Below are 72,089 nucleotides of genomic sequence, written 5' to 3' on the forward strand. Positions count from 1 at the left end.
ATCTTCCTCACCAAAAAAAAAAAAAAAAAAGCAAGAGAGAGATCCAAAGATGTGCCCACAAATATGTAAAAGTTCATGATTGCAGTTATACTGCTTCAAAGCAGTTAGATCACATTCTGCATTTTTCAGTATGGAGTGGAACATTTAAATGATGCACAGAGAATTGAGACACAGTTAACTAGACCTTAATTCTCCTGCCTTACGTTTGGTTTACCTTCTCAATGGTTCCGTGTGCATGTTCTAACTTCTGGGCAAAGGTGTCATGTGAAAAAAGAAATCAAAGAAACTACTCAAAAGATATAAAAATTTTTTGGCATTTTTTTCAAACCAGAAATATGTCTGCTCCTCCATTTGCTCTATGGAAAAATCACATATAATGTGTTTAAAAACAAAACAAAACAAAACAAAACTTTTTGGTTGATTTTATTGCAGCAATTTTTATCATTTTCCACTTACTTCCTTTAGTTACTATGTATAAGTACCTCTTCAATACCTTTGTGTACGATTCCCAATCCACATTTTCAGATCCAACCTTTGTGTAGCCTGTTGGTACTTGTTCAGTATTTCTTATACATTTAGCTCTAATGGAAACAGAAGTTTAAACTATGACTCTGTACTCAAGGATCCATAACATATTTGGGGATATAAGAACAATGCACATTAAACACTTATCAACAAATTGAGGCAATGTGTGTATATTTTTCATAACAAAATGGCTCAGAGAAGAAAAGCAATGAAGTTAGTGATAATTAATAACCTTTATTGATTCTGTATGCCACATACTTATTATGTCCTCACTCACCCAATGCTCTCAACAATTGTAAGAGTGTTAAACATTATTACATCTTTATTTCTTCATTAAACCGACTGAGACACAGAAAGGTTAAGTAGCTTGCCCTTGGTTATGTGGATGTTAAGTGGTGCAGTTGGGACCGGAAGACAGGCAGCTGGACTCCAGAGTCAACACATGTGACTACATTGCTAATGCCGTAGCTGCCTTATGACCAGATGAGAGCAGTAAGAGGCTAGAAAAGGATGGAATTTAATAAAGAAAGGGAAGGGAGGAAAAATATGATGGAAGAGAGGACAAGGGATGAAGAGTTTGGAAATCATAAAAATATGAAACGTTCTTAAGACAGAATGAGACAGAACTGAAAAAAAAACAGATAAAGGTAGTTATATTTTATAAAGCATTTGGATATTTTGTGGAAATAAATCATTTAATTAAATAGGTATTAAAGCTGGAGTCATCTGCAAGGTAATTAAATATGTACCAAAAAAGAAAAGAATAAGAATTAGGAAAGAGATGTAGGAAATTATTTCAGCAAATTATGTGTGATGCAGTTTAGAGCTGAATTTGCATAAATAAAGATGGGAAAGAAGCAAGAGCTATTTAGAATAAAGTCAACAATTGTTTTCCTTTTTCTTTTTTTTTTTTTGATGAAGAAGTTTGGCCCTAACATCTGTTGCCAATCTTCCTCTTTTTGCTTGAGGAAGATTGTTGCTGAGCTCACATCTGTTCCAGTCTTCCTCTATTTCGTATGTGGAATGCTTCCACAGCATGGCTTGATGACTGTTGTGTAGGTCTGTGCCTGGGATCTGAACCAGCAAACCCCAGGCTGCTGAAGCAGAGTGCGTGAACTTAACCACTATGCCACTGGGCCAGCCCCAACAACTTTCATATAAACATCTTCTTATGACATAGCATAGGCAACCACCTTCCCCTAATTAAAAATATAATGATCTGTTTCTCTTTCCCCCTCACCTCCACTGAGTTTTCTTCCAACCATCCTTATCTCAGTCAGTGGAGTAATTCATGAAGTCAGCTCATTTGGAACCACATACAATTGTGAGATCCATGTCTTCTTTACCTTCTCATGTAAACAATATTTTTGTGTCCACAGCATTTCCTTGTTGAGCCCTTCACTGCCTTCAAAAATCAATAATTGCAAAAGTAATCTTGTGCTGGATTTTGCTTCCCTTTATGTACAATCTGCTTTTGAACTATTCCTAGACATTTTTGCATAAATATTACATTTATGATTTCACTTTTCTGTTTAATTATACCTAAGACATTTCATCCATATACCACAACATAACATCCCCAGAATTTCATCAATAATGTTCACTTCCTATACTTAAAACTGTGATATTGTCAGAAGTAATGATTTGTCATATCAAGGAACTGGGTTGAGTCAGAAACGCAGGTTTTAGTTTGAGTTGTGGGAGACTTAATTAGGAGACATAATCACTATAGAATTCCCACTAAAGTCATGATATTAAGCTTTGTACTACTGAAAATACACAGTAAGAAAATTTAGCCCTCACAAGCTTTAAAATCTATCCCTATCTATCTCCAAATGATCATAATAAATAGAAGCTCAGGGGTCTGAAGTAATAGTAATATGAGGAAAAAAGCATAATCTGTTGAGGAAATAGAAATTTTTATGGACAGAAGAGCATTTGGCTGGACCCTAAAAAATAAAAAAATATTGGGGGCCAGCCTGGTGGTATAGTGGTTAAGTTTGCATGCTCCACTTCAGCAGCCCGGGGTGTGTAGGTTCAGATCCCGGGCATGGACCTATGCACACTCATTAATCATGCTGTGGTGGCATCCCACATACAAAATAGAGGAAGACTGGCACGGATAGTAGCTCAGGGCCAATCTTCCTCACAAAAATAAAAATAATAATAAAATAAAAGAGATTTGGACAAGAATTCAAGGCCGAGTTGAGGAAAGGCATACAGTGGAATTTTAATGGGCACCTTCATGACGTTTGGTCACTGAGTAGGAAATGCATGGAAGAGACACACAAAAGATAGTAGCAGCTAGCATTTGTTAAATACATTCCATGTCCAAGACATCTTGTAAAGCACTCCAAATGAAATATCTCAACCTCTTGCTCAGCATTCTCATGAGGTAGTCACTATTATCATTAATAATTGGTAATTAAGGAAACTGGGATTCGACTAGTTAAAAAAAGTGCTAAAGTACTGAAGTACTCTCTGCTAGCACCCCACCTATATCATCTTAGCTTGCTTGGAGGTAACCTACAGACGATTCCCATTGTCTTAGAAATCTTCCTGCGTCTCTCTTCATAAGAATTCCTTCTGGCTATAAGATGTGCTTGTCTCACTCTGGAGCAATGCTCCATCAATTAGGGACAAGTTTTGGCACAATTCTGAGGCATGTTCCACACAATCTCTCAAAAGATCTCCAGTTAGATTAAGCTCCTGTTACCTGTAAGTGTGACCCATCCATTAACACACCCTTTGTGACTTTCTCCCCTCCTGTGTTGCATTTTCCCTCTCCCTGAGCTTACTTTCCAAATGAACTACCTTGGATTCTGACTTCAGGTTCCGCTTTTGGAGTAACCCAACATAAGTCATTTGGCATCTAGAATGTTCCTAGAGATTGTATCCTCAGAATAGAATTCTGGATTTGTACTACTTGTCGGTCAGATAGCCGTGAGTATCATCATGCAGATGGGAGGTGGAATAGTGATACATCTGGTCTCCTGCAGTACCGCAATGATATTTAGATTGTCATCTCTGGTGGATTGGAACGATGCATAAATAGAAAGAGAAGCACAAGCACCAGATCTTGAAAGCGGTTGAAGGCAAGTGATTGTAGGGATTGAGGAGTTGGTTGGCTTTTGTTAACTGCTGTTGAAACCATTAAGAAAGAGAAAGAGACACCCGGTCAGCTAACTTCAACTCAGATACTCTGTGAAAGCTAGAAAGTCTCTAGGGAAACATTTAAAAAGACTATCATCACATATTCAGAAGGCAGGTTGTGCTAAAATTCAGGAGTAAGGTTGATCCTAAGCGTGGATTTTCAAAGCGAAATTAAATAACAGCCTCAGCAAGCTCTTATGTTAAATTCAGGGACCATGTAGGGAGAGACCCTGAAAGCTGAGAGAGTATCATTTGAATGGCTATGCATGAAAAACTGGGTTCCCCAGGTTCCTCTTGTCCGTTACTAGTGAAGACCAGCTTCCCATTTCCTGGAGATTATGCAAAAGACTCAGCTGAGGCAGATCTACCACTGGATGATGTTTGTCCTCTTTAAGAACTGCACCTGCCTACCCTTATTACTTCTCCGATAATTACTGGAGTCAGATCTCAGCATGAGCTGAGAAATGAAGTATTATTCTTGTTTGGAGGAAGAAGTGATTATTTGCCAAAAGAGTTGCAGAACCCATCAAATATATACTAAAACAGGAACTGGGAGAGCACACAGGGAAGGAAAATGAAAGATCAGAGAGGTGAGTGTTTATTGACTTGGTGGCATTCTCCCATGAATCAGAATTTAACATCCTGGCAACAAGGCCTGGATTTAATCTTCATATACTCCAGGAATGACTACAATGAACTTTGTATATGACATAGAATTAATGAGATAGCAATGTTGATATGCTTTGGCAAAATATTGAGGAAGAATACAGAAGGTTCGGAAAGATGGGCATGTTAGAATGGACTAATTATATAAGATTAGATAACCAGCAGCTGTTTACGTTTCCTAAGAGAACCCAGAAAACCCTCCCTTCCCTAAACTATTGAGAAACTCAGTGGTAGCTGTCCACCGCCGGTCAAAATTAGTGGTAGAAGACACCATTATTGATCTGGGCTACCTAGTGTCAATAAGGATACTATCATTTTGAAAAATCAGAAACCACATGGCAGGTCTTAACTATCAGAGGCAAGGTTTCATAATTACTGTAGTCGACAGTAAGTCAAGAATGAGTTTAAGGAACCTTGATCTTCCAGGATCTCTGGCCAGGCTAATCACTTATGATATTCACAAAGCTAGAAATAATGGCTAATGATGTTATTTCTTTATTTACATAACAAGAAGTGATTAATATGTGGAAAGCAGAAGAGTGATATTTGCCATAGTAATGAAAATTTACTATCACTCACGTACTCTCCAGACCGGAACCAAATCTCTAGATCCAGAAGCTCTTGATTGGAGGGACAATCAGGAACACTTGAGAAAGAACTCTGCAATACTATAGGAGGAATATGAAATATATATTTTTCCCAATTCTTTCTCCAAAGAGCGGTTGACATTTACCTGAGTAACTGTACACTGGGGTGAAAGGCATACACATACTTCAAGGACTCTTGAACACATGATCTGAACTGTCAATCATGCCAGGGGAGCCAAAACACCATCCTGTTCTCTCCTTGTTAGAACAGGATATAGGGTAGTCAGGTAATAAGTGGATTCCAGAGCCATGTCTGTGTTGCAGTGAATTCAGTGAGTCCATCAGACCCATGGTCCACATTATTGTTAGTTTCCATAGTACCTGAGTGTGTGATTGACATGGACATTCTTAGCTATAGATAGAACTCTTGGATTGTTTCCATGATATGTGAGAAGGAGCCACGTGAAGATAAAACAAAATGTTGGCAGTCTGCAGCCAGAAAAGGGCTCTCAGAACCCAACCATGCTGGCACCCTGATCCAGCCTTCCAGCCTCCAGAAGTGTGAGAAATTAGTTTCTGTTGTTTATAAACCACCTAATCTATGGTACTTAGTTATAACAGCAGCTTGAAATGATGAAGGCATCAACCTCTCCAGAACCATCTGCAAGCCTTAACCACATGTCGTATGTCTCACTCTGAGACTCTGAATCAGCTCTGCTCCCCATCATCTAGATCCGTGTTACACAAAGTATGCTACATGGACCTGCAGCATTAGTATCATCTGGTAGTTTGTTAGAAATGCAGAATCTCAGCCCCCCCCAGACCAGCTGAATCAGAATTCACATTTTAACAAGATCCCAGCTGACGTTTGTACACTACTGTTTGGGAAGCACTGACCTAGTTTGTCCATTGAATAATGAGCAACACGCCAATCATCAGTCAAAGCAGGTACTTGCTGAGCATAGATTCCGTGGATACACAGGAGAATGCTTTCATTAAGTGTGTGATCCTGGGGCATGCTACCATAGGGTCTATGCTTACCAACTTGTAGTCTAGTAAATTTCTATCCAGTTGCTGCTCGATGATTTCTGCCCTGTGGCAGTTAACTAAAGTTGACCACTTCTAAGGTTTTTATTGTCCAGAAGCTATAATCTGGTGAAAAGACTGTCTCCTTGTGAGTGTGCTAATGGTTTTAGAGCTCTCTTGGATTTCACTAAGAATGTGTCATTTAAGCCAATGGCCTTTTCAGAAGTCTTCACTATGTCCATTACCCCAGCACTGAGACCTCTAGAGAATGGTTATGGGGTGCTTATGCCTTTGCCACCATATTTCTTAGTTTCTGATTAATCTTATTTAATTAAAATCTATGCTCAAGTATCATCTCTTCAGAGAGTTCTTCCTTGGTTGTTCTATATAAAGTGGAATGCATCTTTCATGTTCTTAGCTTTTAAAAATTTTCTTCATAGCAGATAATACTTTTGAACATTATATTACATTTTTTAAAATTTATTTTATGTCTCCACGGCTAGGTTGTAAGCCACATAATAGCAAGAAGTTGGTTCAATTTCCCACTATACTCTAGTGCCTAAAGTAATGTGTGGCACCATATTTACACTTAATATATACCTGTTGAATCAAGAATTAGTGTCATTCAGTATCTACCACAACTTAGGTGTAAGAAACCAGGAGATTAGCAGCCTCCTCAAGCGTGAATAGTCCCCAGCCTGAAAGCCAATTCAGATAAAGATAATCCTCAACCCAGGAATTTTGTAAAACTTAGTCTAAGCCTAAGGGGATCTTCTGAAGCAGTCTCAAGTAAGTGCAACTGTTAGAATGGTAAAGCTATGTTAGGGGGCCATTCTTCAACAGCATCATTTGCTGCATTTTCCTTCAACTGCACTTATTGGATTTCTTCACTCATGTCTCAATAGCCTCCATTCTTTCATATCCTTAGGGGGAAATATGCCGTTAAGAAACTATAAAAAATGACAGTGAAAATGTTTGACTATTAATTATTACATTTACTGCTCTAGGTGAAAGAAAAAAAATCATGCATCTCTATGAAGTATTTATGTCCTACCCCAGACTCAAAAAAACCCACAGTGAAGGCAGAGAATAAAGAGATCAAGAAGACAAGAGTAATGCAGGATCAATAGGTAACACGTTAGTGGATGTGGATTTCTGTTCCCTCAGACAGTAGTAAGGAGGACAACTGGGTGCTGAGTTAGATTCCGTCTGACTCCTAGGCAATGATACAATTTAAAGAACGATGCCATATGTTTTGTTCTGTCAGTTTTCCCAAAGTATAGCCACATATTTGTAAATTTGTTTTCTATTTTTCCATCACTTTAAATTCTGGACCTATTTGTGCCTGCTTTTCTGAAGTTTATCATCATTTGGTCTGAGTTTGCAAATGGTCTATTATCTCTTTGTATGGATTCTTGTTTGTATGCTTTCAAAACTAATTAATCAGCACCTGCATAACTGTCTTCATGTTTGTTCCAGCTTGTGAAGTTTAAATGTTCCCAAAGGATCAGGTTAATCATAACCAACATCTGTTTACAAGCTACCTTGTTGTAAAGTCAAATGCAGATGTATAAAATCAACTGATCAGAACTTGATCTAACATGTATTACTGCCAAGAAAAATGCCTCTGATGTGGTGAACGATACTATCAATGAATGGATTTAATTTTTAATGCGATTCTGAAGATAGTCAATTATAAAGATCAGATTTACTCATTTTTAAAACATGTTTAAAAAATCAAACTTATCAATGTTTAAAAAGTTAACTCATGTGGTTAGAACTAGTCATAAGTACTGTCAGGATAAACAAAGGTTTTCCTTGTGTCATTACTCACATTCACATAATACCCTCTCTTGTACTGTCTCACCGCCCAAAAACATTAATCAAAGCTTCACGTGTTTCAGACGTGTAGACTATTGCCTTCTCGAGGGCAATAAGCTTCATTCTTCCTCATCAGTTTGATTAGTTAATTCATCTAGTTGTCCCTTTACTTCCCTTGAATACATAACTGGAAACAGAAACTTCACCTTTTATTTACGGAAAGAATTTCAAGGTCTAGGCTTTTCCTAAAAACCAGTGCAATACATGAGCTGGAATAGAAAGTAGACAAAGCCATCAAGAGAAAATCTTGCCCAATTCCGCATTCTAAGGCCAGCTTTATTTTTTTAATGTAAAAATTGCAGTCACAATCTCTTTGCTCTTTAATTCTTCTTGAATGGAAAGGATCATGTCTGCCTCTTTAGACTGGAGACTAAAACCACATTTCAAGCTCAGGAGTATGTAGGATGTTTCAGTGAAATAAAGTCCAACAATGCTCTGGAAATTCACTTCTTGGTACTGTTGGGCAGTTAGAAGTCTCAGTATTTTCTATATTCAATTTATTTTTCCACCTTAAAGTCACAGTAATTAGTATATCAATTTGAAATCATTTTCACATCTCTTTGAAACTCCAGATATTAAACATAAACTCCAGATAGCTATTAGAGGAATTATACCCATTTTGGCTATGATGGCCAAAAGAAATACCATTGTGCCAAAGACTTTATCTTCTAATATGCTTTTAACTCTCTATAGTGTCCCTAAAGAATTTGAACAATTTCACCTCTATTGAATACTGGTAGTTTTTTCCTTTTATGGCAGATTTATCCAAAATATTATAAAATAAATTCAGATGATCACTGAAGAAATCTTTCTGTATGTTTAGATATTGCATCCTGGCACTGGGTTAAACACATTCCACAGCATCATGGCATTCGATAAGTAAGATATGTGATGAGAGGCAATAGTCTGTTAAGATCTAGAACTAACGACCCCTGTCTACAAATCAAATATGCTCCGCAGAATTACAAAAAGTATGTGTAACCTGTATTGACATGTAAACATCACTAAAAAGAGAGCATGAAGACGTCAATAAAATGGGGACCATTCAGAGCTCTGTAACCACAAAAGGTAAGATAAATCACTATAATGAGGTGGCATATTTACTGCCATACAATGCCAAAAGATGCTTAAGATCCAGTAAACTTCAATGCTTACTTGAATAAGCCTACTGCAGATTTTACTACAAACACTCAAAAATATGATTATTTGAATATCTTCATTCAGTCTGAAATCTTAAGGTTCAAATAAAATCTTCATTGGGACAGGCTTAAAACTTAAGTTCTGTCCACATAAAATGTCTTATAATAATATATGATTTTTTGGAGAGTTTTGGTTAAAATTTGAAAAAATTGCTTTAGGTATATTAATAAATAGTCATTTATAGCTAGCTTCTGGTTAGTAACTTACTCAAAATCCCTTACTATTGTCTTTTTTAAACTTACTAAATGTAGACATCACTTCGTGTTTGCAATATTTGGAAAAGATTTAGACCTTTTTTCTTTAATGTACTAATAAAATACCCTCTAGAATGTGGTGCTCTTGCAAACTACAATGCAAGCAAAGAACTCTACAGTACTTTTTATATTATGCATCCTACCAAAAAACACATAATGTCATGAAATGAGGAATGGTATGTGTTTAATTATAACCATAGCAAAAAAAAGGAGACATTTGAATCGAGTGCAATGTCTGCAACGTGAATATTCCAACACATTTTTAATAAAAATTTAACAAATTATTTCTTCCAAATTTTCTGAAATATCTTTAAATAGAAGCATCTGCATCCACATAAAAAAGCCCTATGAATAATACAATCTCTAGATTTTAAAGCATAAACAAGTATATTAATGTTGCCAAACCCATAGAAAATTTCATGTTCGTTTGACCCTAGTTTGACAGATTTTAACTGAACATGAAAAAACATTTTGTTTTTAGTTATCTGGAAGGTACTGACCCTCTTCTGATATTGGGTTTTAAGTAAAATGAATGCAAAACTCTAATGTGCTATTTCACCACCAGGAATTATATAATTCAAGCACATAAAATGAAGCGATGTTGTAGTAAATATCAAAATAAGTCCACTCAAACTTCCCCCAAAAGAGCAATTTGCCAAAGCAAATTCTGCTGTAAACAATCAGGCAATGCTGGGAAATAGAAAGGAAAAAACAGATAGTTTTCCTCTTGAGAAAATATTTGACTTCATCATCAAGAGTGTGTTCAACTTTTTTTGCATTTTCTTTGCAAAATGCATTCTCTTCTTCCTCTTGGCCAGCATTACCGATGTCTTGTTAATCATTCTAATGATTTCACCCTGAAATGTTGAAAGCAAAGGAAATGGTATGAAAAACAGTAATATGTGTTTTTTCCTGAAGCAATTTGTGAATTACAGATATGCCCTAAAATGTTAGTTAAGAGGGATAATAATTTTTTGGATTCCTTGCTCTCAGATAATTCAGTAGGAATCCCCTCTCACGTTTCTGAGGAGTAGCCATCCAGATATTTCATGCCTATAATCGTCTATGATGTAAGCATCTCCACTCTTCAATGATGTCAGTCAATCTTCTCAAAGCCATTCACACTGTTCTTAAACAGTTGTCATGGTTAAGAAATCTGCTTTTCTGAAATATCCTACTTTCTGTTCTAATGTAATCTTATGAACATTGAAAAGTCTGACCAGCAATCTTCAATGTTAGTCTAAAAATACTTGAAAATTGTCATCATTGTCCTCCTAAGTATTCCCATTCCAAGTGAAAAATAGCCAGTTTCTTCAGCATTTTTGCAATAGACTTTGTTTTATTTGCTTAGAGGAGTTTTAGGTTCACAGCAATATTGAGCAGAATGTAGAGATTTCCTGTATACCCCTTGCCCTCCTCCACCAAGTCAACATCCCCCTATTATCAATACTCCCCAGAGTGCTAACTTTGTTACAATTGTTGAGCCTACATTGACACATCATCACCCAAAGTCCAGAGTTTACATGAGCGTTCACTTTGGTGTTGTACATTCTATGATTTGGAACAAATTTATAAAGATATGCGTTCACCATTGTAGTACCATACAGATCATTTTTACTATGCCTAAAATTTTCTGTGCTCCACCTACTATTTATCTTTCCCAGCTCTCCACTCCCTTTTGTTGATCCTTTTGTTGTCTCCATGGTTTTTCGTTTTACAAAACAGCATACACTTGGAATCATATAGTACATAGCCTTTTCGGATTGGCTTTTTTCACTTGGTAATATGTATTTATTTCCTCCATGTCTTTTCATGGCTTGATAGCTCAGTTCTCTTTGGTGTGGAATAATATTTCATTGCCTGTATATATCACCATCTAGTTATCCATCCGCCAACTGCAGGGCATCTGGGTTGTTCCTACGTTTTTGCAATTATGAATAAAGCTGTTATAAATATCCATGTGCAGATTTTTGCATGAACATAAGTTTTCAACTCCTTTGGGTCAATACCAAGAAGCACAATTGCTGGATCGTATGGTAAGAGTATGTTTAGTTTTGTAAGAAACCACCAAACTGTCTTCCATAGTGACTATAGCATTTTACATTTCCACCACCAATGGATGAGAGTTCCTGTTGCTCCACGTCCTCATCAGCATTTGATGTTGTCAGTGTCCTGGATTTTGGCCATTCTAATAGGTATGTATTTATGTTATTCTTATTTTAATTTGCATTTCTCCAACGACATATGATGTAGAGCATCTTTTCATATGCTTATTTGCCATCTGTATATCTTCTTTGGTGAATTATCTGTTTTGTCTTTGGCCCATTTTTTAATCTGGTTGCTTGTTTTCTTATTGTTGAGTTTTAAGACTTCTTTGTCTTCAACTATTTTTCATGTGCAAAGTTTTCCAGCTCCTTTGCAGCTCTACCTATTCTCTCACATGTAATCCAGTTTTTTAGTGTGATGATCACAAACTAAAATATTTTCTGTTGACAGAGTCTGACAACAGGGGGCAGTTGAAGCATATTTCTATTTAAGGAAACACTATGGATTTACTAAAAAGCAATACAGGAAAACTGTCCTGGGGAAGCCTTCACTAAAGGATGGCACTAACACTTCTTTTTGAAAGCACATTGTACTGTCAAGTTTTTTTCTTTTAGCTTGTAGTCAAGTGAAAACCTATCTTTTAAAAATGAATTTATATTAGTCTAGTTCTATTGCACTCTGTTTGAACCAAAGGATAAAATGTATAATCATCCCCATTATATATCATCTTAATTTTCAGCATGCCTTGTAAATTTGAATGTGAATCTGCTGTTATTGTTATTATTGGCTATCTCAGCTTCATTTATCACCTCATATTTGATATGTATGATTCTTTTTTTGTCTACCTTCCAGATGTTGAAGGACATAGACTGATTATTATTTTTGAATGTAGGCTTTCCTGAACAATAGCTACTCATAATATCTGCATATGTTAACTATTTTCACAGAAGGTCTTATAAACAGAAACTGGCAAAGAAAATAGTAGGGAGAGATGAGACCTATACTTAAGTGTATGAAATTTATGAACTATTTAGTAGAATTAAAACAAGGACAGCTTTACCCATATCACTTTCTAAATACGTACCAACCACTCAACGTGAGATTATGGGAATAATTACAGAAGGGAATCTAAATAAGTAACTGGGGCAGTTTCATAAAAATGATCATGTTGGTAGCACTCAGAATCGTCTTTGTCTAAAGTTCCCCAATCTTAACTGAAGTATGTACAATCTCAAGTATATGAGCAATAGGGGCTTTATTTGCATTTCTCTTCAAGATATAGCAACCAAAAAGGAATTAAAAAAGTAAACTTTAAAAACACATTTTCATGTGGATTTTCATACAAATATTCTTCCTACACAAATGACAGATATGTCTACAACTAACCAATTACAATATGATAATAATGATAATTCTGTGTAGTAAAATGAATTGTGATTTTTATCATTTTCTTTATACCATATATATTTTTATGTTTTTTTACAACAGAAGTGGATTATTTGTGGAGAAAGAATGTCTTTAAGCTATTTCCCAAGATATTTCAAATAAATGTTTTGATCTGAATTTTCCAGAAGTCCTTCCTTTCTTCTTTATTAATATCATTGATACAGAATTTTGGAAAATCATTACTGGCAACTCAGTAGTTTATTTACAATGGACTTGCCCATAGATTAAAATGAAATGGAAAAGTTAGATAATTAGTATATTTATCATTCAATACAACATTAAAATAATAAGTTCAGATCAATTATTCAAAAGTAATAATGACTTTCATTCTTCATATTGCAAGTTTAGACTCGGATCTTTCACTCTTATCCTCAAGAAGAAGAATCTATGTTTAATTTTTCCTAAAATGCATAGAAATACAGTCTTTTAGACTAAATTCCCTTAGATGTGCTAAGAAAAAGACTAGTAGCTATATCCATTAGTCATTTCAAAATATTTTACAAAATTGTATTTCTCTGTTTTATACATAATTCTATTTTAATGGTCCATGGCTACATGTGGGGTGCATGAAAATCAATCATCAGCTAACAGTGCATGCATAACAGACAGAAAAGAAATCAAACTAGTTGCTTCCCTAGCTTGACCAACGGCAAGAATCTATAAATATTTAAATAGTACAAAATATACCATTGAGTATGATAAGATTGATCATAAGTACAAAGTAGTTCCACCAAATTCCTTTTAAATATATTGCCATGGTCAAGCTGTATTAATCTCTATAACATAATGGACAGGGGAAAAAGCAAGTCTTCGTTCCTAGGAGTTACAACTTACCATTTTTCTTAGTTAAATCTCTTGATGTATAAATCAGGATAAAATTATAAGTTTTATAAATAAAATTCAAACACCAAATAATATCATTATATGCACAAAATCACATGAATTCTAATCAAATCTGTGCTATTTGAAAAAATATTTTCTAAGGCCATGTTGTACTGTATTTGACACACAAAAACATCTATATTGTGAATCATGAACCAACTTCATGCTATTAGAAATAAAAGTGTCTTCCAAACCAATGGAAACTGGCATTCTTGTCTGAACAGAAACAGCCTGGAAAAAAATTTTCATTTTATAATCATTTCAATATACACATGATGACATTTGGAAACATCTGGTTTTAATGATGTCCAGAGGACATTCCAGAATGGTGGGGTCTAGATGTGCAGATATGTATAAAAAGCATTTCTTGTTAATTTTAATAAATGGAATGCATAAAATGGATAAATTCAGGCTAAAGAAAGATGAGAATCTTTATTTTGAGGGAATCTTTGAAAAAACAATCACAAAGTTAATTAAAATACCTGCATTATATACTGGCTGATGAGCAATTGCTTGACTTGCTGATCTGAAATCAAAGTCACAGTTGATTTTTAGCCAAGATTCTTGACAGACTGAAATAAATGGCATCAATTCAAACCATTCTGGCTCAGCATAATTGAAAATCAGACTCTAGAACAATAGCCTGCTAATTCACTATCACATGGCAAAAAAATTAAATTTGGCCTTGCCTTCAATGACCTTTGATTTTTATTTTTTTTCTTAATTTAGTAAGCTCAATACCCAACCTCTTATAGTTTACATAAAATAAAATTGATAATATAAGAAAAACCACCTAGGAATAGTGAAATTAATTTATAATTATTTTACACTAGATTCTAAGCCATAAGTTACTATGTGGATTTGGTTGTACATGCATGTATGTAGGTAAGCTAGGTTTTGAAAAACTGTTTCAGAATGTAGAACTGGTGGAAAGATTTTACCCCAAAGCACATGGAATTCACTCTTAGCTTTTCACCTTTGAGTAGAGGAAAGGTAATCTAAAGTTTTATTTTATGGGTGGTAGATGAAGTCAGTCTACTCAAAGTTGCTTTGCTTTCTAGGGTTTTTATCTGCGGGTCACTGGAGAACCCTAACTATGGGGGAAGTCTCATCTCATTTTATTGCTTTCCTGCGTGATAATATTTTCTGCTCTCATATAAAATATCTACTTATTTGGGTAAATGAACAAAAGTTGGAGACTCCTTTTGTGAAAAACAACACCCACAACACTTTAAATATGTGTATTTGTTGCCTGTATTGGGATAGCATATATTAAATTGTTCCCTGAAAAGAGTGGAAAAGTCTATTTTCAATCTGATGTTGTGTTTCGGGAGTGGGGGCAATGAACTAGTAGGGAGAGAGAGTTTTGAAGAATCAGCTGCCTATGATGTTAAATAAGGCAGTTTATTGAGTAGAAGTTATAACAGTAAAAAAAGTATTTTGAGGGGAATTTCCCCCCAAATAGCTATTTAATTGAGATATATACACCACTTATTATGTACCAAGTACTGTTCTATGTGTCTTAAAAATATTAACATCCTTAGTTTTCATAACAACTCTGAGGTAGGTATCATTTTAGTTCTACTTTATGATGAAGAAACTGAGGCAAGGGTAGCTAGGCAACTTGAGGAAGTTTAGTGAGCTGGTAAGTTACAGAGCTACTTGTATTGCTCTTACTTTGGTGTTGACCAAGACTGAAACTGAAATCCATTCAACTTTTAGAGAGACCTTGAGAAAGTCTAGGGGATTTATGCGATTACCAACTTTGGTCACCACCAAATTCTTAGAGTCGATATAGTGACAAGTTCTAGAGTTTATTCTAGAAATTTGTTAAAAGTCTGATTACACTAGAAGCAAAAAATAAAAGTGGCTGCTTGAGTTATTGTAGCATTGCAATATGAGAGGTACAGTAGAGAAAGGAGAAAGATGGTCTCTACAGTCACGTCAAATAACTCATAACTGAATATGAAAATTCTAAGATGTTCCTGGGCTTGAGAAAACTCAAATATGTTTTCACTACCTGACTGTTATAGTTTTCTCAACCATGAAAACACAATAACCTCTCAAAATAGGTTCTGAGAAAGCTTCATAGACTTTTTGCATCGATTTCAGAATTCCAAGCTCAAATCTAGCCTCCCAAGCACTTTAGAAAATTCAATTCAATTGAGATTTCTACAACTCTACTCTGTAGTAAGCAGAATCAAGATAGCTTGAAAAAAGTTCATTCCAACACACTCACATTCACATTGTATATATGAAGTGTATTTGTATACAAGCGTGTATATATGATGAAAAAATAGAAAATACAGTCCTTTCATTAGCAGATTTTATAATTCACCTTGGAGCCCAAAATAAACCTATTGAATAATTATTAGACGAAATAAAAAGTTGTTTGTGTGATGGCAGTAATTTTGAAGGTATTTATTTATCTTCTGCCCCCAACCCTTCCTTCAAGGAAATTCTTACTTGGAAACTAACATGTCAAACATATAAAACATAGTTCCTGTGGTTAAAGTGCATGTGGAGAGGCAGGTTTCTCCCACCTGAGCAGGGCCATCCCGCTGCAAAGTTCCTGAGAAGCTGGGCAGGACTGTGAATGGAGCAGAGAATGAAAACCACTGACAGACATTCAGCTCAAGGACTGTACAGTAACAGAAAGGTCATGTGGTATAAGATGTGCCAAGCAAACTCTACACTGGTGAGTTTCAATAAGAACTACACTATAAATGCAGAATTCAGGTATATTTATTTATTCATGTATTCATATATTTTTATATTCAGACTAAATGGTTAAGACACTCAACACAAACTATTCAATCTGGTAATATTTACGATTTCCAAGCTCAAGGCAAAAATGTCAAATCTGTCTTTCTTTTTAAAATTAACATTTCACAAATTAATTCATTCTGCTGTGTTCAAGAAAATTTAGTAAAGTTATTTAAGGAATAATAAGTTTGAACAAATAAACATATTGTCTTGATGCGCTTTTTTTTCTTTTTTTCAAAAATAGGTACATGCATTTCTCATGAAGAAAGAGTTAAAAAAATAAAAAAACCATAGGGAGCTAAACTATACTGGTATTCTCTAGCTTTAAAATAAAAGCACCGTATGTACAGATATTTAACAATATGACATGGTTTAAATTGAAAGCTGGTGAAAGTCACTGGTGAAAGTTCATTATCATGAACTAAAATCATTTAATGTAATTAAAATAGAATGGGAAAACTTATTCTTTGCAATTTGGCATATTCCTTCTAATAATAAAACAACTTTGTTTATAACAAAGACATTACTCATTTATTTCCAGAATGGATGCCAGAGCAGCTACGTTGGAAAAAATAAAATCATAATGCGAAAAAGAAATGAAATAAAAATGTTACATCTTTATAAAAGGTATATTTTTTATTTTTTAAAAGAAAAATAATAACTAGTATGTATTGACCTTGATTGTGTTCACTTTAATATTAATACTTCTGAAGGTGGACGTAGCTATAATCAATTGAGAATTTACAAAGATCCATGCTGGTGCTAAACTTGGTTCATAGGTATCATTGCCTTAGTTTACTATTTAAATTAACATTTTGAAAAGCCGAACTCTAGAGAGATTAAGAAACTTGTTCTGATTTACAAAATCAAAAAATGGAAAAGTAATTTTACAAACTCAAGTCTCTCTTGCTTTAAATCATGTGCTCTTAATCCACAATTCTATATCCAGAACCCTTAAAGAATAATCTTAGAAAACTTCTTGAAACTAGTAATTTCCATTATCTACAATAAATAAATAAATAATAACTTCCTTCTTCGTAGTGTTCATCTATTATCTGCTAATTGAAGGACCAATCTTAAAAGTGATCCATCTTAAAAACAAAAACAGTCATAGCTCTTTACATCAATCTGAATGTTCCTTCCAGATGGGTATGTACAAGGTGAAATGAAATAAAAAGAACTGGAATACATTAATTCAAGATTGAAATTCATGAATCAATTAAAGATTCACGGTGATTGCTACCTGTACTTACATAAATATGTAACTGTACAAATATTTTCTTCTGCCTGATTAGCTTATATTTATGTGATAATCATTTTATATTACATAGAATTTACCTTTTCTTTCCCATCCCGTTTATCTTTGAATTCTCATCACAACTCCATGAATAGCTCATTATTATTCTCATTTTAAAGATATTCCAGGGATGTCAATTAATTTGACCAACGGCATACAAGGATCAAACAGCGGGTTTAGGAGTCAAATTGAGCCTTTGGATCCCACACTGTCTCAGCCCAGCTTGCTGGCCTTTCTAGAGCCAATACAATGTGCGGAGCTTAGCAATAAATTCATTTGTAAGTTATGTTCACCATTTTTATTTAAAAATTATGTTTACCCACAAAGATGAATTACACATTTTTGATAAAACATTTGTAGTATTTAATGTCAAAGTGCCTATCTAATTCAGTGGGTCATTTCAGCATTTCAGTAGGGACAAAGATAATAACCAAACTTTTTGATTCTGTCTAAACAAAGTAAATATTCGATTTATAGAATTTTTCGTACAGCAATAATTCAATTTAATTCTGTGTATACACTGAATAATATTACGGAATTTTTACGGTAATAATTATAGACAATGTTACTAACACAATGCCTATATGGAAAATGTTCACTAATATTTATATGTATGTAGGAAAAACATGCATAGTGATATTTACTTGAGAAAACATTGTTATGACTCATTACTACAAAAATTCAAGTCTGTCCATACGTAATGAAACTGCCACTTACTGTATAGTCCACCTGATCCTGGTCTACAACTCATACTGACTGTGGTAGAAGAACTTAATATTAAAGTCATATATGTGTTATATAACAAGACACCTCCATAACTCAGTAATTTAAGAAAGAATAGAAGTTGATTTCACTTTCATTGTCAGTGTACAATGGTACAGTAATTCTACTCTGATACATGATTTAGGGACACCAGCTCTTTCTATTTTGCTCCAAGATTTTGATATGTTGGTGGCATCATATTTTAAACTGTCAAATTTGTGTCACTGTATCCCTGCCAGGCTCTGTATTCCAGAGGGCAGGGAGGAAAAAGAATATGACTGAGCATGTATCTGATGTTTAAACTTAGATTCAAAAAAACAGTAGATACATGCCTACTCACATTCTGTGGGTAAGAACTGAGCCATATGGCTGTATCTAGCTGCAAGGGAGGGTACATGGCTGCCAGCATTAACTCTATTAACATGGAATGAGGGGAAAATGACTTGGCACGTGCAGCTACTAGTCTGCCATGGTCCACCTCTTTTGTCACTCAAAACTCCATGCTCATTTTTTTTCCACATGTAGACACAAGCACTCCTTCCCCAGGGGAGACAACTCAACAATACATTCAGATACTACCTCTAAGATTTGGGATGTTGGGCTAATGTACTGTATTCCCCATCAATTCCAGATGAGGCTCCTTGGTGTCTTTCAAAATAAAACACTTGTTATCTAATTCCTCCCTCCCCCAACATATATATGCACACCTAATGAACACAAGGCAAGTTCAGCAGTAGGAAAAGATAGTCATAATAAAATCTTTTATTCAGAAATGGAAATAATTAGAGATATCAAGTAGTCACTTGTTCATAAGAATGCTAGAATCCTGAAGGGTGGAATTCCACAGTTACATTCCCCTGCCCTGACACTGAAGAATTTCCTTAACTCTAGGAAAAACTACCTTCACTCTTTCAAGAAGGAGTGAAAATATGCCAGTGTGTCTACAGCCTTGAAATTGAAGGCAAGGGAGAGATTAGATAAACGTGAAGATGTAGAAAGTCCAAATATAAGGAAATAATTAAGGTGACCACGTAATTTCTCATCAAATAGGGACACATTTGAGAGGGAAAGGTAACACTGAAAATGATTAACAGCTCTTAACTGATCTACTAGGAGCGTAAACCAGGATTTTTCTGGGCAAATTGCAAAGCATGTTCATTGTGTTTGAAACTAGAAAAACTGTAGCTATGTGAGAAGGCCTGTTTAGAGAGAGCTGTGGTCATAGATAACTCCTTACATGGAGGAAGGAAGATTAGGAATGTCGAGAATAACTACTCAGCTACCCAAGCATCTCATTTAGTCCTCATTCCCTTGCTACCGCCTTCTGATTCAGCTCTGGTGTTGAAGTCTGTATAAGTCAGCCTTCCAGAACACAGTTGAAGAAGGGACAAGAATGGATCATGGAAGGGATGGAGGCATGGAAGGAGAGTTAGTGGAGAATTATCCAATACATATCTTCTATTAAAAACAAAAAAGCTGACAATACTTTGGTTGTGTTCTTACCTCCATCCACCATATATTCATTCAACAAATATAACAGCTACATGGCTGCATCCACACTTTTCTGAGCAGCAGATGAATTCTCTAGTTTACAGTGATTTCCCAGTTTCCACATGGGCCCCTTCATTTATTTTAGTTACCTGGCAATAGGTGACTATATCAGCACCCATAAATATCTGATACTGTGATGCTTAAATTTAAGGAACAAATAAGTCAGCAGAAGAGAGTGCTCAACATAGAAAAGTAGAGAAAGAATGGTTATTAGAACAAAGTCTGAACATTCTAGAAAAGAGAGTCATTTAATCAATAAACTCACATACTTGGCAAGTATATCCCTAATATAGAAGTAGAGGCATTAGATAAACTTAACTTAACACGAGTAAATATTTGAATTACATAACTCCCTTTGCCCTGTATGAAATTGCCAGGCAACTTAGTTTCTACGTGGAGGGTCTGCACTAGTCAAATTGATAAAATTGTCTAGTCCGGCACAGCCCAATAGAAATATAATGAGAGTTACATATGCAATTTTAAACTTTCTAGATGACATATTGAAAAAAGGGAAGAGGAAACAGGTAAAATTAATTATACATTTTATCCCAATATGTAAAAATAATTTTATTATGTAATCAATAAAGAATTAATGAGGTTTGCAATTTGTTTTATAGTAAGTCTTTGAAATCCCCAGTGTGTAGCTTTTACTCACAGCCTAACTCAATTTGGACTCGACACATTGCAAGTGCTCAATTGGCATATGTGGCTGGTGGCAACCATTTTGGATAAGGTAGGCCTAGACTAGTTAAAACCTATGTTTCTCATTATAAATTTTAAAGTGTGTACTTGTCAAAATCTTGTACATTTAGTTGTTAGTCTTTCTGAGTTAATGTACCATGGATCACAGACAACATGGAAGTTCTTGGTCTGTAAAGCTAAAAATCATGTCTTACTACCTAATAACTCCGTCTATACATCTACCTGAACTAGCAGCTAATTAGACAGTAATTAGTACTGTCTAATAAGCTACTTCTCTCTCATCAGCAATTACTATAGCTCATGACCTAAAGTGTGGGGATTATCACTGTAAATTTTCTCTTTGAATATTCTCTGAAATTATATTTGACCATTATGTTGTTTTATTTGAATTATTAATCAAAGAGGGTAAGACTACTGCTGACTATTTTCTCCAAATCCTCTCAAAAATACTCTGGGATCTTCTTTAAACAGTATTTCTTTGCCATGATATATCCTTTAAAAGGTTATAGAATTGTTCCAGCTGTCTCTTTGACCATCACAGTTTGTTCTTTAAGTTCAAGACAAATGTTTCACTCTCCCCTGCCATTGGTCGAAAGCATTGCCCAGGGCATTGTTTCACTGCTTTCCTTATTTAACATTACCATGAAAGGGAAAAGGGGGCCTCTTCCCCCCCCAGCCTTCTGCTCCCTGTCTTGAACTACTTTGCTTTATGTCACTGATCCTCAACAAAATCCAGCCTGTTTAAATTAAAGTACACGGCATTATCTACATTCTTCTGGTGAATAGCCTGCATTTTACATGCTGAAATGTTATTCATCTTGCATTATTTACTGCTTGTATAAATGGACTAGTTTCCAAGATGTTGTTGAAACAAAAACAATAACAGAAGAAGTTCTATTAGGAAAAGGAGCCCTCTGGCAGTTCTTGCTTCACAGTCCATTGCCTCCCACAGTCGGCAAACTGGAGCTTACTAAAAGTAATTTAGGCTAATGTCCGGCACCAGGCAATCAAAATAAGGTGCCATTACGGAATAATGCAAACTGCATTTAATTCCTGGTCAGAAATCTTGCAGAGATCTTAGAATGAAACCCGTGGACATCCCTAACAGGCCTTCCTCAAACAGGCAGCCTGTTGTCCAGAGTGAGAAAACAGGGTTCCCAGGAACTGCCTTTGCTGCACAGTGAGGACCGCCGTGCAGTAGGGATCACCAGATCTGGGGATCTAAAGGATGTTACAGATCCCACTTTGGGGATTCAGTCAATTATTAATGATAATGCAAGTCAACAAATATGTAAATATGTGAAAATCTGGGCCAAACCCTGTGAGATGTAACATTTTAATAAACATGAATTCAGACTACTTGAAACTGTAAAAGTTATGGGGAGAGAAACACAGACATCATGATAGGAACAAAAAAGTAATAGTAAAGGGCTCTAAAAAGCTGTGGAATTCCGGAGGAGAACACAGACTATAAACAATAGAACATGTAAGTAGGATTATTTACTGAATTCCACGGAATGTATTTATATGGAGTGAATCTAGTTTTTTCTCCACTTGCTTTTATGCTAACGAGAAAAGCTAGCTTTTATCTTCATCAGCTTTTATCTTCATGAGCTTTTATCTTCATCAGCTGTTTACGCAAACAAGGATAAAGAACTTTGATATAATCTATGCCATCTAATAATAAAAGAAAAAATTCCTTGAAGTGGTTCTACTCATGTAATATAATATATAATTGAGTCAAATCAAGTATCAGGAATAATATTCTCTTATTAGAGAAAATTCAATCATTTTTTAGACAACAGCATAGACAATATTATACCATCAAGCTGGTATAATGCTGACACGTTTTTCCTATCATAAGAATACAACCTAAATCTCTATCAAGTCCTTTGCCTTTGGCCTGATAATTAATAGCGTCTACCTATTGACTGCCTCCTTTTTTCTTGTCTCTCTGGGAGTTCTGACTGGGCAGTGTGGGTGTCTCACTTAATTAGAGCTGCTTTTTCAGATCTGATTGGCTGTAGTACACTTCTTAGCTTTTTGTCCCCTTTCTTTCTTTCTCTTACTTTTCAAAGTGAAAAAAGATTTATTCAAGCCATGTGTTGGGGAAGGCAGACTAAACAAAATTTATCTCCCAAGTCTGAGAGGTATTTGTGCACTCTTACATGTAGCTGTCTAGAGCTTTCTAGAGCCCCAGGTACTTATTTCTATCACTCACCTGTCTCCCCAGAGGAGAGAGAAATGTCTTCCTTTTCTACTGCCCAGCTTTTCCAAAAGAGCATCTACAGAAAAGGGCTTGGAGTCTCTGTAAAGTTTCATCAGTTTTTTATGTATTCATCCTTGCTGGGTTTGCATAGGAACTCCTGTGGGCTGAGAAGCAGATTGAGTGTGGACCAGGGTACAGATGGGAGAAGTTTCCATCTTACACTGAATTTGAAGTCATTTTCTTTCTAAACTCCTAGGTTTTGGCCTCGAGTCGGCTTCACAGTGCCAATTTTTTTTTTTTTTTTTTTTTTTACATTTATGACTCTTTTTATCTGAGTCCTCTTTTCTTTTTCTTCAGTCGGGTTTGCTTTTCTCTGAAACTCAAATTGTGGACAAGGTTCTAATTCTTCCTCATGTTTGCTCCCGAGATGTGTCTGGACATCTTTTAAATGTTCTGCTATATTTAGATGTGCTATTTGTCTGCTGGGTCCACCCAAAGTTACTCAAAAAGACATGGGATTATCTGGCTCAGCCAAAACATTTTATGACATAAAATTTCTGAAAATGGAATAGACACAAATGCCTATTTTGAAGAAATAGCTTTAGTAAAGTGTGTTTATCAAAAATAAGTCCATATATTTTTATCATAATTTAAAATGCTCATTTTGTGTGTGGAAATGTAGCGTTTTGGCTTAATAAAGAGATATTATGATTAATAATACACTTTTCATGCCTATTCTCAACAATGATTAAATGTAATACAGTCATGCATCACTTAACAACAGGGATACATTCTGAGAAATACTTTGTCGGGCGAGTTAGGTGATTTCATCATTGTGCAAACATCATAGAGTGCACTTACACAAACCTGGATGGTATAGTCTACTGCACACCTAGGCTATATGGTACTAATCTTATGGAAACACCGGGGTGTATGCAGTCTGTTCTTGACCAAATTGTCGTTATGTGGCACATGACTGTGGATTGTTAGATAAATAGCCGTGAGTGTGGGTAAGTCACTGAGGCACTAAGTCCTTTGGGAGAGAGCAAGATGATCCTTACCACAATTGTTAGAGCAACATCTGACTGCTTAGAGAAATGGACTGAAATTAACCAGCATCTCAGGTTGAAGGACTGTGGTCTAAAAATTGTTGATGTCTGTAACCACGCATTCATAATTGTAATCCTGCTTCTGCCTCAAATGCAATCAGAATCGATTATATGAGGACACACCCACTGTCACCACTCCCTCAGATGTAATGATTGACTGCCTGCACTTGCAAGGGTGTTGTATTGACCAGCAAGCAAACTGGTTCCTCTTCCAGCCAGCGGAAAGTGCAACCATTCTCTGTCGCCAGACTCACTTCTGAGCAGCTGTTTTTTGCTCTGTATCTGGGCCACCTTGATGTCCTCACACTCCTCTTTGCCTTTCTTACGCTTTGAAACCTGATTGCTTTTCTACATTCCCATTCCCAGAACTTTTCTTATTCCAGACAACTGTTATTACCTGATGTGCAATTTTTCCTTGTACCCCTAACTTATCATCATACTGAATGAGTTCAAAATCTCTTGTGTGAAAACCAGTGAATGCTATTGACAAATGCTACTGATCTTAATCAATGGGGTAACAAAATTATCTGGGAAGATTTATAAAAATACACAGGTCTGTTCTCACTTCAGCAGCACATGTACTAAAATTGGAACAATACAGAGAAGATTAGCATGGCCCTTGTGAAGGATGACACATAAATTTGTGAAGCATTCCATATTTTTAAATTTCTAGTTACAAAGTAGATAAGTCAGGGGATGTAATGTACAGCATAGTGATCATAGTTAATAATATATATTGCATTTTTGAAAATTGCTGAGAGTAGATCTTAAAAGATTTCTCATTTTATCATTGCAAGAAATTTTTTTTTTACATATATGGTGATGGGTGTTAACTACACTTATTGTGGTGATCATCGCGCACTGTAAACAAATATTGAATCATTACGTTGTGTACCTGAAAACATATACACCGAAATATAAGGTTATATCTCAATTAAAAAATAGACACAGACCTGGGTCCAACTCCAGTGCACATGGGTAAAAACAGCAAAACTTCATCTCTCTCACATGTCCAAAACCCATTCCGTTCTTTTTGTATATCCTTCCAGGAATATTAAATGAATATTCCAGGATATATTTGCTTTCATTTTCCAAAAATTGGGGTCATACTTTGTTCATGAGGATTGTTCTGTTCAGTACTTTGTTTTTCCCTTTATAACATCTTCTATGGATATCATCTCATTAGATCTGATTTATTGTTTTCCCAACTGCATATTATTTAGGTTTAGATATTTAACCCATATTCCGTTGTGGAAAATTAAATTGTTCTAAAGACCAGGCTTTTATAAATGGTGGTACAACAAATACCTTTGTCTATCTTTACAAACTGTGTTAATATTTTTCTAGTGTAAACTCCTAAAACCGGAGTTTCTGGGTCTAAGAGCTTATGCAAGTTTACGTTGAACAGATCCTGCCAAAGTCGATAGAAGTGTTTAGACTTTATCAACAATATATGACAGTGCCTGCTGCTCCCTGCCATGGCCCAAAATAGGCATCAGCACACTTTTTAATATTTACTAAACTAATAAGAAAATATAGTCTCTAACTGGACTTTTGTTTGTAATTTTTTACTTTTGAGTGTAATTCTTTACTTTTTATTTTCTTTCTGTATTTATAGGCATTTTTATGTAGTTTGTTGTGATTTGTCTGAGCCTACCTTTGATGATTTGACTAATGAGTTGTAGTCTTTCTCTTTATGGATTTGTAACATAATATCACATATTAACCACATTAGTGATTTTTCATGTTTTGCCAATTTCACTTTTCAAAATTTGGATTTATCATTTATGTTTCCAGGCAGATTTTTGCTTTACTTAAAGTAATAATTCTTCAAATAATTTGTTTGGCTTCTGTGTTCTGTGCCATGAAAGAAAAGATCTTAACTTTTCAACAATTCCTCATGGATTCTCATAAGCCTTTTTTTTTTACCCAGTGTTTACACATCTCATCCATCTAGATTTTATTTTGGTTTAATAGATGAATTAGATTTTTTTGAGCATTTGGTTATGAAAATTTTCCAACATACATAAAAGTTTTAAGAATTTTACAGTGAACATCCATATACCCATCACCATGTTTCTACAATTACATTTTAACTAATTTAAGTTACCACACATCTTTCCATCTACCATTTTTGAGATAGATATTTAACTTTACTAGGTAGAAACTTAACACTACAGATATTATTGCTTCTAACTTTGCCATCTTATTATAAGTTACTTTTCATATTTTATCACTGTTGTTTGTTTTCTAACTTTTGCTGGAAGTTCTGTGTGTTTTGTTAACATCTGGCTTTAGAAGGTACACAAATTATACTCTCCCTTCTTCAGAACTATAAATAATGTACCTAAAATTTATGTTTCCCAATTTATCTATTTTCACTAATAAACAACTTTTCACTATGAAAAAGGAGAAAATATGAACACCTATATTCCAACCTACTTCTATTTGTCATCTTTACTCCAAATTTACCTTGTTCATGTTTGTAACATTTCCAAATTCTTTTAACAATTCCCTCCATTGCTTAGTCTTTAATTAGTGGGATTTGGTGCTCACCATCTTCTTCTTTGAAACTTTACTTCTCCATTCCTGAGTTCTTCATTTTTCTTCATTTCTTCATTGGTTGAATATTTCTGCCTACTTTTTTTAAATAGTTTTTCCAAGACTAACTTTTTGGGCTGTAATCTCCGAGTCTGACATGTTTGAGAACATAAAACACATGCCAAATTTCTCTTTCCCAAAACTTTATAGACATATAGTTACACTTTCTTCTACCAGTGAACAAAGCTCTGGGAAGTTGACGTCAGCCTTATTTCCCTCTCTCTTAGATGCCTTTACAGCTTTTTCTTTTTTGCCAATCCTCTGTTTTGTTTTGGTTTTTTTGCTTGAGGAATATTGACCCTGAGCTAACATCTGTGCCAATCTTTCTCTCCTTTGTATGTGGGACGCTTCCACAGCGTGGCTAATGAGTGCAGTAAGTGCATACTGGGGCTCCAAATCTGTGAACCCTGGGCTGCCAAAGCAGAGCATGAGAATTTAACCACTACACCACTGGGCCAGCCCCTGTTTTTGTCTTGAAATCATAATATTTATGAAGATACAAATGTGTGAGGATTATCCATTAGCGATTTTTCCTGGTATAAATAGTACATTCTCATCTACAAATTCAATTCTTTATTTAAGAAAGCAATTCTTTCCATAATTTAGATTTTTCTTCAACTCTCTGTTCTCTTATCTAGAAATGCCAGTTATACAGACTAGACCTCCTTTAACTTTTATATCTATCCTCTTCGTACTTTCATTTCTTAGTTCTTTTCAACTTCATTTAACGTGACTTCTCTTATCCATGCCAACTCAGTTTTCAACAGAATCTATGTTTTCCTTCTAATATGGCATTAATTTTTTAAATAATTTAACATTACTACAAATTTTCCCCAAGCTAGATTCACTCGTTTTGTAATCCCTTTTAGTGACAGTAATTGTCTCAACTTTCATTAACTATGTCTCATTGTTTGAGCTCCTTTTAAATAATTCATTTACTGCTTACCTTGTTATAGAGAAGTATTTTTTTTCTGTGAAATTTTCATAGGGCAATTCTTCCAATTGAAATACTTCATTGATCTTTTGCTTGTTATCTTTTATACTGTCTCTTGTTCTCATTTTAATGCTTCATGGACACTATTTCTTTTCATTTTTGGTTACTACTGCTCTTCTTCCATTTGGGGTAATTTTCACGGAGCCTGCTGATGCTGAAGAGTAGAGTGGGGGTTAACTGGCGGGAGGCATTTGAGCCTCAGTTTGCACTTTTATCGTTCTCATGTCCACCTGCCACACTTCATCATCCTTGAAAGTTAATCTCACATTTAGATAGTGCGTGATTTGAAGGCAGAGGTCATTCACATTTATCTTATTGTATTCCCAAGTTTTAAGGCCGTCTCATTAATTGTACTTCAAACAAATTGGCCACATTGATAGCCTAGCTCCCAAACCTCATTTCTGATCTCCAAAACCCACTAAATCTTTGATCCCCAGCCAGCAATTTCACCTTTTGGCACATTCCTGGCTTTCCTTCAAACCTGACTCCTCATAAATCTCTCTGGGTCCATGGTTACCCTTAGCTCATTGTGACAATGTCAATTAGAAAATCATAATTAATTATAAATGTCCCTAAGTGAACATGGATACAACAGATTAGGGTATGGTATAATCAATATATAAAAAGAAAAAAGGCTGGCAATAGCTATGTCAATATGTTACCAATTGTCTTCCCTTAATTGAGAGATATGCAGATGATTTTTCAATTCTCTTAATAATTACATTTTATAATTTTCTACATACTTGTAGTTTTATTATTTTATTGTCAAAAGTAAAAAAATTATTTTAAAAATAGCTTTTTTTAAATTGATTTTTCTTTCCTTTTTTTAATTGCCTGAAAACTACTCCATATGAATTTCTATTATTAGAGCTATGAGAATTAGTGAACAAGTATTTCACTCTTTTCCTATGTTATTGGTACAAATTTTATTTATGTTTTCTCAGTCTTGGTGGTTCCTTGGTCAGTTTTGTTGGTCCTTTTTAGAATTTTCCAGTTCTTTTTTTTTTCCCTAATCTTTTTAAGTAAAGCTGTTACTACTACACATGTTATTCAGTTGGGGATAAATGCTGCATTCTCTCTTTCTTGTGTTGTTTTTAAATATACTTCAAGGTGAGGTCTAGCATTAGCTGTATGAGGGTGTTTGAAAAGAATGCATTCAAGTTTATGTTTTATGTTTAAACTTTTCAAAATAAAACCTGAAAATAAGTCAAATATCTTATTTTCTTAAAATATGTGGTTAATTTGTGCATTTATATAACTAAAATCTAAGAAGTATCATTTAATTCTTTGGAAACTTTAAACACGGAGCCCTCGCCAGTTTTCTCACTAGATTGTATGATATCCTGCTCTGACACTTTATGTGGTGGCTAAGATCATAAGCCAAAGTTTTTGCACGCGGACCATATTGAAAGTATTTGGAGAGGTTTGCCTACTTAGTCTCTAATTAGAATTTTTCACCAAATTTTAGCAGAAAATAAAAGTTCGTAAATTCAGTGTCTTTGGCATTTTGTAATATTTGCACATGGAAATGATCATGTGAAGAACTGCACCACCCAAGCAGCAGCTGTAAAAAATAATGTTTTCCAAGAAAGTTTAGAATTAAAATTAAAATGTGAGACAAAAGTAAAACTTAACATAGCAATAAAATAAAAGGTATTTAGATTTTTCATGTGTTTTTAGAGTAAATATTCAAATTAAAGATGAAAAAGTTCCTTGTAATGAACTTCCTGAAGCATTTACTACCATGTTTCTAGATTTGCGTGTAAACACATCAGGTCCAAAAGGGCTGTATGTGACCTCGGGGTTCACTTACACCACTAACTCTGGCGCTTCCTCAAAGCACTTAGAACTTCTAGTATCCTAAACCCTTTGTTCTGTCTCATCATTCTCAACAGATCTATCTATCTTTAGGCAGTGATCTGAATAAAAATGATCTATGGCATTCAATTTTATCCGTTATCGAGGGCTTTCTGTCTCTTGACTTTTTTCTTCAAATTCCTTTTATTATACTTAAAGTGATCCTATCTAAGGGCTACCTCTCCCTTCTACATTCTTCTATCATACACCAGAAGGCTACCGGTATGCTACAAAATAATAATTTAAATGCTAGTGCAATCTCCTGATGACCAAGAGTACACTGTCTTGACTGTCACAGAAAACATAGTGATAAGATATTAATATCACTTTCAAAGTCATTTTGAAAAATAGTGTTAAAAATATTCATCAGCTATTGAGTATGTGTCATATCCCCCACATAACATTTATTCAACCATCGCAATTTGGTCCATTTCAAAATTCACAATAATTCTGCTCCTCCTTGGAGCTTCCGTAAGCCTTCTAATTAAAACAAATAATCCACCTTTATGTGTGTGATGCATCCTCTTCTCACTTCTGTCACATTGGATGTGGTTTTGTATCTCCAAAATCCACAATTCCAATTTAATTTAAATTTCAAGAAACTATATGGTCCTACTATAGTAAAGGACTGGGTAAGGTGCTAAATATACACTGTGGATACAATGGACATGACTGTACTTTCTAAGATACATTAGCAACCATTTGCTGTTTTATATATTGAAGTTTTGTATGGAAATTCTTTTGAATAAAGGAAAAACCGAAAATAATATTTGAAAAATGCTAATTCTGACTCAACTACTACTGTGTTTGTTAGATAATCAGTTATCGTATATAAAGTCTAAATAATGTTTTAAAACATGTTAAAATTAAATTTTATACCATAATATTACATGCAGATGGAGACAAAAAGGATCATTCATTTCGGAAATAAATGCTTAGTTGCATCGTCTTTTATACCCACAGTCTTAAAGAGAAAGGTATTCATAAACCTGAATTGGTAACCAATAGTTTTTTCTTCATGGGTTTTAATGAGAATTTGTTAAATAGATGATTATGCAGATGGTTGTTTAGGAAAAGTTATCTCATAACACTTTTTTTTACATCTTTTTATTTTCATTTGAATTGCTCATGTTAATCTGTTGATGCTCTTAGAGTTTTGAGAGCATATTTCATTTTCGAGAGAATCATTAGCATGTGAAAGAAATAATTAGAATGATAGATCTACTTCTATCAGAAATCATGAGACCCTCAGATCTACATGCATTCCAGATACAGAAAAGACAAAAATGAGAGAGCAAGAAAAATGTACAAATATATTTGTGTTGTATAAAAATGCAGGTGTTATTTGTTGCCAAGTCTTACATCACTAGATGTGGTTCTGAGGTACGCAGAATCTTGTTATGATTCCTGCATTCTCAGACAGTTAGATAGGCTTCAAACAACTTTGAAACTTTTCAGACTAGTAGAAGTAAGGATAACTATTGTTTCATGTTTATGTTTTATATTCCCAAGGAAAATACTTTTAAATAAATATTCAGTATGACTTTTTAGTAAGTTTTAAAGTCAGCGGAGTATATTTCCAATCATGTAATGATTCGCAAGTTATGGTTTTTCCTCATCTTTTGTACCCAATTGACACTTTTCTTTAATAGTGTAATTTTTTTAAATTTTATTTATTTATTTATTTTTTGGGGGAAGATTAGCTCTGAGCTAACATCTGCTGCCAATCTCCTCTTTTTGCTGAGGAAGCTTGGCCCTGAGCTAACACCTTCCTCCACTTTATATGTGGGACGCCTACCACAGCATGGCTTGCCAAGCGGTGCCACGTCCACACCTGGGATCCAAACCAGTGAACTCCCAGCCGCCAAAGCAGAATGTGCGCACTTAACTGCTGTGCCACCGGGCCGGCCCCAATACTTTTTAAATAAATTATACTTTATAGAATATTGAAATCTTTAGAGCAGTGTGTGTATATGATAACAAAGCTAACATCTCCGAGAAAATATTAACCTCATCTAAGGGTCTTGATAAGTTCAAGGTACATGAAAACAAATGAGGATTTTGTTTCAGTATATCTAGATTTTATCAGAATTTAGTAAGGAAGAGCTGTCTGTTGAATATGAAATACATGATGACTGGCTACCAAATTGTCACAAAATGATTCTGATTTTATATATAGCTAGAAATTTTAAAATTTTAAGAATTCCTCTAAAAAGCCACAGGAGTGGAAATTTTATAATATTCCCCCTAGTTAGCTTGTTTTAATTTCAGTTGATTTTTATCTAGGAATAAATTAATTACATGTATTCCTTAGTGATTCACCAATGTATCAATAAGTTGATTGATATAACATATATGTGTATATCCATAAATACTATGGAAAAAAGAAAATAAATTATAAAATATATTTCCACTGATCTTTTTTTTTTTTAGGAAGATTAGCCATGAGCTAACTACTGCCAGTCCTCCTCTTTTTGCTGAGGAAGACTGGCCCTGTGCTAACATTCATGCTCATCTTCCTCTACTTTATAAGTGGAACGCCTCTCACAGCATGGCTTTTGCCAAGCGGTGCCATGTCCTCACCCGGGATCGGAACCGCTGAACCCCGGGCCGCTAAGAAGTGGAACGTGTGAACTTAACTGCTGCACCACCGGACCAGCCCCTCCACTGATCTTATAATCTGGTCATTCTTTTAGAAATTTTCATATCGGTATATACTGTATTTAAGTAATTTGAGATACTAATTGTAGTAAATAAGTTATCATTTGTGACATAGCAGAAATATTACTGACTTTGGTGTCATAAGACCTAGAATCCAGTCCTAACTATCCCGTAATCCCTTACTGATTGCGTTCCTTGATCTTAGGTGGTCCTTCAGTCTAAAGTAGTAAGTTTTAGTAAACTAACATCATATTCAGCACAGTGTTTTGCATCAAGTCAATTCCCAATAAAATGCAAACGAATTAAAGGCATTGCATTTAAATAGTTGGAGGATTGTAAATCTGCCACAATTGTACAGATAACAGGGAAAAAACAAAAAAATATTTCCTGTTAGAATTCTTGACATTTTTCATGGAACTGTGTCTTTGCTTTACTTTCCTCAGATTGGTTGATGGTCGTAGAGCTTTGAACAAAATCATCATCTATTACAGAGAATGGCTAATAGAATTTTAGCTATATTCTCATAGTTGACTCTTTAGTGATTTATTTCCTATAAAAACATTTTGACAATTTATTAAATATGTCATCATATGGGTCATTTTTGGCAAGATTCAATGAGCTGGGGGCCGGCCCCGTGGCCAAGTGGTTAAGTTCACACGCTCCGCTTCGGCTGCCCAGGGTTTCACGGGTTCAGATCCTGAGCTCAGACATGGCACTGGTCGTCGGGCCATGCTGAGGCAGCATCCCACATGCCACAACTAGAAGGACCCACAACTAAAACTATGCCTCTACTATGTACCAGGGGGCTTTGGGGAGAAAAAAGAAAAATAAAATCTTTAAAAAGAAAAAAAGGATTTAATGAGCTACCATTGTGAGTGCCTGAGTTATTAGTAAATATCCTACAAGGGAACAGGACAAAGAGAATGCATATAATAACCACATTTTTTCATTTACAGGAAAATACACTTTCTTCTTTTGCTCCTCTCTCATCTCCTAAATTTTCTCGATCCTTCATTGATGGCCTCATGATTTTTACTTAATTGAAATGTGATGCAGTGTATTTTTTTTTTGAGATCTGAACACACAACTTATTTATGCCGATATAAAGAAATGATTTTCTTCCTTTTTATTAACATGTATAAGAGAAGCTGAATAGTAATATTTTCTTCTTTGGAGTCTACTCCACATCCTAAACTTTATTTGCTGTGTTTTAATCAAGTGAATTATCCAATAATAAGTTTAGTACAATGCAGAAGACAAAGTAAAAATATATATGAGATCCTCACAGATCTTGTTTTGAAGGTACAATAGAGAAGATGCAACACATTTAAATAAATTTCAAAGAGCTTCTGTACCGTGGCTTATATTTTTACCTTGGGTTTCCAGAATTTTGTTGTTATTCCGTTGCAAGACTCCTTTTTATGTCCTTATTATCCAGACCCGTACTAATTGGTACATATTGCTTGATTTCTTACATATATCCTAAGTATTGAATTAAGAATTAAATTTGACTTTGAATTGTCACCATTATAACTTTCTTTCAGTGGTAGTTATTTTCTTTCTTTAAAGTCAGTTTATATTCATTAATGAAGACTAGAAAGGGTACTACAAAGCTTAGTTAGACAGAGATAAACAGGAACTTTAAGTTATTCCTCTTGTTTCCCCTTCAAGGGATTATTTCAGTATTTGAGTGCAATTGACTTCTTCCAGCTTTCATGATCCTGGTCTGCTTGAGGTATTGCTTATGGTTGTCACATCTCCTACTGTGGCTTTAAAAGTGATTTGAAAAGTCTGTTGTTTAAAACTCTCAGGCAGATGTTACTTTTACCACCACAGTCAAGCATGGCTCCTGTGTGTTTGACTTTCAAAATCCCTGCTAAGTTTCTTGCTGAGATCAGAAATGGTTTGTTTATTAAATCTATATCTTTACATAGTGTGGGGGGTCTAGAAAGAAATACCAGCTCTGTGACAAGATCCCAAGGGAATATATACCTACTTAATCTTTCATCCAACACCATTTTCCAGTAACAAAGATGTGTGTCTAGAGTTATGAAAGGAGCAAATAGTGTTTTGGCTTTCATCAGCATCGAGTTGGTTTATACACTACCAGGGACTTCCAGAGTAGACTCTATAGTCGTTCCACATATGAAGCTAGAATATCACAAAAGCCTACTTTTGTTGAATATGTTTGGTGTAGCTTAATATTCACTATTGAGTTTTCATCATAAATAATTTTTGTACCTCCAATCAGTATGACATAAAGATGAGAAATGATCTATGATTAACTGATAACTTTGTACATTCAATTTAAACCATGAATTCAATATAAATTAATGACAGATAGTTGGTGCTATTAAGATATTAATTTACCTACTTTGAACTACATTAATGTAATTCAATTACTTGGCGCTGGGCATAGAGAAAATAAACACCAAATTCTATGATATGATTTCTGCTGAAAGACACACTGTAATCGATGGAATCAACACTGAGAAAAAGCTAGTTACATCAAGAATCTATATTTGTTAATAATTTGTAATAGAGGTGCCATTCCTTAATTCATATTCCTTCTAAGAAAGTAGGCAACATATTTTCATTATGACAAATACTAGGAAAGAGAAATAAGTAAAAATTTTGGAAAAAAACATATTTTAAATCACCCAGAATTTCACCCCTCAGAGATAACCACACTTTATTTGTTGATACCCATAATTTCTCTATCTTAAAAGAAACAAGTTGTTAAAAAATTAATGTAGGTCTTATTTCAATATATTAGTCATCAACATTAATTATCAAATTTATAGTTAACAGAATTAATACATAATGTTATCACTAACTTCAAAAAGAACACCTTAGTTGTAATTATGGCACACTGGACTATGGTGTAGCAACGATGTTTACTATACTGATGTTTAATTTCCTCCTTTGTTAAACGGTAATGACATCTATGTCGAGAATGCTTATTTGCGATGTATGCATTGTGTGATGGGTAGTGCCTGAAGCCATGCCAGGGAAAAAAATATACAGAGTATTTTTAGCCCTAAATTCCCTTTGTAAATCACAAACTAAAACCAGTAATTTATTTCTGATACGACATTACTTTCCACTTTCAGAGAGGGAAGTCACCACAAAACCTTCTTCTTAACACAATTTTACTCTTACTTTAAGAACAATGTGATAATTTGCTCTTTGTAAATTTTTGCCTAACTTCCCAGGTGTATGTTGGGCCTTTAATCCATTTGACTGGCATCTTTGTAAAAAGAGGAAAGAGAGATATACAGAGACGATGGCCATGTGTAGACAGAAGCAGCAATTTCAATTATCCTTCGATAAGCCAAGGAATGCTGGGGGATACCAGAAGCTTAAGCAAGGAAGGATCCTCTCCCAGAGTCTTCAGAAGCAGCCTGGCCCTGCCCATACCTGGATTTCAGATTTCTAGCCTCCACAGCTGTGAGAGAATAAATTTCTATTGTTTAAAGCCACTCAATTTGTGATACTTCAATGCGGGAGTCCTAGGAAACAAATGGTTAATTTAGAAAAAAAGAAAGTTTAATATCAATGTTCTAAGATTTTAATTTAAGAAACTAGAAAAATAGATGCTACCAAATAATACAACCCAAATAATATGAGGAAATGAAATAATAAAGATACAAGCAGATATCAACGGAATAGAAAAAATGTTAACAAAGTCAAAAATTGGTTCTTGAAAAATATTTTTAAAAATGAAAAATCACTGGCAGGAATGGTAATGAATAAGAGAAAAACATAAATTACCATTATAAGAAAAAAATCAAGGGTTACCACCATAGATATTACATACATTATAAAGAATATAAGGGATTTCATAAGTAATTTTGTGCCAATAAATTTGAAATCTTAGATGAAATATGGAAATTCCTTGATAAACACAACTTATTAAAACAGATACAAGGTGAAATAGAAAATCTGAGCAGTCCAATATCTATAGAAGTTATATATTCCAACAAAAACTTTATCTACAGAGAAATTTTAGGCCCATACGATGTGCCTGTGAATTTTATCAAACATGTAAATAATAAACAGCTCTAAATTTATACAAAACCCTTTGGAAAATAGAGGAGAGTGATACACTTTATAGCATGTTCATGTAAAGTGAGCAAAATTCTAACATCAGGGGCCTGTCCCATGGCCTAGTGGTTAAGTTCACACGCTCCCCTTTGCTGGCCCAGGGTTCACTGGTTCAGATCCTGGGTGCAGACATGGCACTGCTCATCAGGCCGTGCTGAGGTGGCGTCCCACACAGCACAACCAGAAGGACCCGCAACTAGAACATACAGCTATGTACCAGGGGCGCTTTGGGGAGAAGAAGGAAAAAAATAAAAGAAGATTGGCAACAGATGTTAGCGCAGGTGCCAATCTAAAAAAAAAAGATTTCTGTCTAAAAAAAAAGCAAAAAAGAACTCTAACATCAAAATCTGATATAGACATTAAGGGAAAAAAAAGATAGAGTATAGCCCTATAGAACAAACACACGTAAATCTTTGACAACGTCTTAGCAAGCCAAAGCCAGCATTATATGAAAAGGCACAAAACTACTGTGCCAAAAGGGGATTTATCCCAGTAGTGAAAGACTGCCTAGACATTTGAAAATTTCTCAATGTATTCCACCACATTAATAAAATAAAGGGGAAAATCCACACATCACCATTTTACTAGACGCAATTCAACACTTATTCATAGTAAAACTCTCAGTAAATTATGGATATAAGATACACTTCTCACAATTATAAAGGAAAGCTATGAAAACTTACATGTAATGTCAAACATAATGGTGAAATATTAATTGTTTTCCCTTTAATTTGGGGGAAAATCATGAATGACTGCTCTCCCCACTTTTATTTATATTGTCTGAAGTCTTAGCCCTAAAAATAAACAAAATGAATCAAGAGATACTATATGTAAAAAAAAGAAAACTGAAGAAATAAAGAAAGCAAAAATTAAAAGCACAAAAATTAGAAGAGGAGTAAAATGACTCTATTCACAGAAGACATGATGGTTTACATAGAAAATGGTAAGGAATCTACACAACTATAGAATTAATGACTAAAATTAATAAGGCTGCAAGAGGTACAATCTTATATAAAACTCCATTGTATTTCAATGTAATAACAGTAAAGACATTGACAAATTGACTTTAAAAATACAATTCTCAATACTGTCTGAAAGTCAATAACTAGAAATTAATTTAGTAAACAAGGTGAAACAAAACACCTGTACATTGATAACTATAAGAAATTACTGAGAAAAATGAAAGAATATTTCAATACATGGAGAAATGTGTATTCCTGGATTAGAAAATCAATATTGTTAAAATCTCTATTTTTCCCACAAAGATGTTCACTGAAAATGAGAAGCTTTTTCCTAAAACATATATGGAAATGCAAAGAACATATATAGCCAAACAATCTTGAGAATGAAAACAAATTTGGAAAACTTAAAGTATCTCACTTCAGGGCTTACTATAACGCCACACACCTAAGATAGTCAGCTTGGTTTTGGCATAAGGATATGTTAAATTGAATCAATGGAAAGGGTAAAGAATCTAGAAACAGATCCACATTTACAGGGTAAATTGACTTTTGACATAGGCTCCAAATTAATCAGGATAAAAAAGCTTTTTCAAGGGGCTGGCCTGGTGGCATAGCAGTTAAGTTCTTGTGCTCCACTTCCGTGGCCCAGGGTTTGCAAGTTCGAATCCCAGGCGTGGACCTGAGCACTGCTTATCAAGCCATGATGTGGCAGGTGTCCCACATATAAAATAAAGGAAGATGGGCACCAATGTTAGCTCAGGGCCAATCTTCCTCAGCAAAAAGAGGAGGATTGGCAGTGGATGTTAGCTCAAGGCTAATCTTCCTGAAAAAAAAAGAAAGAAAAAAACCTTTTCAAGATATTGCATTGAGACATTTGCATATCTAATTGTAAAAAAAAAGAAAGAAAGAAATTTTACTCCCTATCTCACATCAAAAATTAACCAATAATTTCAGATGGACAATGAAACTATACCTCAAAGCTAAATGATGAAGATTCTAGAAGAAAACAGTGGTCTATTTTCATATCCAGACAACGGTCAAAAAATATTTTAGAGAGGACACAGAAATCAATAACCATTAGAGAAAAATGTATAATTAGTTAGATTTCACCAAAAGGCAACGTTAAAAATATTATGAAGTAAATCATAGACTAGGAACAAATAGCCGAGAAAAGATTCAAATGTTGATTAAATACATACATACACACACGTGCAATTAATAATTAAAAGACAAACATCTCAATAAAAAAATGAGTGAAAGACTGAAACAGCCACTTGACTAGGAATATTTTTACATGATCATTAGCATCTGAAAAGTTGTTTGATATCATTAGTCATCACGGAAATGCATATTAACATTATAGGAGTGTACTACTACACATCCCATCCACCAGAGTGATAACATTAAAATGATTCACAAGACCAAGGTGGTGAGAATGCTGTAGCAGCTTGCTGATAGAGTATAACATGAGACGACCATTTGGAGTGAAGGGGAAATAAAAAACAGTCTCAGACATACAGGAATTGAGGGAATGTGTCTCTAGTAGATTTCCTTTGTATGAAGTGTTAAAAGAAATCCTTCAGAAAGAAGAAAAACGATACAGGTCAGAAACTCAGATCTACATAAAGAAAGGAAGAGCAAGAGAGAAGGATGAATGAAGATAAAATAAAATTTTTATTTTTTAATTCTTAACAGATCTAACAGATAATGCTTTGTTCATAATATTTATAGCAGCAATGTATTCGGTGATTATAGCTTATGGATAAGTGAAATGAATGACAGCAAAGTTACATGAAATGGGTGGGAGGAATTGGGAATACTCTTATAAGTTGATTATACCGCACAGGATGTGGTATAGTGTTATTTGAAAGAGAACTTGGATTAGATGTAAATTAATACTGTAAATTCAAGGGAACCACTAAAAGGAGAAAAAAAAGTAAAATGTTTTTAAAAACTCATTGAATAAAATCACTACAAGTCTATACTAATGTAAATGAAGGAATGAATGAACAAATGAATGACAGAAAATGGAAAACTTTGTCTTGCAAGTGTGCTGAGCAGATGGTGAAGGATGATGAAGCTACAAAATTGTCAATGGATTCCAAATCTAGTTGACAGAAGATTTATCAGAAACAGGACATTTACATTATCTCAAGGTATCTCCCTACAAATCAATGCTTAATTAAAATGAAAAAATTTAAATTTACAGCTGTCAGACAAGACCATAACAAAATAATAAAAGTGGACATCTGCTCTATTGAGATAAACTGTCATCAGGAGTTTTCTGATAACGATTGACTAAGACGAACATATATCAATTCTGTAGTATTTCTGCCAAAAATGCATAACCTGAATATTTTTGTGAGGTAACTTCACTCAAATTCAAGTTGAGGGATATTCAATAAAATAATCGGCAGGGATTTTGCAAATATGTCAAAGTAAAAAAAAAAAAAAAGCCAAGAAAGGCTGAAGAACTATTGCAGGCTGGACAAGTAATGTAGTGTGTGATCTCGAATTGGATCATGAAACTGGGGGGAAAAGCTATTGTAAAAATAGCCATCATTTGCACAGTTAATGAAATTTGTATTTGGATTGTAGATTAGATAATAATATTGTATAAATGTTCAACTTTCTGATTTTGGTAATTCCATAATTAAAATGTATAAGAGAATGTCTTGGTTCTAAGGAAACACACATAGAGGATTTGGGGGGTAAATAAACAGAATGTCTTCAACTTACCCTCAAGGTATTTAGAAAAAATCCATGTATAGATAGGTAGATATAGGTAAAGACATTGTAAGTAGATGGATACATAGATAGGAAGAAAAAATGACATATGAGGTAAAATGGAAACATTTGGTAAATCTAAATAAGGTATATATGGGAGTTCTTTGTAGTCCTATTATAACTTTTCTGTAAATTTGAAGATACATTAAAATTAAGATGTATGAACAAAAATTACACTAATTTTTTATTTTTAAAAATTTGGAGCTATCAAAAATATGCTGTAGTTATTGGTGTGGATAACTTTATACTGCACAGAAGAAAATGTAAAATATATTAAGAACGTAAAGAACTTTAAAGATTTCCTAGAAGCTTCTGACTCCGAAATCCATGCTCTACTCACAATACCCCAAACAAGGAATTTTAAAACTGATAGATATATTTATTTAAACATTTTACAAACATTTATTTTTTTGAAAATACATTTTATGCTCCTTTTTCTTTTACAAAGTCAAAAGATATAAAAGTGTCTAAAATGAAAAGTACATCCTGTTCACACTTTGGCTCATATTTCTTACCAATTCATACTCCCAGTGATAGCCTAACCACATATAAGCATATATGTAACACTTTTACTTATTTACATAAAAAGATAAGTCAAGGTTCTTGATCTCACTTATCTTACTTAACAATATATCTTAACATGTATTTCAGTAGTATATTCTATAAACTAATGAATACATATTACATCCCATATTTAAAATACCAGATCTCCAGTTGATATCCATTTTAGTGCCCCCACATTTTTGAAATCAAACAATGCTACAGTGAATATCCTCATCGTCGCATATATGTGCACACATATGAGTACTTGTATAAGAGAATTCTACAATTGGAATTTCTTGTTCAAAAATTACGTGCCTTTGTAGTTTGATATTCTCAAAATGCCTGCTAGAGACAATATACTATTTATGTCCAAAAAGTACATTTAAGAATGTCAGTTTCCCCACTCCTGAAAACACAATATTATAAAGCTTATTTTGACAAATGGATATAAAAATTTTTCTCATTGTATTTTTAATTTGCTATTCTTTTGAATGTCGTAAGGCAGGCTGGTTTTCATTTGATGATTTTAAAAGGCAATATTTTTACTTCTTTTTGGAGGAGGCTTTATTTATGCCTTTTGCTCTTTTTATATTCTCTTGTCAATACATATTTTCCTACTTTTAAATTTTTTATATTTTACATATATATTTTACTGATGTTATCTCCTCAATCTCGTGTCATAAATATTTTTTAAGTTGATCTTTTGATTTTGAATATATACATACTATCTTCCATGGACAATTACACACATTTATAGAATCACATTTATCAATCTTTTCTGTTTTAAATTTCTGGGTACCATCCCTAGCAAGGACTTCTTTGCTGTCATTATATAAAATGTAAGTCTTCAATATTCTCTTTTATTCTTTCTTTTTTTACACTTAAATTTTTATTTTTGCAAAATTTCTTTTGTTTAAGGAGTTAGTTGGCTAGCCGAGTGTATTTATTCGCTATGATTATGCAGTTGTTCCGACAGCGTTTCTATGCTATTTTGAAGTACTCCTTTGATAATATTTCATTGTTACCCAAGTATTTAGATCTATTTCCAGTTTCTGTTCTATCATGCTTTCTACTTCTACACCAGGAGCAAACAATTTTAATTTAGTTTTATAATATATATATTTGATAGAATATATCATCTCATCTCTTCTTTTCCTTTTATTCTTTCCCTTATAACTATTTTTTTAAGAATGTTCCTGGATATTCTACATATTTTCCAAATGAATGCTACAAATATCTCTATTCCAAAAGAAATTAGATGAATAATTTTAATGATAGCTCATTAAGCTATAAATAATGGGAAGAATTGTCATCTGTGAGATTCGAAGTCCTCCCTTCTAAGAACAATATTTATCTCTCAATTTATTCAGATCTCTTTTAACCATCAGTAGCATTTTATAGTTTTCTTATTAAGTTTATACCTGGACAGTTTTGCCTTCATTTCTGCTGTTTTAAATAGCAGCAGGCTTGGTAACTGCCTCTTGGATTAAATTCAATAGGTTCTTTAAACTTCAATTTATGCTGTTGTCCTTGGGTGTGGCATTTGGGGAAGTTCTAAATTCTTCAATAACCATACCAGGCAGATTAAGAATAAGAAAACAGGTTCAACTTGAAGACAATAGTGATGCACTCTAGGAGACTGCTTTCTTTTTCTTCCTTCCTCCCTCCCTCTCTATCTTTCTCTCTCTTTCTTTCTTTCTTTTTAATGCAGCTGACTCCTATGTCTAAGAAAAAATTAGCAGTATTTTAGGGACTCAGACAAAAGGCCCGAGTTTGAGATCAGAAATTTGGTTCTAGAATCTCAGAATATTCAGTCGGCAATGGACATTAGTTGAAACAGGTAGAACTTAAGAAAACTTGTCTGATAGGCTGACTTCATAAGTTACTGTGAAAAGAGATATAACAAGGAGTCCTGTGTCTTGACATTTACACAGACGCCAAGAGTTCATCACTGTATGCTAGACATTGGTTATGTTACCGAACCAGGTTCGTGTTTGCCCGCCGCCCAGAAAGCCAAACACTGAGACGGCAAGATTGCAGCAGAGAGTTTACTCACAAGGAAGTGAGAGCATGAGCCTCAAATTTGCTTCCCCGAAAATAGGGACTCCGGGATATTTATGGGATGGGGACAAAGTGGTCTGAAATGTGGAGAGAGGTGATTGGAGGTGAGGAGAGTTGAGGTAATTGATGATCTGCGCAAGCATAGTTAGACTTCATGTGTCTTCATGGGACCCATGTTCAAAAAATGGTGACGTTGGCATGATCTGAGCATGGAGTTTTTAGCCTCTTGATGTCAAAAGTCGCCTATTGGGCATCTGAGCAGGCCCACTTGATGAGTTGGTGGTCTCAACTGGCCTGAAGTGGATGAGGACTTCTAATTCCTGAAAAACAGCTCCCATACCCATCACCATGGTGATCCAGGCTCCAGGGAGATGTTATCTATAGGAGCCCAGTAGGAGTCAGCATATTGCCTAAGCAGCACAGTCAACAATGGGCGGGTTAAACAGCTAAAAGCTATAATCAGTAATTGCAAAAAGGAAAAAACTTTGGTACCTAAATACTTAATCATCAATGGCTGCTTGCCTGTTTCAGTTATGGATCTGGTTGCATAGTCCGGTAGGAAACAGAAGCCTGAAAGATTTCACAATTGTAGTTGTTATCCACCTACCCCACTCCCCAACACACACACAAATCACTGATCTAAGAGACAAAAAGATTATTTTAAACCCCTCCCTGCAAATACTATCTTAAACCGCAAATGCTATCTTAAACCGCCCCCCCAAATAAGAGAAATTGGAGTTAAAAGGAACTGAAGACTACTAGCATAATTCTTTCCCCTTACATATGTTATGTTGGCTTGGAAACTGGAACAGGCTAGCATCCATTGGTCCCTGAATCAAGCTGTGAGAAAGCAGAGAGGCAGAGGTAGCGGAAATATGCACATGGAGCTAGAGCTCAGTCTCTGTGCCTTATGCACTGGGGCCTCCCCAGTGGCCATTGTCTCCTAAGGACCTACAAATACCTGCTTTGAAAACATACTCAGCTCTGCTCCAGAAGTCTACACTGTGACGACTTTCATTACAGATGCAAAAAAGCCTGAATGTATTTTTGCTTACATTACCGTGGAGATTTCTATCTAATAGGTTACAATTCTGGCATCCAGACCAAAAGAGCAATTTGAGAAATAAACATATCTATGTATCTAAATTCCAAAGTAAGAGCCCGTTTGAGAATGTGTTTTTTATTTGCAAATTTAACAAATTTCCTCACATGGAAGTGAATTACTTAGTGTATTTTCAGCTTGGAATTTCATGGAATTTAGGCATTATCCATGAATAAGCTTCATGAATGAAGCCATCTGTCTAATGCCACTTTCTTATGGGATCCCAATAGTAACAATGGAAAAGAGTGTCAACAATTTTCTCAACAAAGAGTATAGTTCATTTATTTAATAAGTATTTATAACTGGGACTCTTCTAGGCTTTAGAAATGCAACATTATAGACTAAATCTTAGCCCTCCTGGAGTTTACACTCTAGTTGGGATAGACATGTAATAATAAATTTTTAAAAGATTAAGTTAAGCATATTACATGTGTGTTACTATGAAGATAAAAGTGGCCAAGGAAGGACTCAGTGGGAAGTTGAAATTTTGATAACGTTTTAAGGAGGGAAGGGCACCCAGTTGCATCTCACTTGTCTGTCCAATAGCGCGTCTCGCACATTTGCTCCAGCAGTTTCAGCATGCCTCTCTTCTGACTGGCTGCAGGCGGTGAGCTACCGCTGTCGAATATTTTGGATATCATTCCTAAGTAGACGTCAATTCGTTTCCCAGCAACCTCCTTCCTTTTTTTCCCCTGAAATCAGAAACCTCTCTCTCTGAATCTTAAATCCAGCTTTCTGAGTCCTAAGGTGATGGTCCCAGAATTAAAGTTCAGCCAGAGGCTGGCCAATCACAGACCTTGCCAGGGTTTTTAATCCTAGATCTGAGGAAAGGTTCTCAGTGTCCTTCTATCAGCAAAATGGTGACATGTCAAGCAGAACAACTCTGCCAGCTATCTGCATAAAGGCCTCTTCCTCTTTTGGTGTGCCTGCTTGAAGTTGAGTTTATGTAACTTGTAAAAAGTAATCAAAATCAGATTATGTACCAGACACTGTGGTAGGATCCACAAAGTAAACACTGTTAGGACATCTCAAAATTATCCTAGAGAAACCTGATTTAATTATAAATGTAAAGCAGAGAGCACTCACTATCGCACAAACCATCTCATTTAATCCTCGTGAAACTCTATGTGGCTTACTTTGACTCAGTGACTTTCTAAATCCACACAATTAAGTTGCAGAGGTGTGATTAAAACCAAGACTCCAAAGCTAAATTATCAAAGTTATAATATTAGTGATATCTAGGATGCTAGAATTTGGAAGAGAAGCTATGTTTTTTTTTTTTTAATTTTACAAATATTTATGGAGGGGCCGGCCGGGTGGCACAGTGGTTAAGCGCACATGTTCCGCTTCTGGGCTGCCTGGGGTTCGCCGGTTCAGATCCCAGGTGCTGACATGGCACCGCTTGGCAAGCCATGCTGTGGCAGGCATCCCATATATAAAGTAGAGGAAGATGGGCACGAATGTTAGTTCAGGGCCAGTCTTCCTCAGCAAAAAGAGGAGGATTGGCAGCAGATGTTAGCTCAGGGCAAATCTTCCTCAATAAATAAATAAATAAATAAAACAAATAGTTATGGAGCAGTCAGAAGTGAAAAAGTAGTAATAGTGAAGATAAATGCTGTGACAGTTCAGGGAAAGAAGAAGTTGAGCTGCTCCATAAATATTGTAGAGAGAAAGGAAATGGGGAATATAGTCTACTTGTTATTGTGCCTTTATTATATTCTGCGTGACTCTTCCCCTTCCCTCCAATCAGGCTCCTATTTTCTTTTTTTTTTTTGAGGAAGATTAGCGCTCAGCTAACATCTGTCGCCAATCCTCCTCTTTTTTGCTGAGGAAGACTGGCCCTGAGCTAACATCTACACCCATCTCCCTCTATTTTATATGTGGGACACCTGGACAGCATGACTGGATGTGTGGTGTATAGGTCCACACCAGGGATCCAAACTGGCAAACCCCGGGCCTCCGATGTGGAACGTGTGAACTTAACTGGTCACCATTGGGCTGGTCCCCAGACTTCTATGTTTTAATCTTAATACAAATGTGACAGAGAATTTATTCCCAAAGTTAACTTTCAGCTCCGTATAAAATTTGACTCCAGCATTGACAATTATACAAAGCTTCAGAATGTAACAGGTAATTAAAAGTATTGTCGACTTTATCATACGATTGTATTCTCCTAGCTCAGTAATATGGACAGGAGTTTTCTTCAATTTACAGAAAACAAACAAATGAGTGTTCGCATGTTTAAAAAATGATTACTCAAAGCAATTTAGCCGACAAGGGACAGAACCAGAAACATAATCCAAACATTCTAAGCCTTAGTTTCATATTCTCTCTACCTAAAGGTATGCACATGTATTATAATTAAGAGTCAGGTGAATTGGTTGTCGTTTTTTGCTTTTATTTTTTTTAAATCTGCTATCAGCTGCTTACTTCTTCAGGAATTAGCTTTGAGCAATAGGAGTAGAAAAGATCAGTTAATTGTCTGTTGTTTCAAGGACCAGAAACTAAGACCTACACAAATATAGAATTTACTGAAAAGACAGTGGGAAGTTCCCCAGAGAGGACATGTGTGACATTGGAGGCATGGAACTGGGGTTTAATGTGCTGTCAAGATCGAGGTGGTGACTCACTCTGCATCATCTTTCTCACTTACTCCCAGAAGAAGCTGTCTGTTTCCTCCTTGAGTCTCCAATCTGGGAATTTGATTTCTCTATTGATTCATAATCTGCATTTGTCCTTAGCTTTACTCAGGTTTACTGTGGTGCTGTTTCAGCCTTCGACTCTAAATGAAACTTCAGCTCCTCAGCCTAGAGTATGAGTCTCTGAGTCTAATTTTTTTCTCTTTTTCTTTTTGTTTTTTGAGAAAGATTAGCCCTGAGCTAACATCTGCTGCGAATCCTCCTCTTTTTGCTGAGGAAGATTGGCCCTGAGCTAACATCCATGCCCATCTTCCTCTACTTTATATATGGGATGCCTGCCACAGCATGGCTTGACAAGTGGTGCACAGGTCTGCACCCAGGATCTGAACCAGTGAACCCCCAGCTGCCGAAGTGGAGCATGCTTACTCAACCTCTGTGCCACTGGGCCAGGCTTTGTACTTTTTTTTTTAAAGATCAGTCCACTCCTTAGCCAGTCAATTCATTGACTCTGTTTAGGTCAAATGTATACTCTGATCTAATCAGATATGGCCAGAAGGATGAGTCCAATAACACAAACATGGGTGTCCTACATATCTATTACTAAGAATTTGCTCAGAGAGAGTTATATGAAGGGTTATGACATTTTGTTAGAGTTAAGAAAAACTTACTTTAAACCTTTATTTTCCCTAAGAGGGTACATTATCTACATTCCTACTTTAACTCTTCTCTTCACTTTTTTTTTTTTTTTGGTGGGGGAGATTGGCCCTGAGCTAACATCTGTGCCAATCTTCCACTATTTTATATGTGGGATGCTGCCACAGCATGGCTTGATGAGCAGCGTGTAGCTCCATGCCCAGGATATGAAACAGCAAACCCTGGGTTGCTGAAGCAGAGCGTGCAAACTTAACCACTACACCACCAGGCTGGCCCCTCTTCTCTTTACTTTTACCTCAGTAGATACAGGCAGTATTTCAAGGCTTCCAGATGAAGGAGCTCAGAAAATGTTTGGTAAATGTGTTCTTCTGGATAAGGTCAAACTATTTTGCACCTGAGGAATTTCTAATAAAATCAATAGCCAGAATAAAACTTCATAGAAGCAAAAACACGTGAACCATGACTGACAAAACTATGTGAGTGTGACAAGAAAACAATTGTCAGGGTTTCTTGGGAGCAAATCACCAAAGTCTGGGCAACACTACTGTGATGAGCGCAGATTTAAAAGTACAGATCATTCAGAACTATCAGCTTCTGAGTATAGTGGATTTTCAGACTGATTTTCTTTTTATTTTCTTAACATTTCATTTAGAAAAAATAACAGACTTATAGAAAGGTTGCAAAATAGCACAAAGAATTCCTGCATATACTTCACACTCAGATTCCCCAAATATGAAGAGCTCACCATACAAAATATAGACAGTCTATGAAATTTTCTCAACTATTTGAAAATAAATGGCAGACATAACTCCTCCTGACCCTAAAGTCATTTCCTAAAGACAAGGACTTTCTTCTATAACCACAGCACAATTATAAAAATCAAGAAGCCATCATTGACGTAATAAAATTACGTGCTCTGCCGACTTTGTTCAAATTTTGACAACTTCTCCACTAATGTCCTTTACGTGGTCAGGAATCCAATCCAATCACATGTTGCATTTAGCTGTGATGCTCTTTAATCCCCTTTACTTTGAAGCAGGTCTTTAGTCTGTCTTTGTCTCTTACAACCTTCACACTTATGAGGAATACAGACTGTCTCTCAGTTTTGGTTTGTCTGATATTTCCTCATGGTTATATTTTGTGTTTTGTATTTTGATGGAATATCACAGAAGCGATCTTGTATTCTCAGTGTATCATATCAAGAAACACATAATGTTGATTTGTCCCATTACTAACGATCATAAGTTGATCCCTTGGTGATGGCGGAATCTGTAAGATTTCTCTACTGTAAAGTTACTGTATTTCCTTTGTAGTCAGTAAGTATGTCGTGGGGAGATATTTTGAGACTGAATCTGATTTCTCATCACACTTCCATCTCCTGGTATCGAGCATCCACTGATGTGAACCAGTTATTGCTTTGATGGTCAGCAACAGTGACAACGCTGATTTTATTAGTCCAAGTGATTTAAATGTTCCGGACTCGTCCGAAAACCAGAGAAGAATGAATATTTCCAAATTTAAAGTAATCAATTCAGAATTTCGTTTCTAAGCAACTTGCCATTCTGCTTTCTTAGTGATGCATACTGCACTAGTAATTGCAAATGAGTTTTAAGAGGAAGGGTTAAAATGAATAGAGGTAATGAAATTTGTATTTACAGTGCGTTTGCATCCCTTCCTAGCTTATTCAGTAAACTGAAAGATCAATGCATTTGTCATTTTCTTTAAACTTCATTCCATAATTTTTTGTTGTTTAATTGCGGGGGTTTCTGCTTATTTATTTATGTTTCCTCTTACAATTCTTTTTCTCCAAGTGGCAATTCATGTGTTAGATTTCATCCACTTATTCGTCAATAGCACACCAAGCAATACTGCAAACGCCAATTCTGAATACAACAGACTTGTTTAATTTGACTAATCAGTTTTTGAAGTAAAACATTATGGCTTTTGCCTTTGTGAGCCTATCCTTGTTTTCGGTCTGAGATCATCTTCACATGGGACTCCTTCTTTCATCTAGATCTATATATAAGCAAATACTTTAGACATTCTCCCTCAGCTATGCTGTGACATTAACCTGAAGTTCTCGTCCCCTACAACATCGCTCATCTGTGTTGAATCAAATTTTCCTGATTCAATAGTAGTAAACTCCTCTTAACCTTATTAGATCTTTGAGTCTTTGTGTTTCTTTTATCAGTAACATGTCATAATCTGCAAAGATCGATGTAAATAATGTTTTAAAACCAAGATATAGAAAAATTTATTAAAGATAAAATACTGACTTCTCTGAGAATAACAGTAATGATAGGAAATATGCGCTATTTTATACTACAGTTTCACATCCCCTATCTCTAGGGTACCAACCCCTGTTTATAAAGGTCAGCTGCAGGATGTTAAAAATGTTTGCCAATCGGCTCAGGTAAGCATATTCCTGGTTCATCTAAGCTTGATATAGGGTGGCCAGTGGGGGATCTCTCAATCTTGCTGGAGGTTAAGGGGGCCTAGGCTGGAATATACACAGAATAGCCACAGTAGGAGTAAGCAAGTAAGGACTTAAAGATTAGTGTAATGAGTATTTTAAGTATACTCATTCCTAAGTTTCACATGAGAAATAAAAATATGAGTGGTTTATCTTTACCCTAAGTGAACAAACTATGATTTATAAAGGAAATAAAACATAAGCAAAGATTACCGACTTCCTTGGTGTTCTTTGTATTAGTCCATGGTGAACTGAAACAAAAACACTAAAAAAAATATCTAGCTGAGTGTATGGTAGACTTATTACTGTTCTTATCTTGCACAACAAAAATCTGTTATGCTTTATTTTTGCACTCAATGTATTTTTGAAATCTAACTGGTCTATTAAAGCCTAAAATGATTGGTATAAGTGACAGAAGTGCTCAAGTAAAAGAACTTACTGAAAACTGACTATTTGTGAACTAAATGTGGAGATTTCATTGGCTTAGACTTTCAGGGTATAACGAGAAAATATGCATCTTGGAAAAAGTGATGGAAATATACCAGTACCTGTCTATCACAGCAGAATCAAGCAGATTTCTATTTCTCTGGTTTAACTGTTCCTTGCCAACCTTCACCATCTTAGAAAATTAAATAATAATATTAAAAGACTAGAAAACTCTTCACCTTGATATCAGAATGTGGAAAATTTTATCTACAGTCATCAAATCTTAGAATCACAGATGCTTAACACACTAAGGGGACATTGAAAACCATCTTATTCTACCTCTCCAGTAGTGGTTTATTCAGTGCAACGGGAGGATAGGTACTATTCTTTCAGTGCATTTGCATATCCTTTTCTTAGCCACACTCTTCCAACATCTAAATCAGAAAATGTTTTAAAGTATCTAAACAAATTTTTGTGACACAATGATTTTTCTCTGTGCCAGTATAAAGGAACATTTTGTATCTATTTTCAGTTCACCAGAAGGTCATTAGGATATCTCCTTTGTCCTGGTAGAACAAACCAAAAGTTTACTATCGCTCGTGGAACAGGCTGGTATCACCGCATTCTTGTGTGTCTGCTCTTTATGAGTCTGCACATGTAAATCTATGAAAATGAAAGAGCAGAATCCATCTCTAGCACTTTGGGATTCTACTAGCCCAATTCCACTGATGCATTTGTCTTCAAAGGAAGTCAACACTTAAGATGCATATTTTGAATTGACATTGCTTAGAAATTTGGTTCAGATAGTCAAAGAAGAATAAAACAAAAATCTACATTATAAAATTTTGTCCTGGCACTGTATATTGTAATAACTATGGACACTGAAATAAGCATGGATGTAAAATTCCACACAATGAGGAAAGGCAATATATTCAGTCTAAAGGGGGCTGATATCAAAGCAGTATAGTATGTGTTATAAGATGTGATAATTAATACTAACTTTCTGGCTGTAGCGTCTAAAGAAAATCTTTAGCAACCATGATCGACTTCCAGTCTTTTTAAACATTTCTCAAACTGCTAAATTTGACAAGGCATTACTCTGCTGACCGTGTACAGTAAATAACCAAAAGCATGGAACGTATCATCGAAGGACCTACTGTTGATGAAATCATCGTGATTTTTATAGCCTAGCTCACTTTTACAAGCAGAAGTGCTGTAAGGGTCAAAGCCCTGTTTCATGTCATACGGCAACTGAACGAAGCTGAACACCCACCGTGAGACACCGAGGTGGCCAGCTGGCATGGTGGCGGCTCTGTAATATTGTTTTGCCCACCCACACAGTGTGTTTTCAACCAGTAAATAAAGAACACAACAGTAGTTTTATAAAATTGCCAACTATAAACAATTAACTCATTAGATTAAAGGATTGATAATAAAAAAGAGAGACAGAAATGAGAATCTTAAATATGCTGGAGGAATAAAGGCTTTCCAAAGCAATGAACAGACCAGGAAAAAAAAATGTCTCTTAAAATGCTATCTGAGACAATACAGTCTGCTACTTTCAAGTTTCAGCCAAGAAACTACAGATCAGAACTAGATTTAACTACCAGTTTTAGCTATAACATTAACATGTAATGCACTGTAGCATATATGCAGTACCTTTCTTGGCATTCCAAAAACCAAGCACTCTGTGAAGTAGAACAGGCTATATATTAAGTGGGCTGACATAGAACACTTATGTCATGCTCCAATTTCAGAACCTAACACAAAAACCTCACATTCTGATAAATGAAAACTAGCCGGGTAGCTAGGATGATTTAAATAGCCAAGACCTCTCTAGTGAACAGTTTTACTTGTTGAAAACAAAAGAAGTTTATTATGTTTTCTAAATTGATTAATAGATGCATTAGCAGTTGTTTTTATTCTTTGAAAAATAAGACAACTAAATTTTTAAAAATTATTTTAACCAAAATAATAAACACAAATTGAAAGAAAACTTGCTTTGGATTAGATCGGGGTGGGTCAAATACTCCCATAGAGACAGTACACTTTCCTTGAATACAGTTGTTAGATAATTTCTCAGGTAAGAGATGATTAAAATTTTGTTCTTGTTTTTTATATGAAGAACTCTGGTGCTCTACAACTTTAAGCTCCATTTAGCCTATTGTTCTTTTTCTGAAGCTTCTGTTTATTTTTCATTTGTGAGGCATTTTGCACATATCTCTGCATGCCATTTCTTCTGGCTTACTTTGTAAACTATCTGCAAGTTTTTTCAAATAAGCTGGAAACTGTGATTTCTATTGAAGGCATGTGATCACCAAGATAAAAGGTAATTAGAGAAAATATTATTTTAAAATTGGCCTGATTCTACTACAAGAGTAAATTATTTTATTCTAGTTTGAGGTTTTATAGATAGCCATAAGAGTCCAGTGAAACTTAAAAGTTTTCAAAGATTCACTCGATCATAGTGTTTTTTTCTGCAGACGTCTTCAGTTGTGAGGGTTGAAGGAGGGTAAAAGAGAGGATGGAGCAAACCTGTCTTCCGTTAGCACATTTTGATTACAATTAGCATGTTAGCATGAATTCTTTTTATCAAATTCCCTTCTAAACACTTATAAGATGCTCCACTTCCCTCCCAAGTGTGGCCGAGATTCTGGATTCTTAGGATACAACCTTGGAACTTGCCTTCAGTTATAGAGAAACAAAGGAGAAAGGAAAAAGGAATTCTAGGTCATGTGACTTCAGGAAGCAAAGAACTGAAACGGCCAATGTATGTGGGAAAATGCATTGTCTGCTGAGGCATCATAAGCAAGAGGACAAGAAGGTGGCATCTAGAATACTTTCCTGAGAAAAGATTCACAGGGAACTGGAGATTTTGTGGAGTGCTACTTAAGGGTTCAAAGAGAGAATTCTCAAATAAGCAATTGGATTGATTGTCAATGGCGACACAGGACTGAGATATTGACTAATTATGGGGAGATGGAGAGAAACAAGACTACAAGTGGAGATGAAAGATTGGTTTGGTATAGAAGAAAAACTCCTGGTGCCCAGCACAAGGGTGCCCTGAACCCTACAAAGCTGGGAGCAAACACGGAGACTCAGCATTTGTGCAGGGCAGAGGCAGCATGGTCATGCTAAAGGAGAGCACTGAAAACAGAGTTGGGAAATCTGAATTTTAATCAAGATTTTTGAATTATCTAGCAATTGCAGAAAAATTACTTTAAATCACTGAGCTAAGCTATCATCATTAGAAAATATTACATAAAAAGGTAAATAGTAAGGCATATTCAATTTCTAAACTCAATGTCAGTAAAATGGAGAGAAAAAGAGGACCCTCACTATGAATATCACCAGCTTCACACACAGTACTGCCTATGTAAATTGCATATTTTGTATGTATTTCCCAGCTTTAAATGACTTCATCGAGGATGTCATATATTGATTGGGTTTAATCAGTATTGTCTTAAAACTTTCCTTTTGTACCACCCCAGTGGAAGCAAAGAGCACATTTTTTAACTGTATAACATTTGGAGCTGGGCATTTTTTCTTCTTTTTGTGATACATATCCTTAAGTGGTTTAAAACAATCATTAGTTCTGATTTATGTCTTGTATATATAGAAAGTAAACTATTCTCTCACTGTAGTAGTTTCCAAAATACCATTTTATAAATGACAAAGTATCTAGTTAACAAAAGAAACTGAGGTCATTAATAAGGAAAACTGCTTTTCTAGAAACCTAAACATCTGAACAGCTAAGCTCTGAATAGAAATAAGCAATTTAAAATTTTGTGATAAGACAAATATGTTACTATGACACCACTGGAGGTACATACGTTGAACTTAATTTTTCTCCTGGGAGTAAGAATCGCCTGCCAAGGGAATCCATCAGTCTGGGGTTACACTGGGAAGGAGGGACGACAAAAAGAATGTTCTCTCTTGTTTAGGGTTGGGAGTTGGGAGCAGCTCCCACAGCCATTACAGAAAGATCGTGTCTTTAAATAAAAATTCTGACATTCTTCAATCTATGTTCTCTGAATTCGTTCTTCTGTCTTCTTTTCAGGGTACACTTGCAGGATTTTTTCCCCAGAAAGGAATCACCTTGAAGTGTAAGAGATGAGTTCACATAGGTGGTTTAATGTAATTGTGAAGGAGCCAATAAAAATCTCAGGAGTAAAAAAAAAATCTGTAAAAATAAACTCAGGGAAGTCATCTCCTCTTCAGCTTACTTCCTGCCAGCCTCCAACAATCATATTGAACTCAAGGGGTAAAAATGTTATTGCATAGGCTTAAGAATTGTTTGCATAAAAAATTAAGCTGGAATGTATAGTCTATAAAACAATGTGTCACAGAGCAGATAATTGTAAGAATATTGATTTTTAAAATATTTTGATTATCTGAGAAACTATAATTGCAACTGTATATTGCTCATCTTGTCAACCAACTGAAGCAATTGGATAAATACCTCATTTACTTGATAACATGCTTTCTCTAAATAATTTATACTTTCCCACAATTATAAATGGGAAATGTTAATAATACCCAGATGGGAAGGGGGTGGGGGGAGGGCGAAAGGGGTGTGGGGGCACATATGTATGGTGGTGGACGGCAGCTGCGCTTTTGGTGAGGAACATGACGCAGCCTATACAGAAGCTGGAATAGAATGATGTACACCAGAAATTTACATAATGTTATGAACCAATGAGATTTCAATAAAATAATATAAATAAATGAATAAAATAAAATTAAGTTAAGGAGTTAGCTAAAAGGTATTTTTTAAAAGCTCATACAAGTGATTATAATTCTGTCCTTGTTTTTATCTGTTCATTTTAGTTGTTTGAATCCAAATTTAGAAAATTCTTCTACCTGAAATGTTTTTTTATTCATGTTCTCCTGTTTTAGATGTAGTCCATTTTCCCCTCTGGCATGACACTGTAGCTACAGAAGCCTGTCAGCTGTTAAAGGAAATAGCTACAGGGAATAAAAGTTCCAGACTTTCAAATAAGAGAAAATGGTTAAATACTCAATTTGACAGTTATTTCCCAGAAGTCTAATCCCATCAGGCTTTTATATAATATTTTGCAAGGAAAGAAAATTTACTGAACAAATAAGAGGCAATCCAAATGTTTTATAATCTTTGGAACAACCTCAAAGAAGTAATGTAAGTAAAGGTACTTGGAATAATTATTTTTCAAACTAATAATCATTTTACAAAACAATCATACCACATCTTTCTATTTCTTTGTACTAAGGCATGCTTCAAAGTTGCCACAAAATAAGACTTATAGGGATGGTAGTGGCAGTGAAATTTCTATTAGTGGTGATAGCTAACATGATTTTTCAAGTAATAGAAGTTAAAATATCACTGAGATAACATTAGCATCTTGCTGTAGCTGACTTACTGCTGAACAAAACTCTTAGGAGTCTATGAACTACAAAAAGTCATAACTATCATTAAAATTTGGGTAATTCAAAGAACATAACAAAGCCAGCCCTGATGGCCTAGTGGTTAAAGTTTGGCACTCTCACTGCTTCGGCAGCCCAGGTTCGTTTTCTGGTCCCAGAACAAAACCACTCATCTGTCAGTTGCCAGGCTGCGGCATGGCTCACATACAGGAACTGAGAGGACTTATAATTAGGATGTACAACCGCGCACTGGGGCTTTGGAGAGGAAAAAAAAGAAAAGAACCTATCAGTGAGCACTTTAACTAATAATGCTCTGGAGTGTATATATCAGAGCATCGTGCATTGAGATGACAAGGTCAAACCATTAGGCTTTTATACCTGCCACTTGCTCAGCTACCTGATGAAGATGTGAGCTGCTCTGGGAAGGGAGTGTCCGCAGGGGCAGCTCACTGCAGCTGAGGCAGACCCTGAAGTGGCTGACAGGTAGGGGCTGTCTGCTAACTCTCCTTTTGCCTTGAGGCAAAAAGTCCTTCCTCAAATTTGGATCTGGGCAGTGGATTTACCTGTCTATCACAAAGGTGTCAACATCACAGAATGTGGGAAGTGGTCAGATTTTGGATGTATTTTGAAGGTAGGGCTGAGAGAATTTCCTGAATGGATTAGATGTGTGCTGTGAGAAAAGTAGTCGTCAGGAAGATCCCTAGATTAGGTGCTTTTTTGTTTGTTTGTTTTTTACCAGCGTAAATGCATGAAAGGTGAACTACTTTTCTTAAATAATAAAGGGGTGGATTTGGAGGGTGTAGAAATGAAAAGTTTTCTTTAGCATATCAAGTTTGAGCTATGCATTAAACAGCTCAGGTAGATGTCAAGAATATACTGAGACATATGAGGTTAGTGGGGTGGTGGGGGTGGAAGTATGAGTTTCCAGTCATAGGATTAGACAGGAGTGAGGGTTGAGATGAGACAAGAAAGCCAAGGATAGAGCCAACACTTAAGAGTTAATTCAACATTTAGATATTAGAATGATGAGAAGGATCCAGAAAGGAGACAAAAAAATTTCCAGTGAGACGATGGAGAAAAAGAGAAGTAAACTGAAGAAGATGTTTCAGGTTTAGAAAACAGAGATTAAGATGTTTCTAAATCATTGAATCTTAATGTTTTCAAGTTCGGGTGGCAAAACTCTCCCTTGATTAAAAAGGAATACAGCTGACTTTTGAATAGTGCAGCATTGTTGAAGTACGACATTTTCTCTATAAAAACAAATGACTAAGCAATAGCCATTGGCTTTCACAAAGTTGCATTTAAGTATAAAGACGCTTTTGGAAATGAAACATGAATTAACTTTGACAAAAAATACAAAGACTTTAATATGCTTAACTGTAATGATTGCCCAGAAAAACATTGCAAATCCGGTCAAAATGTATTCTCCTAAACACACAAAAGCTGAGTCCTTTCTACTTGGTCAGTGGCTAATCTTACATGGGTGTCTTGCTTATGAAAGAAGTTTTTTGTATTGGCATAACACTAAAAATAGTGTTAGCTTAAGTTTTTCTCTGGCACTTTCCTTTTGTTGTGTTAACTGTATGTGTAAAACTTATTCTCGAAACAAAGTTGTACATATATTTAAATTATTTTTAAAATAAAAAATTACGTTAAAGTCTTTTACATAAAAAATGAGAATGAACATGAAACCCATCGGAGACATGCTAAAGGAAGTTAAGCTTTGTTGCAGACATATTAAATATATTGCCCATTCAGCACTTGGGCAAACGTTATAATGCAGTTTTATCACACCAAACCATTAGTGTCATCAATTAGTGTTGTCTTAGATACACTGAAAGTACGGTAGTAGGCTACACGTGGAAAAAATAGTTTTAAATGTGGCTCTAATGTGTGATAAAAAATAATGAAAAACTATTTTGTTTATTTAAGAAAAAAATCTCAAGGATATAATGCTTATTGACCACTAGTTTTCCTTTAATGAGTATCTTCAAGGATAAAATTAAAGTTAATATATTTTACTCTTTCCAAGCTGATATGCAGATTTAATACTTTTGAAATTTATTTTTTTAAATTCCCATATAAAATTAGATTTTCTAGTTCTTACTCTTTCAATAACACAATATTTATTGAAAAGAAGTCTTTGTTATGAGGAACTGCATTACATGTTAATTACCATGTGACCGCACGTGTCCTGGAAAAATTTTTCAAATTAAAATGTTTATTTAAGTAAACCAAAATTATATTTGGGTACATTCAATCAGACTAACGTTTGTTTCTCGTGGAAATACTTGTTTAAGTTTCAATTTGTTAAAGGTTGTTTCAATCATTGTATTGTTTACTTTTAAGACACTGAGGATAATATGACATTTTTGTAATTTGCAAAGACATATTGCAAGTTAAAATATAGTTTACCCATGAAATAATCTCAGCATGATTGGAATTTAGTTTAAATTATGTAAATGGTGAAATCCTGCCATAACTCAATAAGTAAGGTCCAAAAATTCAACTGCACATAATATGGGCTAGCAGTATTGCAAGGTTAACGAAGACCAAAAGGGTGTGTTTTGTTTTAGTTGGTCTTCCAGTTACTATGTGGCAAAAGAAAAAGAGAAAATGTTGTGATTTATTTGTTTTTATTTATTAAGCCAGCTGGGAAAGAGACTAATCATTACATAGAAAGTCTATACCCTATACTGAACTGAGAAAGACTGAAATGATCACGAGACAGTTATTTCTTAACACTTCCTGCTTTCACCCCATCACCACCAAGAACAAATTAGCTTTCACCTACCCTGCCCCTTTTTGAGAATCTGGGTTGGCCAGAGCATTGGCATTATTCACCAATACCATACAATCTGTATTTTGATACGATGAGGATTTTTATGTAATTTGAAATAGCATCTACTCAACAGTTTGTACCAACAATTATTTGTTGGTGCATTTATCATCTTGCTTATTGCCAAGGTTTATTTAGTTGATCTGACAGGCTGGTTGATGGCAATATCTCCTTCCTCCTTACTTTCCAGAGTGTTTGTTTCATTGACAAGAGTGGTCTTTCAAACTAAAGAATAGTTTTGCCAACAAGAATGTAAATGGAGTAGTTGTACTTCTCTAAGGAAAACTCTAAACACATTGCATCTGTTTGTTTGAAATCATTTGTAAGGTTTATAAAACTGTATGTTTTATTAAAACAGTGTTTTGTTAAAAAGTAAACATTGTTTGCAGTATTTTCTTTAAAACATTAGTGCTCTACTTCAACCCACAATTTGTTTCTTACATTTACTTTTTACTTTGTCTTCACCATATACTGGGGCTTGTGGTAGCTCATGACAATACGAATATGAATAATTCACAGCCTTTGTGCCCCAGCTACTCCTAGTCTTGTGGCAGTGAAAACCATATAAAGAGAAATTGTAATAAGTGTGATAAGGCAATAAAAGAATACTCACAGGACTCAGTAGTGCCACCAAGGAGCAAGCAGATTTGAAAGTAGAACATGCCTAAATGAAACGTTTGAAAAAGATTTCAAAATTAAAACCCGGAAAGTAATAAAATAGATTAAGAATTTGATGTTCTTTTTAAAGTTACCATTCATAATAGAGCAGCAATTCTTTTCAAAGACTGGGGAAAAGGGAACCCTTACTACCCTTAAAGAAGATGAAAGAGGAGAGGGGCAGTTATCACGAGCAAAAATATTTCAGTTTCTGCTCTTTCACATACGGGGCTCTGGAATACTTATACTAGGATTCATAAGACACATAAGCTGCAATCTCATAATGAAAAGATGATTACATTTCATATATGCCTCCCTTAGGGAAGAAAAAATATGATTTAAAATGAGGTTAGCCAGCAAATACGAGTTTAATTTCAGGATGGGTTTGGATCCCAGGCGTAGCTTTAGAGCCATATTAGCAAGCATTAGTTTTGGTGTGTTTTTCTACCAAATCCTTTAAACATTTCTTTGGGGAGATAAAAATAGAGATTACCAGAGTTCTTTTAATGCCCTATTCCATTGTCTCTACGACCAATTCCAAGGGGAAAATGCCAGAGAGACTTTACAATGAATAGCATTGCTGTGCTGTGGGATATCAGACAATATGAACTCTAAGGCAGCCTCCGAGTGGCTCCATCTTTTGTTGTTCTAATTCTACCAGCTTTGAGCACTTAAGACAGCAAACGGAAGTGAATAAAAACAAAGTACCGAGACTATAGATAATTCCACTCTATTCAGGATTTCCCTGAGTCCCAAAGTTCAAATGTGGGGTGTATTTGTTCAAGGAAAAAATCCTACGAAAACATTCAATATGCACTCCTTTTAAGTGATTTTGAACACGGTGCTCCTGCATTATCTACATTTGTTCGTGTTTCACATCTACATTCTTTTTCTAAAAGTATTTATTTTTATTCTATCTTAATTCATTCCACTTGAATTACTAAATTGTACTGTATGCCACACGTGTCCTAATATGATTTTGATAAAGGCCACTGATAAAGCTTCTGAATTATCAAATGAACAGTTGTTGGTTTTCTTGGAAATTTGCCCCTTAATACATTACTACTTTTACTTTCTAATTCCTTCTTACCACTCTCTTCCCAATTTATGCATAATTAACCACCCTCTCCAGGTGCTTCTCCTACCTTGACGGCCATTTTCATTGACTTTTACTGATTTTCCTTCTCTTCCCACTTTGTAAACATTAGTGTTCTCTGAAGTTTTGTCCTTGGCCCTCTACTCACCTCTATGCTTTCTTCCTGAACCATTTTGTCTGCTTATATATTTTCAATATATTTCAAGTATGTCAAGCTATCAAATCTGCAATCTTCACCAAGCTTTCTCCCCTAGAATCTTCATATGCTGTATACCTTAATTGGATGCTCCAGTATTATATCTTATTACATGAATTTGAAAAAGACCTCCTTCATTTTCTAATCTGATCTGCAAATTCTCTTGCTTATGTCTTATTTCCACTCTGTATTAATTGAAACATATTCTTAAGAGATAAAACTATGAGTGGAAGGAGAAAAATCTTGTTCCAAAGAGAATGCACTTTGCACATACTTGACTCAAAGGCAGCCATGTGCCAGCTATTCTAACCATCAGTCAATAACTGAATTGTGAAAACAATTCCTTCAGTAGTCATTGCCCATACGGAATAATTTTTTCTGTTGTGTTCTTTATTGTATATTTGAAATATATGACTGGTATAAGCTATGTACATTTATTCTCTGGCAATTTTATTATTTACAAAAACCTTAAAAATTATACATAGTTTCATTTTTCCTCGTGGGTGATTAATGAAGTATCACAAGGAGAAATAAAGTCAATTCATATATTGATTCAATTTACAACTTGATATTGATATACGTTTTCCTAAACAGGAGTATCTTTCAAGCAGAATTGGTGAAGAACAAATCATAAAGAAACTTTTAGAACTATTTAATTATATGGTGTATTGGAGGTATTCTTTATAAGCATGCATGTATACTCATCTCTAACGGGAAGTATCGGTCTACCTCCAGCATCAGTGGAGAACATTCTCTGAGTCTAGATGCTTACTTGTTGAAAATTACTGATACATTAACCCAGAGCAATGTTTTTAAAATATAGTTGATTTTAAAACAGCTGAAGACTTTCTCTGATAGAGACAAATTGGGAACATTTTGAACTTTGTTATTTTGTGCTGTTGTCTTTTATTATTTTGGCTGGCCAAGAATAAGCTTTCAGATTCCTTTAAAGATGTTAATTATTTGATTACAAATTCTTTTGTCAAAAACAGTTTTGTTTGTGTGCTTCTGACTTTAAGTCAGAACTAGTCAACACTGGAAAACTCATTCTCACATAGTTTGATCTAGGAAAAGGCATAATCTAATGTCAAAGTATATTTCTTCGTTAAAACCAGTTTGTTCCAAAGGTAATGCATCTGAGATACTAATAGCAATATATATACATATGCCATTTTCTTTCTATTAACCTATATCTTTGTTCCTTGAGAGTAGACATTCGGAAATGAGCTACTAGCTATATTTCAGTATGCAGTTTTATAATGGGATTGGCATGTGAAATGTTTATACTGTGAAATAGAATAATATAATAAAATACCACTTAATTCAGATATCTACTGTGAGAAGATATACTGTTTCATTGTTTATAATTTTGCCAATTTAGAACAAATGCAATAAATTGCAAAGGAGGTGTTTACAATAGCTCATAATCTTAAAATAGACATAACTCACATAGACTAGAATGTAATAAATATTACATAAAATCCTATTGAGCAGGGAATCAGAAAAGAATGCCCTTCTGTTTTTTAATTTGTCTGTTCTTTTAAAAAATTGTTCAAATTTACTATAATGTCTTAGAAACATTCAGTAAAATCCAAAAATGGAGAGAAGGATACTAAAGGGCACGAGTATCAGCCTGCGTCTAGTCAAGAAACATAAATTACACCAGTTCTTTTAACAAAGAGAACTTAACATAAAGAATGGTCGACCAGCTATTGAGAAACGAAACATAATAAAAGAGAAACTGCGGTATTATGTTGAAACAACTATAGGAAGCAGGCGTCACCCGTAGAACCAGGAAAACAAAAGGAAGAGGTTGGGCTTACTAAACCTTCGAAATTTCGAACGGGGTCACCCTAAGCGGAACTGCAACCTCCTAGGGGTGTTGTGTGTCTGGCCCTAATATCTCAGAGCTTAAAAGAGGCTCTCTAAGGGGCCGGGACTCTGACTTCTGAGGAGGGGATGTCTCCTGGCTCACGCTAACGCCCAGGTCCCAAGGTGCCAAGTGCAAGTATTGGAAAAACCCCACACTGCTGCCACTGAAGTGAACCCACCACTTCTGACGTGAAGAAGCAAAGCTGTGTGCCATAGAGAAGAAGAGGAAATCGAGCTGAAAGAAGCAGAGAGAAAGGAACGGTTTTCTTTCTCTTCCAGCCTCCCAGTCTCCCTTTAACTCCCTCTATTGGCCGAGTCTAACAGAAAGTCAGCTGACAAAGCAGGATTGCGGTTTGCAGAGCTCTGGCTCCCCAGTCATCATTGTATAGAAGGATGGATTAAGAGTGAAGAAAACTAGCTTAATAACTAGCACAACTGAACAGTAAAGACGGCGTTGTTTTGGAGGTGAATTTTAAAATTGTGAAATCAAATTGAAACCACAAGTTTTGCTGACCTGGTCTAAACCCTAAAGTTGACATAATAAAGTGGAATTTGGAGAATATTTTTAAAGTTCTTGATTGTTACTCTTATGTCAGTTCTTTTGAAAAATACAACAAATCTGAACCTTAGAGAGGAAAAATAAAAATAAGTAAAATGTAAACAAGAGAATACACATCTATGTACTCCCCCGATGCCCACACATACAAAGTATAAAGGTTACATCTATGATAAAAGGTAGCCACATGAGTTAAAGAAAAGGAAGGCTTTGTAATCTGACCATCAGAAAGACAGGAGTCAGATTTCTTAACAGCTATCCGCAATGTTTGTTTATGGTCCCTGAGAGAGTATCCTGTGCTTACGTGTTTGCAAAGAGAAAACTTCTGTTAGATAGAACATAAACCAACTATTTATTTCCCCTACAATTCCCTGAAATGTTATATCTACCTTCATCAAAAAAAATAGTTGGCTTTCATTTTAAAATCACATTCTAGAAAAGCAGTCACGTTTGCTTATATTTTTGGGTGAACTATCTCAGAATTTTCCACTAAACAGTATGGTCCTTAGTTTGGGGTGGAAGGAAATTGAATGACAGAGAAGAAGAGAATTGCTGCAAAGGAATTTTTTTCAGAGCTTATCTTTATGCTAAAAGTGGCATAGCTTGTACTATGTTCTCTAATGGGAAGTATCAGTTTAAAAATAAGTAACTATTACTAGTTTGATATATTATAACTATTCTGAAATATATACGTAGGAAAAATAAAGGATCTCTATATACATGCACTTCAATTTATCTCCTACTGATATGTATAAGTACATAAACACTTATGCCAATTTTATTTTACAGTAGCAAAAATCTGGAAAGGCCACATAAATAATTATTTGCTTACAATCTTTTAAAAAGTGGTTAATATTACTGAGTACCTTCTAAATATCCTGGACTATTTTAGGTGTTGCAGATACGTAGGTGAAGAAATAGATACAAACCCATGCCTCATGCAGCTTACTTTCTAGTGAGGAGCAGCAGTCAACATATAGAGTATGTTATGTGGTAATAAATTATATGGTAAGATATAACGCAGGAAGAAGTATAAAGACTGTCAATGGAGGGGAGTGTTGTTATAACCTAGGGAGATAAAGGAAGGAAGGCCTCACTGATAGAATGTCTTAAATACAGACAAGAAAAGGGAAAGAAGGGCTGACCTCGTGGCCGAGCGGTTAAGTTTAGGCGCTCCACGTTGGCGGCCCAGGGTTTCGCTAGTTGGGATCCTGGGCATGGACATGGCACTGCTCATCAGGCCATGTTGAGGTGGCATCCCACATAGCACAAGCAGAGGCACTCACAACTAGAATATACAACTGTGTACTGGGGGGCTTTGGGGAGAAGAAGAAGAAGGAAAAAAAAAAGATTGGCAACAGTTGTTAGCTCAGGTGCCAATCTTAAAAAAAAAAAAAAGAAGAGGGAAAGAGATAGTGAACATCAATGTTATCTGGGAACAGCATTCCAAAGAGTGAAAGTTAAATGCAAAATACCCTAAGAAAGGGGTAAGCCTAGAGTGTTCAAGTAACTGCAAGGAGACTGATGTAACAAAGTTAGCAAGGGTCAGAGAAGGAAAACAAGAGGTCATACAATGAAACCTGTAGAGATTGGCCTGGCAACTGTAGTTCAAGTGGGTCAGAACAACAACAGTATTTGCACTGGCTGCACAATGTCACCTTAAAGTCAAACTTCTTCATATTTCTTCCTCACAATTAATTCCCTTAACTGATTTTGTAAAACATGATTACTGCTTTCTATAGCGATTATGGGAAGGAGGACAAATCAAAGAGCCAAGCAAAGTTATTTCCAGTTTAACTTGTAATAAAGAGGAATAGCTCAGGTTAAGTGGCTTTTTAGGTTAAACAGAGTTGAAATCCCCACGGCACATATAGGTTGAGCCAATGGTATCAAGGAGTAAATCATAGATTATCAGTTAACAATAATCTTTGTACCAAATTCATTCCCATACTTTTTTCTTTTGATAATTTCCCATCCCACCACTTTCCCTTCTAGAAAAGTTATTTATTTTGTAAAGGTATTAAGCAAGTTTTACCCATGTCATTTTTTAGTAAAAGGAAAAGAATCAGCAATAGCAGTTTTGAAGTTTGAATGTATAACTTATGTAAGAAAACAGCTAATATTTTCCCACTTATACTTTTGAAAAAGATGCTATGTAAATTAATTATTGAATAAATAAATAAATAAAGGAAAAAGGACAAATCTTCACTGCAGACAAACTTTATAGATATAATTTTAAACTTTTCTTAAAAGACATAGCAGATTTTATAAATAGAAATACATAATATGTTCATAAATGGAGCAATATTATCAATATTTCAATTCAAAATTAAACTATATGTTAAATAGAGAGGCAACAAAATTTTCGCTCAGATATTTTGAAGAACTCTGAGTCTAAAAATGTGAATGAAAGACTAACAGTTGACAGATACCTAAAACTTAGATAAAGAAGATCAGAGAAGTGGGCATGACCTACTATTTCTGATGATGTAAATGCCATTATAATAAGACACAGAACACTACAATAGAAACATGTAAACAGATCAATGAAGCAGACCCAGATTTCTATGAAAACTTGACAACATTAATACGGAATCACAAATTAATGATGAAAGGATAGTAAATGGAGTTAGGTAAACTGTCTCACTACATAGAAAAAAAAATTGATAATCTATTTTCTAACACAATATATAAACTAAGAATCATGGTGGACTAAAAGCCTAAGTAAGAAAAGTAAAGTTTTGCAGTATATCCTTTTACACCAGACATTGGAAAGATTTTTTTTATAAAGATCTGTAAAAGTACACACTAAGCAGAAAAAGAAAGAAAAGAAAACATGGAGTTGATTAAAATTTTTTAAAATAGGCACAAACATTTAAAGAGAATTAAAACCAATTTTATAAAATATCTTTGAGAAAAGTAGAAGGGAATACTTCCCAACTCATCTTCTGAGGTCGGTAGTACCCTGATACAAAAGCATATAAAAACAGTACAAAAAACAAACAACAGACATATCTCTAATGAACTTAGATACAAAAGTCCTCAACAAAATATTAACAAATCAAATCTAGCATTATTAAAAATAATAGACCATGAGAAAGTGAGATTTATTCCAAGTATGCAAAGCTGGTTCAACATTCGAAAATTAATCAGTGTAATTAACAGGCTAATGAAGAAAAATCATATGATTGTATTAATGGATGCAGAATAAATATTTGACCTAAATATTAATATCTATTATCCAATATCCATTAATTTTAAATACTGTCACCAAGTTAAGAATGCGGGGAACCAGCTAAACTTGATAAAGAGCATCTATAATATCTTATACCTAACATCATATTGGTAAAAGACCAAATGCATTCCCTCTAAAATCTGGAACAAGTCAAAGATATTTGCTCTCACCACTCTTATCCAACTAAGGTTCAGAAGTTCTAACCACTGCAATAAGATAAGAAAATAAAAGAAATACAGATCTTAAAGAAAGATAGAAAACTGTCCATAATTGTCTCTACAGGAAATTCCAAGAAATCTACCAAAAAACCTCCTAGAACTAATAAGTCAGCTCAGCAGTCTTGCAGGATGCAATAACGCGCAAGAATCAACCCCATTTCTGCATACAAACAATGAACATGTGGAAATCAAAATTAAAAACATAACACAATTTATAATTAAAAAATGATGATGAAATAAGTCAAAGAAGGCCAAAATAAATGGAGAGAAATGTTGGAAGACTTAACACGGTACAGATGTCACTTCTCCCTAAACTGATTTAAGGGCTTACCACAATTCCTATCGAAACTCCAATAAGGCTTTTTTATTAACATACCAAGTTTATTCTAAAATTTATATGGGAAGACACAGACCCTAGAAGAGCTTTAAAGTCATGAAGAACAAAGTGAGAGAAATCACTCCACCTGGATATGAAGCCTGCTATGCAGACACAGAAAACAAGACTATGGTACTGGTAGACAGAAAGACACACATAGCTCATTGCAACAGAATGGAGAATCCTGAAATAGAAGCGTGCAAATAAATCCAACTGATTTTTGTCAAAAGCGCAAAACACAGCAATGGAGGAAAGATAGCCTTTTCAACAAATTGTGCTGGAACAATTAGATGTTCATAGGCAAAAAAAAAATCCAAAAAAAACAAAACCAAAAAAAAAAACACCTTGCTTCAAACCATGGCATTTACATTAACAAAAAACAACAAAAGCTCAAAGTAGACCCAGATTTAAATGTAAAAAGTAGAGATATAAAACTTTTAGAAAAAACGTAGGAAAAAACATTTTGGGTCTGGGGCTAGGCAAAGACCATGATCCATAATAAGAAAAATAGATAAATTAAAGTTCTATTCTCTATCAAAGATCCTGTTAAAAGCATGAAGACACAAGCTTCCTGGGAGAAGATATTTGCAAACCTCATATTGGACGGAGGACCAGTGTCTAGAATATATGAAGGACTCTCAAAACTCAGTAGTTAAAACAACAACAATAATAACCATGTGATTAGAAAATGAAAAAAGTTATGAACACACATTTCACAGAAGAGGATATACAGATGGAAAATAAGTACATGAAAAGGCGTTCAACATCATTAGCCATTAAGGAAATGCAAATATTAAGCCACAATAAGGTATCACCATATACCTACCAGAATAGCTAAAATTAAAAAGCAGTGACAAGACCACATGCTGGTAACAATGTGGAGAAAATACATCAATTTTACATTGAAGGTAGGAATGTAAAGTGGTACAGCTTCTCCAAATATTGATTGTCATTTTCTTATAAAACTAAACTTGTAACTACCATACGACCCAGTAATTACACTCTTGAACATTTGCCTTAAATAAAGGGAAAATTTATGTTTAGATAAAAAGCTGTTCATAGTAGATTTACTTATGGCAACTTAAACTGGAAATAATCCAGACGTCCTTCAATGGGTAAATGGTTAAACAAATTGTACTTCATTCATACCATGGATTACTACTCAGCAATAGACAGGAATGAACTATTGACACACGCAACAAATTGATGACTCTCCTGACGATTATGCTGAGTGAAAAACCAATCCTACAAGGTTACATGCTATTTTATTCTATATAGAACATTCTTGAAATGATAATTTTGTAGAAATGGAAGCAGATTAGTAGTTTTAGGGGTTAGGAATGAGGGGATGGGGGTATCTCTAAAAGGACTATAGGAGAGGACCTTTTGATGATGGAACTGTTATGTATTTGACAGTTTAAATGTGAATAAATTCCTTGTGATTGTGTAGTATAGTTTCACAAGATGTTACCACTGGGGAAAATGAATTAGCCTTTATTACCTCTTGCTACTACATGTGAATCCACAATTTTCTCAAAATAAAAAGTTAAATTGAAAAATAAGCATATTTCTTTAATGTGGATAGTATAGATGATGTTAAGATTGAGCAGACAGATTGGAAGAAGATGCTTACACTCTCTAAATTAGAGAAGCACTAACACAGACTTTCAAGAAATTATTAGAGTAAATGGCAATCTATAGAAATATAGGCAAAATATGAACATATAATACCTATAGGACGATACTCAAATGGATAATAAGTATAGGGAGAGATATGAAAATTCACTGAAAATCATATACAAAGGATATTACCACCTACACACTATGTCTGCAAAAATTTAAAATTTAAACATTATCAAGTGTTTAAAGGGGTGTGGGGACCTAGCAACATAGCAATCCTTCTTTGTACATTGCCCACTACATTCAAACACCATTCCATTAGAGGACATAAACAAAGATGTTCTTCTCAGTGTGTTTTATTGTAGGTAGAAGTTTAAGAAAACTTAGACATCCATTAAGGAAGAATAGATAAGCAAAATGTGGTGAACACACAGTAAAAAATACTGAGCAGCTATTAGAAGTATCAAATTAGATGTAGACACAGTAAGGTGGACAAATCTTAATATTATAGAAATAGAATGTTGCCATTTACTTAATAAAAATTTTGTCTCATATATATAAACACACAAAATCAGAACTGTAAATTTACAAGAGTACATGCAATTACAAGCGTACATATCTAACAAATTAAAGGATTTGACAATATGTAAGAAGAGAATTAAGAACGGTGTTAAAAGGAATAAATAATAAGAATAATATTATTGAAAACTTGAATATTTTATTGATCATAGTAGGCCCATTGCATAGCTCTCTCACTCCTGTTCCAGAAATAGTGACCAGAGTCTAAAACCAAAAACAAAGAGGTCTTAATTACCTGATATTCTAAAAAGACCTACCAATAGCTGAGGCCAGACCCTTCCCTCAGGACTTATTACACGTTGAGAGGTGGCTGACCCAGCTGGACCACCTCCAACCATCACCCCAGCAACCACTTATCCCTCAATTCACAGCTCCTAAAATATCCAAAAAGACTGATAGAGGGGAGCCCAAGGGGACTGTAGTGACTTTCCTGATTTCCCACCTGTGATGAGACATTTCCACCACATAAGCCAAGTGAATAATGAAAATCCCAAGGAATCACTTGTAAAGCTTGGGAGAGCTGAGATATCTACACCATAGGATCTACAGGATTCTTTTACTCTGAAGATTAGTTTCCAGACAGAGATAGAGGGGAGTCCAGGCCCAGAGACGCCTTTCTGTCCAGTCATTCTGGATCTGCCAGGTTGCTTGGAGAAATAACTCTATGCATTTCAGAACTCATCATGCTGTACAAATAAAAATCAGGACTGAGCCACACATTTGGATATACAAAGTCCAAAAATCTGCAATGCAGTCATGTGGATAAAGGTGTCTAGAACATCCGCCTGATTCTTCTTTTGTTAGAAGAGCCTTCATTGTGATAATTTCATCCAAAAGAGAATAAGGATAACATCAAGTTGTCTGGTCATCAAGTTTCTAAAAAGGGGCGCACCACAATTTAAAACAGACTATAGGCCAGGAGGGCTACACTGGGATAAACTTATCATCAGTGTTTCAAAAATGGTATTCTTTAGCAATTTATCTCTATATATTCATATTAAAAAAAAGAAACACTTCAAAAACATGATTCTAAGTTAGAAATCTGATCCTTCTTTGGTACCCTACTTTCTCTTACCCCTATTTGGTCTATCACCATTCTCTATATATTTTATGGACCATTTAATGCTTTGAACTTGTTGACTTCTTGCCTTGTCAACTGCCATCATCCTACACTAAGCTAGCAATATCTCTAAACCTCCATATTCTAATTGTCTCTGGACTTACAGAATTCTTGCTATGTCTTTCCAATCAGTTTACTACACTCAAGCCAGAGTGACCATTTAAAATTACAATTCTAATTATACACATATACCACAGTGCTGCCTTCCATCCTTCACTTAAAATATTTTGAGGGTTTTGTATTGTGTATAGATTAGACTCAAGGCAAGGGGGACTTTATGTGGCCTACAAGTCCCTGCGTATTCTTACTCCTCCTAAAAAAGACTGGTAGAATTGTCTATTGGTCAAACAAAACTGAATTTCTTAGCTACACTGCAATAGATGAAAGGTCACCTTGACAAAGTCTTTATAGTATCTTAGAAGAAAAAGCCCAGGGGAGAATATTTATTGAGTTTTGAAACCTGGACTCTAGTGGTATATGGAGAGTCTTTCAAAGCAGGAAACTTATTAGGATTGGGCACATTTTGTGTCACAATAATAGCTTAGGATTTGGTGATCCAGCTTAGAAGTGAGTTTTCTTTAAGTGAACTGTTGTTTGATAAGTGAGTTGGCTGTCTGGGAGAGCAACGTATTCTTCAGATCGATGAACTATTTTCCCAGATTAGCAACTATTTGTTCAGATAGATTGGTTTGTAGGAATTTCCCAAAGAAATCAGAGAAGATATTTATTGGTTTGCAGCCTATTTTCCAGGACAAGAATTTCTTGAAACCAATAGGAAAGTCTCGTTGACTCAGGTGACCTCAGTTCTCAGTCCTTGATAGTTAAACTTTGTGGAGGGGTAAGGTCTCAGTTCCCATTCTTCAGCTTGAGTTTATACTAATTTCTCTCCGTCTTCTCCAGCCATAGTCCCTTGAATATAATCAGGGCCATATAGATACCTTGGTCCCTCTATCAACAGTGCTTTTGCATATGCATTTCCTCCTGCATGGACCTTTCCTCCTTCTCCTTTTCACATCTTAAACTCTTTTTCTTCTTCATAGCTTGGTAATCACATCCTTGGAGAAGTCTTTCCTGACACCTCTGACTTTGCTAAATCAGTCTATTTTGTGCTCTCATAGTTCCATTAATTTCTCATTTGTAGCATGTATAGTTATAATTTTGTTTGCAAGATTATTTTATTAAAGAATAACTCTTCCACTAGACTAAGCTTTAAGAGGTAGGTTTCATGTTGCTTTGGCTCATTCTTAGACTCTCAATATCTATAACATTATCAGTTACATATTAGTTACTCAAATATTTGGATGAATGGATGAATAGAAAACATTCCTCTACCTAAACAATGCCTCTGATTTGGCCTTCTACAAAAAGTAATATCCAAGAATAAACAAATTGGACTACATCAAACTAAAAAGCTTCTGCATGACAAAGGAAACTGTTCAAAATGAAAAGACAACTCACCAACTGGGGGAAAGTATTTCCAAATCATATATCCAATGAGGGGTTAATTTCCAAAATATATAAGGAACTCATACAACTCAACAGCAAATAGATGAACAACCTGATCAAAAAATGAGCAGAAGATATGAACAAATATTTTTCCAAAGAAGACATACAGATGGCCAATAGGAACATGAAAAGATGTTCAACGTCAGAAATTATTAGAGAAATGCAAATCAAAACTGTGATGAGATCTCACCTCACACTTGTCAGAATGGCTATTATTAAAAAGACAAGAAATAACAAGTGTTGGAGAGGATGTGCAGAAAAGGGAAAACTTGTCCACTGCTGGTGGGAATGCAGACATGGTGGCACAGCCACTATGGAAAACAGTATGGAGATTTCTCAAAAAATTAAAAACCGAAATACCACACAATACAGCTATTCCACTTCTGAGTATTCATCCAAAGAACATGAAAACACTAATTCAAAAGAGGTGTACACATCCCTATGTTCATTGCAGCATTATTCAAAATAGCCAAGATGTGGAAGCAACCCAAGTGCCCATTGATGGGTGAATGGATAAAGAAGATGTGGTATATATACACAACAGAATACTGTTCAGCCACAAAAAAAGTTAAAAATAATGCCATTTTCAACAATATGGATGGGCTTGAGGGTATTATGCTAAGTGAAATAAGTCAGACAGAAAAAGACAAATAGTGTATGATTTCACTCATATGTAGAAGAAAGACATATAGATAAGGAGAAGAGATTGGTGGTTTCTAGAGGAGAAGAGGTCAGGGGAGGGCAAAAGGGGTAAAGGGTCGTATGTGCATTGTGACCGACGGAAACTACACTTTTGGTGGCTAACTTGATGCAGTCTATATAGGGGCTGAATATGATAATGTACATCTGAAATTTACATAATGTTGTAAACTAATTTTCCCTCTATA

General features: G+C 34.9%; 1 non-coding gene across 1 annotated transcript; it reads left to right on the top strand.

Annotated features, from left to right (window-relative positions):
• Positions 1-24,619: 24,619 nt before the first annotated feature.
• LOC124237685 (U6 spliceosomal RNA) lies at positions 24,620-24,725 on the top strand. The gene has a single exon (XR_006888073.1). It is a non-coding gene; the product is annotated as a U6 spliceosomal RNA (small nuclear RNA).
• The last annotated feature ends 47,364 nt before the right edge of the window (positions 24,726-72,089 follow it).

The sequence above is a fragment of the Equus quagga genome, chromosome 3 (assembly GCF_021613505.1).
Source record: "Equus quagga isolate Etosha38 chromosome 3, UCLA_HA_Equagga_1.0, whole genome shotgun sequence".
Taxonomy (NCBI): domain Eukaryota; kingdom Metazoa; phylum Chordata; class Mammalia; order Perissodactyla; family Equidae; genus Equus; species Equus quagga.